At 33.3% G+C, this 72,089-nt stretch overlaps 6 protein-coding genes and 1 non-coding gene across 7 annotated transcripts in view; 2 read left to right on the top strand and 5 right to left on the bottom strand.

Annotated features, from left to right (window-relative positions):
- LOC112007555 (coatomer subunit gamma) overlaps positions 1-49 on the top strand; it is a 7,047-nt gene extending 6,998 nt beyond the window's left edge. The window contains 1 exon segment of the mRNA XM_024039905.2: positions 1-49. This exon segment is cut by the window's left edge and continues 309 nt beyond it. The gene's annotated coding sequence lies outside the window, so the exon portion shown is untranslated.
- A 3,279-nt stretch (positions 50-3,328) lies between these two features.
- On the bottom strand, positions 3,329-7,963 carry LOC112007595 (guanine nucleotide-binding protein subunit beta-2). Its single transcript, XM_024039965.2, is given in 8 exon segments — positions 3,329-3,690; positions 4,555-4,668; positions 5,002-5,359; positions 6,200-6,272; positions 6,275-6,409; positions 6,412-6,622; positions 7,316-7,410; positions 7,542-7,963. Coding segments are annotated over 8 exon segments (1,128 nt in total). The 5' UTR covers positions 7,648-7,963; the 3' UTR covers positions 3,329-3,654.
- A 3,540-nt stretch (positions 7,964-11,503) lies between these two features.
- On the bottom strand, positions 11,504-11,575 carry TRNAE-UUC (transfer RNA glutamic acid (anticodon UUC)). Its single transcript has one exon. It is a non-coding gene; the product is annotated as a tRNA-Glu (tRNA).
- Positions 11,576-17,171: 5,596 nt separating this feature from the next.
- On the bottom strand, positions 17,172-22,085 carry LOC112007607 (glucan endo-1,3-beta-D-glucosidase). The gene is made up of 5 exons (XM_024039980.2): positions 21,930-22,085; positions 20,922-21,586; positions 19,187-19,510; positions 17,990-18,293; positions 17,172-17,314 (listed from the first exon to the last, which is right to left on the bottom strand). The coding sequence occupies exons 1-5, from the start codon at positions 22,000-22,002 to the stop codon at positions 17,277-17,279; spliced, it is 1,404 nt and encodes a 467-aa protein (XP_023895748.1). The 5' UTR covers positions 22,003-22,085; the 3' UTR covers positions 17,172-17,276.
- Positions 22,086-37,382: 15,297 nt separating this feature from the next.
- LOC112007572 (cyclase-associated protein 1) lies at positions 37,383-42,741 on the bottom strand. The gene is made up of 10 exons (XM_024039940.2): positions 42,098-42,741; positions 40,985-41,153; positions 40,831-40,895; positions 40,101-40,407; positions 39,865-40,009; positions 39,659-39,768; positions 39,516-39,571; positions 39,263-39,319; positions 38,953-39,096; positions 37,383-37,789 (listed from the first exon to the last, which is right to left on the bottom strand). The coding sequence occupies exons 1-10, from the start codon at positions 42,377-42,379 to the stop codon at positions 37,703-37,705; spliced, it is 1,422 nt and encodes a 473-aa protein (XP_023895708.2). The 5' UTR covers positions 42,380-42,741; the 3' UTR covers positions 37,383-37,702.
- Positions 42,742-49,408: 6,667 nt separating this feature from the next.
- Positions 49,409-53,714, bottom strand: LOC112007591 (probable receptor-like serine/threonine-protein kinase At4g34500). Its single transcript, XM_024039961.2, has 7 exons — positions 52,862-53,714; positions 51,604-51,708; positions 51,373-51,495; positions 50,916-51,086; positions 50,675-50,804; positions 50,376-50,585; positions 49,409-49,750 (listed from the first exon to the last, which is right to left on the bottom strand). Exons 1-7 carry the CDS (start codon positions 53,476-53,478, stop codon positions 49,640-49,642), a joined length of 1,467 nt encoding a protein of 488 aa, XP_023895729.1. The 5' UTR covers positions 53,479-53,714; the 3' UTR covers positions 49,409-49,639.
- A 13,485-nt stretch (positions 53,715-67,199) lies between these two features.
- LOC112001477 (17.5 kDa class I heat shock protein) lies at positions 67,200-67,972 on the top strand. Its single transcript, XM_024033630.2, is given in 3 exon segments — positions 67,200-67,441; positions 67,444-67,683; positions 67,686-67,972. Coding segments are annotated over 3 exon segments (450 nt in total). The 5' UTR covers positions 67,200-67,353; the 3' UTR covers positions 67,808-67,972.
- The last annotated feature ends 4,117 nt before the right edge of the window (positions 67,973-72,089 follow it).

Here is a 72,089-nt window from a genome sequence, read left to right as displayed (position 1 = left end):
ACAACATACTTCTAAAGTGCAAGGTTTTCCGTAAATTTTTGCAGAATAATCTTAGATCTTTAAACCCTTTATGTTATTGGTGTTATTTCCATAATCGGAGTAACTATAATCATAGCCGTACTAAGGTTGTGTTTAACATTAACTTAAAAAATCAGTTTTTTTTTACTATTTAGTTTATTTTTGCTACTATTTATAAGTTTTATTGCACTTTTTGATACTATTCATAAGTCTTACTGTATTATTTCAATTATCTTTTAGCTTTATCTATAATACTTTCGGTAAAATATTTTTAATTTTAACTAAATAAGCTGCTCTCAAACATACTCTAATTAAATTTAAATTTACTGATGCACGAAAGTAACCCTTTGACTTTGATTACTTACAAAAGCTTCTGACCAAGTTAAAAACAAGAAAGAATACAAGGTGCATGAGCACCCGGATAATTAGGCTTGGTTTGGTTTAGCTAAAACCATCAGTCAATTTTCAAATTATGTGCCCCGACCTCAAGTTTATTTGTTTGGTGTAGTTGTTTCTCTCAATTTTTATAATTCATTACTCAAAAAATTAAGTTAAATTTGTGAAAATTGAAAATATATTTCATAATTTTTCGAGCTATAAGAATTTAGTTAAAGTAGCAAACTTGTAAAAAAAAAAAAAAAAAAAAAAAACCGAACTGCTGAGACTCATTCTCATGACTTCTCTCTATCAAGTCAAACCACACTTAAGAGGATCAACGCTGTTTCTGAGTTGCACCATATCTGGTTCACTCTTATTACTCTACACATGCACGCGCTCACCTTAAAAGACCAGAAATCTCATCTTTGTCTTTGGGTCTTGCATCCGACGAAGGGTGATTCCCTTGGATTTCTCTGCTTCAATCTGGTCCTCTAAATCTCACACACACATTCTTCGTTCATTTTCCTTAAATCTGCCCTATAGATTTTGGTTTCTGAATGTTGTTTTAACAATTTATTTAAACATAAACTTTGTTCTATTATACTAGGGATTTTGTGTTTGGTTTTTAGCTATTGATTTAGCCAATTAAATTCATTTTTGGGGTTTGCTTTGAGAGTTAGAGGCAATGGGTTTTATTTCTTGGAAAAAAAAATAGAACAAGGAATTGTGGCTCATGATTGTGCATCCCCTATTTTCTTCATTCATCCGCTAAACACACAAAGTTCCAAACTTTCAAATGCCAATAAGGAAAATAAGATCCAATTAGATTTGTACTTTCCTTCGATTTAGATTTGTCAAGTTCTTATTTTGACAGCTGGGTTTGGGTTTTTTAATCAACGTCCTTAATCTTTTTTTTTTTTTTTTTTTTTGCTTCTATTTTTGTTATTAATTCTTATTTGCTGTGTATCTGAAACATTGTCTAAAAAATAAGACCACCCTTTTGTTGATTTTCAGATTATTTTATCCACTTATAAATTAGATCCTCAAAATAAAAATTATAGATATATATATATATATAAAATAAAAACACAGGTTTCTCTCTCTCTACTGTAGTGTTTTTTTATTATAAAATTTTGGTTCTACACTAAATGTTCATTGATGGCTTATACTCTTAATGTTCATTGACGGTTTATACTCATATTTGATGTAGAACGAACTCAGTCAATAACGTTGTATCTTAATATTGTTCATACTCGCTATTCTTAGCCGTTTTTGCCATTTACTTGACAGCGATATGCTTCGAGCCTGGAAATTTTACATAATGAAGAGCTTTTGCCATTTACTTGACAATAATACACTAGAAGCCTGGAAAGTTTACATATTGAAGAGGCGGTACAAAAATTCTGTCAAATGGAGACCCTTTTGTGCGAGAAATTTTAATTTCAACTCTCAAGTGGCATCTTTCAGCCAAATTGTTGTTATTGTTGCTGTTAGTGCTACGATTCTCTTAGAAAAAAAAACTTTGAACCCCATCATAAATCACATTCAGTAAAAACCATGATAGATAATTAGCATAATAGACAAAAGAGTAATTTAATTAGTGATATACCTATAAACATGACATATATAAAAGATGATAAGAAATGACTTAAGGATACTAAAAACAAATTTGACAGAAAAGAAAGAATATAGTTCTATGCACATAGTACAAGAAAAAGATGATATGATAGATATAAAAAGAGAAAAATGTATAATAAAGAAAAGAATAATAAGAAAAGAGATAGAAAGAATAGAAAGACAATATAATAGTAGTTCTATGGAATCAATACGGAAGAAGTTAGACATGATAGATATAGAAAGAGAAAAATGTATAATAATGAAAGACGAATGCACTATAATAAATAGGCATAACACATTCTAATTTTTAATTTTATGGTTTTTTTATTATTATTATTATTATTTTGGATAAAATATGGTTTTGTTATGTTAGAGAAGATGGTTCTTTTAAAATGAATTTAAAATTTTGAATTATGGTTCTTTTAGTATGGTTTTGACACGGTGTTCATTGTCACTCCATATTAATAAATATTTTATTCCTTCTCTGCATTGTGTCCAGTCTCTCTATCCTTCTCTGGGTTGTACCACCACCATTAATAACAACCAAGTGACCAACCAGAGACCCAGCTGCCGCCACCACACGCAGCCACCAACAGTCAAGCCAAATCAGCCAAGACACCACCAAACCAGCCAAATCAGCCACCACCAAAGACAACAAAACTCTCCAGAACCACCACCACCACACCACCAAAGACAACAAAACCCAAACAACTCCTATGATATAATTATATATATGGATTTAGGTTCATACTTGATATACCTTTTGTTTAGCATTGTACCACTAACCTTTTGCAAATGATTTATATTTCACCCAATAACTGTAACAGCTCCTATGCATGGCAAATGGCTGTATTGGGCATTCAATTCTGATTGTATTGTACTCACACTGGTTGGGTACGGTGTTGTTTTTTGCTACAAATCGTTTCCAAGGGAATTTGAGCCCCGAGTTTGAACCTGCACTCTTCCCATTGGTAGGTAGGATTCGGTTTAGTTCCTACGTTAAACTAAGCTTAGAGAGCTAAGACATTCCTACCAAATTCTCTTTTGGGTACAGCCCAGTCCAGTGACGATGCTGGTTTACATGAGGGGACTAAATCAGCATGCTGAGGATTGTCATTCATTATAGTACTCATAGAAGGAATGTTTCATGCTCAGACGTGCAACTCCTGCTGTTGGAAACGAAAAATGGTTTTTTGCCATTTTTGGAATTGCCCATGAAACGTACATACACATGAAGGGTTTTCACTTTTCAAAATGCCACAATTGGAGCCAAGATTTCATACTTTTGTTGCACAGAACCCAAAGAGAGAAAAAATAAATTAAAGATTGAATATATATATATATAGGGTGCCGCATTGATCGGTGAAAAGGAGGGCAAACAACGATCAGAGACATACACAGCATGCAGATAAAAAATACCGGTCCCTCCAGCTCAAGTTCTCAACCGAATAATTTTTCTTTCTCCACAGATTGTTTTTCTAAATTACAACAAACATTACAGGATTAAGGTTTCTCAAACCCTAGTAAAATAGTAGACTCAAACATTTTACCAGGACCAGGATACAATGGTATGAGAAGAAAATGAGAACCGTGGACCCGGGAAAGAGAAACTCAGAAGTTAGATTTTTCTCCTTCAATACATCAGATTACCTTCCTATGCCCTCCAAAAGCCCATATCTGGCATACAGAAAGAAAAAAAGATCAGAAAGACTAAAAGACAGATGAGTATAGGTAGTTAAAAAAATGCTCATTACACCAACTGAAATGCACGTATTCCCCGATAAAAGAAAGAAAAACATGAAAACGACCTCCTAAAAGAGATTACATAGTAATAGTAAAATAATATGAGACAACTACCTGTGAAGTGCTACAACATGACTGGTAATAACAAATTTTAGCTGACATACACACAGAACGCTTGGATCAATCAATCCTTGAAACAAATTGTCTCTCTAATATTCAATATTATAATTCAGTGTTAATTCCAGATGTGCCGACATTATAGCATACTTATGAAATCTGACAATAATTTGACAAAGTGCCACCACAAAACTAGGTACTATAATAAGATTCAGTCACTTCCTCCTAAGAGACAAAAAAAAGTTCAGATAACCATGCTCAGGAGTTTATGCTGCCACATGCCACATATTATAAATTAGTAATAATATTTAAATAAAATTTAAAAAAAAAAAAATCATTTGTGGAAGTTACTAATAGACTTAATTTCATGCGTAACCATGCATAGATTTTTCTTTGCTTGTCCAAGCTCTCTCCAAGTTGCCATGTCAAATTTTTATTCTTTACATTTTTCTTTCAAATATTTTTATGGGTTCACAATTTAGATACAGAAACTGAAAAAAGAAGTATTGAACCACCTGTTGAAATTGAAAATGGAAGTATTTGTAAAACTTTAGCAGGCAAGAAAACTTATTTAGTTTAGCACATGAACTACATCCAGGAAATCTATAGCCGGTGATAATCTGTCTCATGCATCATGGAGCCTAAGTGAAGTAACGTATCCAAGTCTAAAGACAGACTAACCTTTAGGTTTGTATCCCAACTTCCTGTACATAAGGCACTTCCATCAGCTGACAAACCCAAACAGCTAATCCGGGCCTCATGTGAATTTTGGAGAGATCCCAAGTTCAAGACGACCTGCCACAAAGCAAGTGAGTAGTTAGAGCAATTCAATTATTAACAAGCCCTGCAAATGATCCACTTGATTTCACATTCTCATAACCCCTCTATACATTTTTTCCTTTCTGCACAGAGGCTAAACTTGCAAATTAGATGCTTCATTCTTAGAAGTTCTGAATAATCAAACTAGCCCACGGTGGAAATATAAGCACATTCTAATTGACATTGAGCTACATAAGTACCCTTTTTTATATAAGTAATAAAATTTATTGATAAAATAGGCTACTTCATGCTCACAATGATAAGCACTCTATAGCCTAAAAGAATTACAAAAATGTATGCACCAAATACCTTTGCCAATAACGTGTCCCACACATAGCAATCACCATTTGAGTATCCAGCAAAGAGAAGTCTTCCTGATATAGAGAATGCAATGGAGGTCACATGTGGGACTTCATTATCACCATGCTGCTGATAGTATACTTGGAGTTGGTGCCCAGTTCTGATATCAAATAACCTGCAAGTTCCATCATCTGAACCAGTTCCAAATCTATTTCCATCTGGAAAGAACTTCACAGTATTAACATCTCCCTCATGTCCGTGAAACGTCTTCACTGCTCGACTTGCAACACGAGCGTCCCACATACGAGCAGTCCCATCACAGGAACCAGAGACAAACAATTTTGAATTTGTTCCATTAATTGAGACACTGAAAGAATGCAAAACAATAACAAAGTTAAATAAAGCCTAGAAAGTTAACATAGTAGGCACATACAATGATACAACTCAGTATTCACATACTCTTTTCTTCTCTTTTTTTTTTTTTTTTTTTTTTTGCTAGGTAGCACTCACACTCATAATGGGTCTAACCCCCTCTCCGCCACTTATGCATGTGGGGCAACAGTTCCATTTGGTCTAAAGACCACTAGCAAGTTTTGAATAATAACGTATTTAAGTTCACTAACCTTAACATCACTTAAACAAAACATAAAAATACATATGCAATATTGTCATTCTATGAACAAAAGATAAGGGGAAGAATCTCGAGTGCAATTAGGTAATCTAGAGGACATATGGACTATCAATTGATTAGGTACACAGGTATTCACTAATAGATATAAAAAATAAAAAATAAAATTCCAGGTAAAAAATTACAAAGTAAATGACCCTAGCCTCCCTTAAGATTCTGAAAGTTCTGGTTGCCTATCTTCACAAGCACGAAATGGGTGCATACACAATTGGGGAGGGGGGATTTGAACCAGGTTGTCTCCATGGGGCAGAATGGGGCAATTGAGTAATGTTATTGAGCCACAAGCCTCTTGGCAAAAAATACACGTAGTCAAGCAAGTTCCTTTATTAGAAACAAATTCTTCTTGAGTCCAATTTACAGAGCAATTATGATAATATTTATTGGCTACTTTTGCAGATGCTTCAACTTTCAAAACTTCAAAATAAAAGAAGTGGGGGGGGGGGGGGGGGGGGTGTGATATGATCTCTTATAAAATTATGAGAATAAAATTTAGGACAGTAGTTTCAAAATCCCCTATACCTTAGTACATCTGCAGTGTGACCGGACTGAAATTCACCTCCAAAAACAGAAGTTCTGAGACCTGTAGTAATATCCACAAAACACATGTTTGATCACCAGAACTGGTGACCAGGTGAGTATCCTGATCCGGAACATATTGACAGGACGAAACATAGCCCTTATGCCCACTAAGCATTCTTGAAACTGGTAAATTCCCATCCCTGTCAGTGGGGAATTCAGGTTGAAGATGGAGCATACACTATCAAGACCACCGCAGGCAACAGACTGGCCTGTTGGTGAAAAGGCACAAGTCATGACCCATGCACAAGGAAGCTTTATGGCATGAGTCTTCTGGCTTGTTAAAGCATTCCACACTATCAATCGGCCATCTTGAGATGCACTAACAAGTCGGTTCCTTTCAGGAGTCCAATCCAATGAATACACCTGCAAATTTTTTTATGAATAATTATAAATTCCGCTAATCCCCATCTTTGTGAAGTGGCATCACTATGATAGTAATCAAATACGTTTTCAAACACGTGGTTCTCAGCTGGAAATTGGCACCAGTTACTAAACATTGTTAGCGGTAATTAGAAACTAGAGAAACAGTCATAAACTACAAGCCAATAGCAGAAATGTTTAACTAATCATAAAAAGAAAAACAAATTTTCCAATCATAGAGTTGGTTAAAAATGTGTGCATTACTATGTCGTGTCTTCCATGTAAAAATATTACAAGTTCGGTTGCCAAGAAACCAACTAATAAAGTTGAGCCTAGCCTTCTTTTCTTTTCTTTTTTCTTTTTTCTTTTTTTTAATAATATTTAGATATATATAATGGGGCGGGGGGAGTTTTGGACCTGGATGTCTTCGTGGGAAACACTAGGATATGCTAGTTGAGCTACAAGGCACTTGGCGCTACTGGGGCTTTCTAATGTCTTCGTTTTACAATAACAATTTCTTTATTGCCAATAAGCTCTACCTCAACTAGCACCTCCGTCCCTTATAAGGATTAGGTTTAGGGTGTGATCGTGGGTTCAAGACCCATCAGATGCCTATATCACACACACACACACACACACACTAATAATAAAATATATATATTAAAAAAAAAAAAAAAATATAAAAATAANGTATACCTTGCCTGTATGACCCTGAAGTGTTCTACAGCAAACCAGATCCGTTGGTCCGAAACTGACCGGAGTCCGATTCTGCGACCTAGCGTACCCGGCAACTGTACAAAATTCGACACAGAAACCAACCAGATCTAAGAAACACAGAAAAATACACACAAACCAAAAAACATTGCAAAGATTATAAATAAATAAATAAAAAATAAAAAGGAGCACAGAAATTTGGGCACACCGTCAGTGTCGAGCAGCGAACGGCGTCTCTGTTTAAGCCGCTCTCTGAGAGTGTTAACAGTCTCCGTGGCCGCCACGTGGCGCTCTTTGAGCTCCGCAACCGACATTCTTCTCCCACCACCACCACCGCCACCGCCACCGACAATTAACTAACTTCTTAACTAACTAAAAACGACCATTTTTGTTTGAATATTTAGGAATGGGTTTTAGGTTTTCGATTTGGGTATGAGAGAGGAACTGCGTGTAAGAGATCAGTAAAGAGAGAGAGAATATCAAAAAAAAACAAAATTTTGGGGCTTTTGTTTGTGGAAAGTTGAAGAGAGCTGTGGCCTGTGGGGGCTCCTCTCCTGCTTAAGAGAGAGAGAGAGAGAGTCTGATCAAAATTCGCAGAGAGAGAGAGAGAGAGAGAGAGAGAGAAGATGGTGAGATGATGAGTAATGTGTAGGACTGAATTGACTGGCGCCGCCGGGTCCACAGCCTTCCACGTGTCGCACAGCCTAGATGAGTTGGGTGCTTGACACCGTGTCAACTGGGTCCCAATTTGGTATAACATTTGACGATTGGAATTTAATTTACATTTTATATAGTACTCGGATTGTGACCACCACTTTTCTCCTGTCGCTATTCTTGTGTCACCTTTCTTTTTCTTTTTCTTTTTTAAATAATTTTGAAATGGTCAATTATGGATAACTAAATAATTACTTTTTACATAGTCATTTTTCGCTTTTTATTTATCAAATATAGTTACGGATATAAACTGCCGAGTTGACCATCAAATAAGATTTTATATTCAAATTTGTCTAATTTTATTATTAAGGTCGAGCTAGATCATGAGTTATTTGATTAACTCTTTTTTTTTTCTTATATAATGTGAAATTATGGCTAAAAATATTTTACCTTTTCACTATTCTATGTATTTTTACTACAAGACTATTTATTTTATTAATAATCTTATAATAATTTAGTTTCATATAAACTTATTGGTAAACTTATATAATCTAATTTTAAGTTTATATAAATATTTTTTAGACAAGTATACTATAAAATATTATATATAGTATAATCAAGTCCACATGCTCACAAGTTTATTCATAAATACATTATTATGTTTGAGCTTGACTCATTTAATAATTGAGCTTAAACTTAATGCTTAAATTTGGCTTGTTTTTAAACAAATGAATATAAATAAGCTTTTTTTTCGAGTTGAACTCAAACTGATCATAAATAGTTTTATTCATTTACAACCCTACTTATTTATTTATTTATTTTGAAATACAACCCTACTTATAATTGATTAGAATTGTGGTACAAATTTTGTGTAAAATCATATTCTTTTTTAATAATTGATCATGCAAAACGTTTCTGTAGACTTATTAACTACCTTGTTTTTCCAATTCAAACAAACCCAAAAATGTTCACATTTGATACACGTTGTGGTTGTGGTTATGGTTGAAGAAGTCAGTTAGCTGTTTTGAATAAATTAGTACTAACATAGTAATATATAATAGTAGTTTACATTTATGAAATCTGAGTCCAAATTTATCCTATAATGGAGAACTGTTGTGACCTCCTTTTTTCTTTTTTTTGTCCGTACTAAATATTAAATTTTTGTAGATTTAGTTATCTCAACTGATAAAATCTCTGATAGTTGAATAAGAGATCTGAGATTCAATCCCCGCCTACACCAAAAATCGCCTGGTGCCTTAGTCTAATGATAAAAAAGCTATCATCAGGAGCAGACGTCATAGCTTAAAACTCTCTTTAAAAAATATTATTAAAAAAAAAAAAAAAAAAAAAAACTCAAACTCAAACTTTGTAAGACATCATGTGTAATGGTCAATTTCACACTGCTCTTTGGAAAATAAAAATTTTTCTTTTGCGTATGGTTTGGGGTGGATGTAATCTCATATGGCATCAGCAAAATGATTCATAATAAATCAAGCAAGAGGAGTTGTCCAAAAAAAAAGACAGTTAAAAAAAGTCAAGGAAGAGGACAAAACACAAGTTACTCTCTATTAAAATAATCCCACAAAGAAAATAAGTAATAATAATTTTATTCACAACATTTTATTATTTTATATAATTTGATAGTTAGAGGAAGTAAGTTAGAATCTTGAATGTTTTCGTTAAAAACATCAAGAGATATCAATTAGTTAAACTACAAAATTTTTTTACTTTTTTTCAAATTTTTTAAAACAACATTTGAAATGATAAGTTGTAATTGGTGACTAATATCAATAGCGGTCTTATGCAAAAGCAATCACCTACCAATTTATCATTTTCAACTTTCTTTTACCTACATTTCACACACGCCTAATAACATTCAAGGTGTTAGCTAGGATATTTCAACTACACACTTCATAGATCACATGATGCTTGGAAATCATTATTCCAATCCCTTAGTACTTATAACAACCATTTAATATATGATTGTTTTACCCAAAATGAAATTAATATAGATAAAAGATTTATTAATCTTCTTTTCTATGCATTGCACAAATAAAATTGAATGTAAGTAATTTATATCGCATTGTTGATCGAGGTTATCGTTATTATCTTTATAAATATCGAAAAATTACTTAGGTATTTTACGAATATGGTAATATGGTGTTCCCTTCTCTCACATTAATAATATATTTCACTAATTAAATTCATCGTATTGTATATCATGAATGTATAATTAAAATAAAATAAAAAAATTTAAAAGCATCAAGTCACAACACTCTAAAAATACCTAATAAATTTCCTCAAATATCACCCTCGCCAAAGTGAGAGTCCAATGCATGTTCCACTTTAGAAGCTCAACTAATAAAGTCTCTTATGGTTGAATAAGAAATTTGGAATTTAATCCCCGCCTACACCAAAAACTGATTAATATCTTAATTTGATTATAAAAGGCTATTATCAAAAATAGACGTTATAGGTTGAAACTCTCTATTGAAAAAAAATCTCAATTATCGGAGAATTGAAGTGCAGAGTATATTTGACGTTAAACCAAATGGTATTGGCCAAGTCACCGCAACTAGGAGAGCAGGTCAGATATTGCTAGGTTCGACACGCTTATTGCATGGCTATGCTGGCTTCCCCTCACATTACGCTTAAAACTTCAGGGATACAATGTCAACCAGAAGGTCTAAAACCAGTCAATTCATTATAAGAACAAGTCCGCAATGAAAGAAAGATTCGAAGTCAACCTTTTGTAGCATGTTGGCACACGGGTATAACCCATTCAACTAGCTGGGCTTAATCGACCAACCCATGGCATAATAAAATTGACTAAATTGCTTTTTTTTTTTTTTTTTTTTAAATCTTTGGTAATCATAGTGTTAATAATGAGTTATTCCTTAAGAACAATATTTAATTTGTGTAACCCATTGCGCATATAAGGAATATAAATGAGCTTTTGCAAGTTGCAACATGTTCATCAGAACTTATATGCCTAGCTAGCACTACACTAATTATTTTATTTGTCAGGAAGACACTAAGAGGCCTAATGTCTCACAATGTTATGTAATGCTAAATAGTGTTCCTAAAGTCCTAAACATTGGGTGTAAAAAAAAAAGTCTTGACATTGAAGTCACTACTAATATTTAAAATGATTTATAATTGCAATGCATGAAGAAAAGAAAAGGTAAAACATAATAGTTAAAGATGTCACAATGTTATGTAATGCTAAATGGTGTTCCTAAAGTCCTAAACATTGGGTATTTTTTTTTTAAAAAAAAGTCTTAACATTGAAGTCACTACTAATATTTAAAATGATTTATAATTGCAATGCATGAAGAAAAGAAAAAGTAAAATATAATAGTTAAAGATGTCAGTTGTTGAGAATCGAACTTTGGTGGCCTGGCTAAAGGGCTGGTGTATTAACCGCTGGATTTATAATTGCAAAGGAGCAGGCATTTGGGAGAATTAAACTATAATTGTTTGACAAAAAGATTAAATAATGAAAAAAATAAAAAGTTCCATTGCCGGGAATCGAACCCGGGTCTCCTGGGTGAAAGCCAGATATCCTAACCGCTGGACGACAATGGATTTTTGTTTAAATGTACAAAAGAAATAATATTTGTAGTATTAATGTATCGACGTATCTTAAATTTCTGAATTTATTCTCGGACCACTAAAAACCCTTGGAAAATGAAACATATCTTTTTGTGGATTAATTCCCCTTGAATTGATTCAACTCGGTTCCCCAAATAGCCAAAGTGAGAAGTGATCAAATTAAAGCCAAATCCTCCGGATAAACCAAAAGGAAAGGAGTGAGTATGCGTATCGACTATCAAGGAAATGCTTCCTTCTAAACCTCCTTTTTTTTCTTTTTCTTTTTCTTTCATCTAGAAAAAAAAAAAAACATGATGCCATTTAAGTAAGTAGATTGATTATGTTTAATCCTATTGCACCATAAACAATATCACCATACATTTTAAAAAAACCAATATCACCTAAGAATATGATACAATATACTTTATTTATTAAACAAATTATACAATATTTTTAATGTACAATAATAGTGCATCTCTCACTTAAATAATGGGTTATACCATGAATTGAATTTTATATGAGAGGAGTGTCATTATTGTAACCATGGAGAACTGTTTAACTATTTGTATTATCTATAGCGCTCTTCATTGAATTTAAATGGAAAATGATAAATTAAAATAAAATAAGCATATGTTGTTCACACACATGTATATGTAATTATGATTGTTTTTAAATGTACTCATATATATGCGCAAGGTTATTATATGTAGTATTTTATAATTTATAAAGGTCCAATCACAATAAAACACATGAATATGTAACTAAGTTAGTCTAACATGATAGTTAATAAGTTAATGAATGGACTTTGTAGGGATAAGGGGCTTAAAAGTATATGATGCTAGACAGAATCAGTAGGCTGGAAAATTCGGTTTTGATGGGCTGAAGGTGGTATCGAAGGCCTGAAAAAGAAACAATATCAAAGAAGACCGGGGTGGACAGGCCTAAAACCCCCTGATGGTTAAGTTAGTATCTTCCCCACAAGTGAAATTCTAACTGTATTGAAGTAATGTTAGAATGGTCTCATACCTGTGCCTGATTCAGACCAGCCTTTATATAGGGAACCTTGGGACAGTTATTTGGTTTAGTAACTTTCCCAAGATTCGTGGAAGTTTGAAATTACGGAAATAACTTCTCCAACGGCTATAGAAGTAGTAACCGCTGATGGAAGTTACATACTTAGGAGAAATTACCGGCGATAAACGCGGGTTGATTAACCGCTCCAGAACTCCAGAATTTTGCTGAGTGTTACATGGTCGTCCATGTGCTTTGCCCATGGACGACTCTTTGTGTATAGATTGATGTGTGGTTGTCCACGAGCTTTGCACATGGACGACTCTTCCGACCTGATTGCCTGAGGTTTATTCAATTGATCAATACTCAGGGACGACATAGCTGGACGAATCAAAGATGGTCTAGCCATTTGGCTAACTGGTGATCATGGACGACTCCTCTGGACGAACCACTAATGGTAATTTTTGCTATCCCATCAGTATATATATTGGGCCTTGTGCCTTGGCCGAGGATGTTGAGTGGTCCGAGAACATATAAACAATATTGAAGATGTAAGATTCAAAGCTCCATGAGTAAGCTACAAATGAGAGGGCTAGGGATGATAGGCCAAGGAGGAATATCCCCTCAGCTAAATGAAGCAAAGATCAAAATGTGTGTCCTATCATCCAAGATGACGTTCCAAGAAGTTCTATTGATAAGGATATGTACTATGAGCGTACAGGACAGATGGGAGCTAAGAAATATCTAAGAGAAAACTGCTACCACCGCATTAAATGATCTGTAGCTAACTCTTTGGCTGCATTAATGAGGAAGTGATATCTGAACAACGCTTTTCAGCTTTACAACTACACCCAAAGAGTGCTAATGGAACAAGGATCAACACAAACAATCTACTGTCCACATGGGGGGTGGAGATGAGAAGAGAGAAACAGTATAAATTAGAGGGAAGGCCCTAAGAGAAGGGGATCGAAAAATTAAGATAGAAGTACTGTAGCGATTAAAACTGTATTTGTAACCAACTTCAAGTAATATATACAAGAACTGATCTCCTCGGACTGTGCTGAATATAATTTTCCTTTGATAAATCTTGCCCATTTTTGCTTTATTGTCTTCTGGATCCATTATAATTGTTATCCAACTCATTATAGCCTAGTTTTCCAATCCATTCTCTACAAATTCACTGTATTGGGCTTATTAGGCCAAAATCCACTTCCTATTTGGGCTTAGGACTCAATTTGTGTCCTTACAGACTTCAGTAATCAAGTGAATTATGTTTCTTTCTTATATTAAAAAAAAAAAAAAAAGTGAATTGTGTTTGACCTAATAATATTGCCGAAATACCATTGGGATTTTTTTTTTTTTTCAATTGTGGCATTGGTATTTCGGCAATACCATTGCCACAATTGGGAAAATTAATTTTTTTTTCAATTGTGGTAATGGTATTTCGGCAATACCATTGCCACAATTGGGAAATTTTGTTTTTTTTTGTTTTTTTAGAAATGAAGTGCACACAATTTTTACAATATTTTTACAACAAATTCTAAGTGTCAGGTTGTTACTTATTGTTATTGTTGGATTAAAATAGTAATCTCAATGTTAAATTTAAATTTGAATTAATAATAACCAGTTACCTGTGATTTGTTGTGAAAATATTGTAAAAATATTATGTACGTAGCACATTATATTTTTCTTTAATTTTTCTCCAGATTTTGGTATTCACTTTTTTTTTTCCTACCATTTTCTGCAATACTATTGCCGCAATTACTTTTTTTTTTTTTAGGCATCCACTCATTATTGCACTTCTCACACTCACGCGTCCAGGCAACACAGGAAAATTGGGCAGATGAATTTCGACAACATTGTTGCCGAAATTCAAGGTTACTGTTTCACCTCCTTTTTCTTATTCTCTCTCCTACTTTTTGTTGAATTTCGGCAACAGTGTTGCCGAAATTCAATCTCTCTCCTCATTTTCCTAAATAACTTGGAACAATATCTATAACGCAAATATGTTTTAAATTTAGCAATATTTAGCCAAAAGACTCACTTTTGTTAATTATGTAAGGTAAGAGAATTAAAATAAAATTTTGCTAACTAAAAAAAATAAAAAATAAAACATGCATTAGGCTAGTTAGTAGTTAGTACAAAGTTGGTCAAAAACACATATTTTTAATGTCTTTAAGTCTTTCTCTTCCATTGTTAGTTTCTCTCTCGTACTCAACCTAATAAATATAAGTTCGACTGATTTGTGGACCATCATGGCCACTATCTTTGACGAATTTTGCAATTCACCCCCTTCTACTCTCACAAAAATATTTTACCGTTTCACTTTTTATCTTTTTTTTTTTTTTTAATATTCTTTATTTAAAAGTTGAGGTTGAAATTTGCTTATTTCAACCAAGGGGGTCAATACCGTACCGGAAGTTGTACCGGTTTGGCCAGCGGTACAATATATTTCAGATACCGGTCAATATCGGTGTACCGTTTCGGATTTACCACTATTTTTTATATTTTTAAATATATATATATATATATATATATATATGTATGTATGTATGTATGTGTGTGTGTATATATTATAATAAATATAAAAGTTTTTCATAAAACATTTCCTCAATTCAGAACTAATTATTCATGGTTTTAAACTTTAGTATCAATTAAAAGAAAAAAAAAACACAATATAAAATATAGAAAGCTTAAAAGTTACCATTGCATACTAAGAAAACAAATAATACTAATAAGTTAATGCAAATAAGTTACCATTTTGTCATTACAAAAATTCAAAAATTACAAAACTTTAAAAATAAAAATAAAAAATTCTATACCGGCCGATATTGCCTAAAATTGGCCGGTATGGCCAGTATATAGCCGATACGGCCGGTATTTAAACTGATACGAAACATTGATGTTTTGATACCGGTATACATACTGGTATGATACATACCGACCGATACGGTATTGACTACCTTGATTTCAACTTTCAATTTCAGCCATTGAAAGCAATTGTATTAAGTGCAATAAGTGGACAAGAAATAGTATTTTAATAGATATAGGATGTATTTGAAAGTGAGTAGCTAAATTAGAAAAGATAGTTGCTCAAGTAAAGATTTGCTATTTGCCTAAAACTTTGTCTAGGCCAGTGTGGATGCTCTGAGAAAGCAAAAGATGAACACGAGGATAAGCTCGACTAACAGCTCCATAAAATATGATTAGTCTAACATGACACCGGTGAATCTACCACCTAACTTGAGGAAACAATGACATGCTTTGGGTAACTTGTATTGTAATAACCATGGAGTTAAAACTTAAAAGTATCACATAAACAGGGAACACTAAAAATGGAAAAGAAAATTTTTATTAGCTATTATAGTGTACTTATGGTAAATGCAAGTTGCCCAATAATTTAATTGCATTCTTTATATCGCACTTTTCCATTTCCATCAATCTCGAATCAATCCTTGGTTTAAAGTCCTCCTAACACCAAACCCCATCTGATTGTATTCTTGATTTCGAGTAAAATTCTTGACAAACAGAATTTGTGTTTGTTTTCTTTCGAGTTTTTCTGTTCTTGTTAGTGTTTGTGTTGCTAGTTCGTCTTTTTCTATAGCATAAACAAGAAGGCCACTCGCAAAAGGAGAATAGTAGAGAAGCCATCAATAATGCCGTTCTTTATAGGAACCACTATTACACTTCAGAGAAGAAGCTATGATTACACTTCAGACAAAAACAATTACTCTCTAGGAATGGTTTTATTATCACGTAAAGAAACAAAAGTCACAACATCAAACACGTGGTATGTTCACATATGAGTTTACTGGATATGTTTGTAAGTTATTGACATGGTGGGGGCTGCAGGAATAATGGAAGCTACTGTTATTTTTCTTTTATTTTCACATTCCAAATTATTGAAACTGTCAGTACTTTTAGGCATCCCAAAACAATTTCAAGTGCAAGTTAAGTCTCTAACCTCTTACTAGGTATAGAAATATTGTTGAAGGGATCATGAAAGTGTAGTCAAGATACTTGGAAATGAATCGAACTTAAAAGGACGAAAAATGGAAAAAGAAGAGGAAAAAGAAATCATTTTTTAAACATTTTTGCAGTCTATAAAAAATGTGTATTAACGTAGTGAGCCGGAGGTGGTATCTTATGTAACGAATATATGCAAAATCACTAATGCATACATGCATATTGGGAAGAGTTTTACATACATCTGTTGTATATGATATTTTCTGATGAGCAAGGAAAATTCTTGCTCTTTCATATGAGGATCATCTTGATGGACCATGTGGCTTAGCCACCAAGTCAAAAAGAAAATGTTCGTTGCATATTGCCATGTCTCTCGAATACGGACAGGTAAAATTATTGATGGCTTGAAACATAGTTCACAAACTTATAATAAGACTCATTTTAGCCACTAAAGTTCCTCATGACATAATGGCACTTTTATCTCACACTTATCTTTAAGCTAACATTACTTTATCAGAACAAGATTTAAAAGTATGACTCAGAGATACGCCAACATACAACCAAATTAAAGTAGGAAACCGAAACTAAAGCAGTAATCCTTTACAATTAAAGGTAGAATTAAAAGGCACAACCTCAAATTTTATTAATTTATTAGTTGATAGACGACTGCAAAAACAAAATCTTCTTTTTTATATATCTAATGAGACTGCGCTGCCTTTCAGGTACTCCCACCAGGATAAATGCAAGGATTGTGACCTTCAACCAGAGAGAGAAGAAATAAATAAATATAAAGAAAATACAACTTAGAAGACTAGCAAATGAAAAAAGGAACTAGAAAGGAATGTTTTAGGGAAAACTCAAATTACAAAAACACAGTCTCTACAAAAGAAGCTAGTTTTAAAGTATATAGGGCAGGAATATAGCACAAAAATTGAAAGCCCTTGGTCCCATGCTCTAGCATCCAGTCCTATTCCATTAAACTCACGAAGAAAAGGGCCATCAGATATCAAAAGTTGTTCTCTTTTATATTTCTAATAATGTAATCGAAGCCATAGGCACACTGAGCCCACAAAAAGAATCACGCCCTTGGCCCCATGCTCTAGCATCCAGTCCTATTCCATTAAACTCATGAAGAAAAGGGTCATCAGATATCAAAAGTTGTTCTCTGAACCCACAAAAAGAACCACACCTTTGTCTTAAAGTCCCTTCACTATAATTGAAAATTGACTATATTCCCAGAATTATTCTTCCACGTTCATCTTAAGAGTTAAGTCATATGACACAAACCCAACAATGACACAAGATGCATGCAAATGGATCATGATATAATTTTCAATATTTTAGCATTGCTTTATTTATTTATTTATAGGTTACCATTGCTTTTATGTTTCAAAAAATTGAAGGATATAGATGGCAATAAAGAACACTTACTAGGATTTGTGGATGTAAGGACTGCCGTTTGTGAGAAATCACAGTTCCATGGATTCTTTCCCATGGTTTGGTAATAGAGATTCATGGCATAGGAAGCATGTGATGATACAGTGTTAGGGTCAAAGCAGGCGCCCCCCGGTTGGATGGGACCGCAATCAATGCCGTGGCTACAGGCATAGTCAAGATTTGCCTGCAATTGAGCATCAGAAACGCCATTCTTAGGAACACACCAGCCAGTTGCTGTTGGTTTAGGTAATGGAGTTGATGGACTAGTGGATGGAGTTGTTGATGGAGTGGATGGAGTCTGAGGGCACACAAGAATAAAAGCAATGTTAGGACACATTATATTGATTAGAAATGCATATATGCGATGTCTGTTTCTTCTACATCCCATACACGCAGACAAATTACAGAGGAAATTAAATAGAATTCCTTAACATCAGAAAATATTCCAAACCATAAATATTGAGATGATTCATGTTAAAGCAAGTAAGAGCTAAGAGATATGTGAATGTGACTGCAACTTTAGAGACACTGTAATAAGATCCCTCAACTTTTTCAGAAGTGGCACTAATGTCAATAATTTTTTTCTTATTCAGAAAATATACTCACTTTCTCACAAACCCTAACGGTCTTGAGTAATGATTAAACCAGTACATGCACAATCCATGACTATGCAAAATATTCTTAAGCATTTCCATTTGTGCATCATATGTTAAAAATGGAGCCAATTCCAGATCAGAAAGTCATGCTTTAGGTCGCTACCTCTACTTTTTTACACCAATACTCTTTAATAAGGATGAAATCTTTGCTTTCTAAAAGCTTACAACTAGCTAACATGTGCAACTTATCTACAACTTAAGACATATTGCTAGCCCTTAAGAAAACACATTGATGACCAAAACTAGGATCATAAAAAAGTCTCCAAAACTTGGGTCATGCTTTGAAGGCTATTTTAAAAAAGCAATCTCTTTATGATTTTAGTGGAAGTTGTTTCCACAACATATGTGATTTTTACACGCCTAAAGAGAAACATATTTATTCCTTTAGCTACGTGTCACTCCCGCAGTGTTTTGTTGGTTTTTTCTACCTTTGGTTGTTAGTCCACTTCATAAGTCAAAACTCCTAGTATTTCTCAGGCACTCCACTAAGTTACAAATTGCAAGTTACTTCTTCACATAAAAGTTTGCTTCTCACCTGGCTGGTCTTTGAAAGACCAACATCATATGTCATGGTCAGATCAGGCTTGTAAAGACCAAATGCTCGTTCGGAAGCTTGTCCAGTCTTCAAATCCTCATCATACAGTGCAAAGATATATGTATCCACGGATTTTCCAGGCATTAGAGGGGTCCCAACCAATGATCTAAGGTGAGCAATCAAATTCCCATTGTAGGCCCTTGCATTCTCCACACTGGGTCCTACTTCATTGCTGGCCCCACTGTATGGCCAACCGGTCTCAGCAACCGTAATCTCAACATCCTTAAATCCCATTGAATTCAAAGCAGAACGTACAGCATCTACCTGCACATTGTCAAATGATAATCAATCAATCAGCTTTCAAGCACTAATTAAAGTAGTTAAAACTCAATTAGCTCGCAACTGATATGCAATGCACCAATAATTAGACTATGAAACCAAAAGGACACCAAGTTTAGCACATAATTAACAATATAGCCTTATAATCCTAGCCGTTCTTCAAAGTTCACTACCTCCTGAGTGTGATACAGTTTACAAGTAAGCTAAAGGGCCCACAACATGTGTTAAAATCACAGTGACACGTCCACCATAGAAATTAGACATTCGGTGGTCCCTATGGTGAAAATTTTTGAAGTCTTTGAAACCATCAAGATAGGTGACTTTTCCGCTTATAGTCCATTCTTCAACAACCAATAATAATTGAGATATTGGAAGGACTTATCTTCCATTATTGCAACTTTGCAACGGGCAGCCTATTACTATTACCTAGCTCAATATGTCACATCAATTGCACCCCAAGGTCACATGGTTTCATGAAAAAAAACAAAGGATTACCATGGATACCAGGAGCAACAATTTTGCAAGAAAGGCTAACAAAAATCTAACTAAGGTAGCAAATTAGGAGTACTAGAATCTAAGCTAAATTTGATGGATAAAAATCCTCTCTATTTCAAGTAAAATGGAAAAAGTCATTCCACTATTTACGATTTCATTTTCTTTAATTATTAGTAGCATTTAAATTTTAAATGAGAGTAATTATTCACTATTTCCTCACATTTCATTAACATAATATATCGTACTAATTAAATTTATTACGGAACTCACTCTTTATGTGAGAAGAAAGAACATGGTCCCAAATATTGTATACTTTTCCATTTAAGATAATTTGATCTCGGTATTTACTAATTGATAAGTTACTAATTGCTGCAAAAACAGAAAGAAAAAAAAAATAGACATTCATTTATTATACCTTTAACATCCACCAACTCTATTTACTGCCACATGAAGTTCAAAAATTAAGGAGCCGTTTTGTATGATAGTTTAAGTAACATTTCTCAATTTTTAAACAAAATTACACAGGTTTTTATATGTTTTTTTATTCACACATATTTTTAAAAAATACAAACAACATTATTAGAACAACGTTTAGTAATCACAGTTACTAAAATTTGTAAATGATATTTAGTAAAATTTATATAATTCTTTTTAAAGGTTTTTTTTTTTAATAGAAAAAGCAAAATCTCGTTAAAGTCCACGTCAGTGACAGTGTAGTAGTGGACTAGTCGGCAAGCATGGAACAAAAATCATAAAATAAACCAAAACATTTACGTAGGTTGTGCAATGCAAAGGTTGTCCTATAATAATCTTTTTTTGTTGACTTACACGTCAACCTTTTAAAAAAAAATAAAAAAAGAAAATATATTGGGCCGTAAGCCCAACCCAAATAAAAACTCACCTGAGCATCGAACATGTTCAGGTATTTGATTCCATTCCCCGAGTCGACTCGTCCCGCGTTGGGCTGGAAAAGGCAAAACGCCAGCGTTTCAGGCCTGGAATCGCTCTGGTACGCAAAGAAAGGGTAGGGATTGATCGCAAATGGAGACCCATTGTCCTTTTGGAACTGCAACAAGCCCTTCAACGCGTCCTGGAAAACAGGGTTGAACAACCCGGACGAGGGCGGATCGGACTGAGTCAACACGGCCATGGAATGAACCGTCGAGACCTTCACTTTCCCACCGAGTGATACCGAGTTGAGGGCATTCTGGACATTTCGCATCGCCGGAAGTAGCTGCGAGATCAAGCCTTGGTCCATCGAGGTCACGACCTCGTTCCCCACGGTGATGAGCGTGATGTTACTAGCCGGGTAGTAAGCCAACACGTTCGAGTTCACCCACTGAGTCGCCGCGTTCGGATCGGAAGCCAGCGTCGGAATTTCGCCGTTGGCGGCTCCGATGACGATTCCGATTCCGGTGTTCGCGAGTGCCTTGATGATCGCACCATCGGCGCCGTAGAGTCGAACCTTTCCGATCGCCGTCGATTTGAGGAGACTCGCGGTCGCCGCCGGAGGTGGAAGATTGTCGGCTACTTGGCCGTAATTGACTCCGATGAATGACTGAGACTCTGTTACAGTGAAAACACAAAGAGTTACAACTCAATTTGAACTCGAACGAGTCAACTCGGGCGAGTGAGAAGAAAAAAAAAAACTGTGAGTGACGGACGGCCAAAGCGACGTCGTTTATTGACGCGGTGGCGTTCGTGCCGTCACGTGTTGGAAACACTAAAAAAATTCGTTTTCAGATTTCAGTTACAACTTCCAAGTTGTTGTTCCTATCTATAATGATATTAGTACAAAATTACTATAGCTTAAGTTTCACTTCACTGAAATTCAAAAATATTCTCGAAATCCAAGGAGGAAAGAAAAACAAAAGTAACGGAATAATAGAGAATTTTGGAGATAACGAACCTGCGAAGTAAAAAACGGTGGTGAAGAATGAGAGAAAGACAAGCAGTGAGAGCTGTGAAAGCGTTGCCATCATTTGTGAAGCAAAGCAAATGTGCGAAACCGAAAGAGATGTGAAAGTTTTGTAAGAAAACGATAAGGGAGAGAGGTATATATATAACGGTAGGATCAGAGGGTGTGTCTGTGTGAAAGTGAAAAATTTTCCACAACCTTAGCTGGAAGGGACTTTGTGGAGTGGGACCTGCGCGTGTGTTATTTTTTTCTCACGGTTCGTAATTTCGTATCCACTTTGCAATTTGTAGTAAGAAGGGAAGGGGCAAAGTTGGAATAGACGAACTGTGTGCCACGAAGATGGTTTTTGTCTAGGACTGTGGAGATTGGTATGTTGGGGTTGGTGTGCACGTTTGAAATGCTTTTGGGTTTTGAGTTTTGTTTGTGTGGTATGGTAATATTCGAGGGTTGAAAAGTTTTTACAGTGAGCTTTTGTTTTGAGCTTCAGAATTCGAGAGTTTGATACTGAGAAGCTTTGGAGGGGGGAGGCTATTAGTGTTACTTACCCAATCACTGGTGGCTCCACGTAGAGTCCACGCGATCAGGAAAAAAATAATAATTATTAACAAATTTTAATTTTTTTTTTATCTTTAAAAATTTTTTGTGACAACTCTAAATTTTTTTTAAGTCTAACATAATTAAAGTTTGGACAAAATTTGGCAACAAGCTTGGTTATAGGCTAAAACTATAACTTCATTCAATATATTTTTTTATTAGATGTGAATTTTGACAAATTTACTATTTAATTACATTTTTTTCTTATATTCCCTATATTTACAAAATTTCAAGAATATTAAAAATCAATAATTATGTCATCAATCACATGTTTAAATTTCGAGTTTTTGTAATCTGAAATTATACATAAAAAAATAAGTTTATAGATCGAAGAGTAAATAACATCCGATTGACATAAAATTTGACATGTGTTTTAAGAACACAAAAAACATGCAATTCAACGGTTAAATTTTCAAAACATATAACAATGTTAATTTGTTTCATAAGAATTGTAACCTTGTACTACAACTTAGTTTGTAGCCAAACTTTGTCCTTACACTTTGGTTAAGTTAACAATATATTAGGTCCTTACCACCAAAAAAAAAAAAAAAAAACAAGAAAAATTTTAACTAAAATTTTGAAGGAAGTGTAATGATTTTAAAATAAGAAAATTCGTATAACATCCGATTGACATAAAATTTGACATGTGTTTTAAGAACACAAAAAACATACAATTCAACGGTTAGATTTTCAAAACATATAACAATGTTAATTTGTTTCATGAGAGTTATAACCTTGTGCTACAACTTAGTTTGTAGTCAAACTTTGTCAACTTAATTTGTAGTCAAACTTTGTCCTTACTCTTTGGTTAACTTAACAATATATTAAGTCCTTACCACCAAAAAAAAAAAAAAAAAGTCCAAGAAAAATTTTAACTAAAATTTTGAAGGAAGTGTAATGATTTTAAAATAAGAAAATTCGTATAACATCCGATTGACATAAAATTTGACATGTGTTTTAAGAACACAAAAAACATACAATTCAACGGTTAGATTTTCAAAACATATAACAATGTTAATTTGTTTCATGAGAGTTATAACCTTGTGCTACAACTTAGTTTGTAGTCAAACTTTGTCAACTTAATTTGTAGTCAAACTTTGTCCTTACTCTTTGGTTAACTTAACAATATATTAAGTCCTTACCACCAAAAAAAAAAAAAAAAATTCCAAGAAAAATTTTAACTAAAATTTTGAAGGAAGTGTAATGATTTTAAAATAAGAAAATTCATATAAAAAAATTGTAAAACTTTATATATTTGCATGGTTTTTTTTTTTTTTTTGTCGAATATTCGAAATTTTCTAAAACCACCACTAGACCCAATTACCCAATTATTGAATAAATTTAGGGTACAGCTAAAATTTACAATATGCAAAAATGGTTGACTCATGATTGTGAGCAGTGAGCAGTTTCCGTTTGCAATCTACCACTTATTGAGACTCATCGTTTCTTTTTTTTACACTTTTACCTCTTACAGTCGAACACTTTAGTAATAATTTATGTTCTAGAAGATAAAAAGTAAAAAGCCCAATTCAATGTATCAATTGCACAAGGTACTATTATTATTATTATTCTTATAATATAGGGGATTTGAATCTTAGTTCTAGATGAAACAATATTATTAAACTGCAAAGTTCACATCAATTGCACAAGTTGATTGGCTGTAGAATGCTTCGAAAAGTTTAACAAAAAAAAAAAAGGGGGTCTGGCTTTGGGCCAGTGGCCAGTGGCCATTGGAGCCATTGCGATATGGACACGTGTCCAGTTTTGAACACGTGTCCGCATCACAACATGTCCAGTGTTCACTGGCACTGGACACAAGCCGTTCCCTTAAAAAAATGCTTCTAATGCTTCAAAAAGATTTATATTATCAACGGTCTTTGTCAACTTTAATGTTAGTAGTACTCTATTTTTTTTGGTTGTTCGTGTTAAGTGGGGGAGGGAACAGTGACTCAAAAGAGAGAGTAATCCTGTGGTTGTGAGTCTTGTGACTCAAGTTAGGGGTGTACAAAGAGGAGAGGAGGCCACATTAATCACTTTTACATTTTCCTTCTTTGCTGATAGAAACCAATCAGATTCAGCTACCACATTACCAACTAGTACTAGTAAACCGAAGCATTAACATTCAATAATTTTTCATTTTTTTGTAATGTCATATCCCATCTTACCCACAACAATTACATGCATTGCTAACCCCAGCCAGACCTCTAATTTTTTAGACTTGACTGTGTGGGACTCTAAGATGGTGACTTGCTCCACCTGGATGTGCTATATTGGGTTTGGAATGGCAACCTAATAAAAGATGAGTTCCTTTTTGGTGGAGCTCAGCAACTCAACTACACATAAACATAGCCGGTGGCAATGGGAACTAAGACTACCAAGTACCAAGTCGTGATGAAGTCAACAACCATTTTTATATGTGCCAAAGCTTTCCACGAGAGAGAAGAAAAGAAATAATTGTGGAGAGCTTTTTATGGGACCATATATGACAGGTTTTATTATGTAACCTACTATTCTAACCTGGAAGAGTAATAATCAAATATATGGTACTTTTCAAACGTTTTCACTGGTCATTATCTCATATTAATTAAAAAAGGGGGGTGGAAATTTTGCGTAATCATTGCTACAAGGATTTAAGACTAATGGCTTGTTTGGAAGTTTAAAGAGGGAGGAGAGTAGAGGGGAGTAGAGGGAAGGGGAGTAGTGGGGAGGAGAGTAGAGGAGAATGATTCACCTCCACCTTATTTAGATGTTTTTAAAATTAGTAAGGGGGAAGGGAGTAATTAGCCCTTCCCCTTATATAATTTTGTTAATATAATAAGGGTAAATTAGGTAATTTACTTGGTCAATAGTTTATGTACTCTACTCCCCCTCCAAATCTCTTCAATTTGGGGGAATTAAAATTGGGGGGCTAGAGAGAGTCCAAACTCCTCCAAACTCCTCCAAACCCCTCCCCCTCATTCTTTAAAAAACTTCCAAATAAGGTAATTGCATTACTCTCCCTCCCTCTACTCTACTCCCTCTCCTTTTTTAAACATCCAAACATGCCATAAGGTTCTTGGTCATAATTGGGTGTTACATAAAGAAATGATTCAAGTTTTTAATAGGTACCACAAAATTAACAGAAGTCCTATACTTGGTACAGAAGTTTTAAAATGTAATGCATTTATGCATCAGTTGGAGAGGTTAACAATGCGTGTGGGGACAAAGACTTTCAAAACCTTTGACGCTTTCCAAAAGAGAGTTCTAGATTGAAACAATTTTTACAAAAGACTGTAAGTCTGCAAGGATAAAAGATAAGAGTAAGACCTTCGAATTTTTGCAAGGAAAGTAGATAAGAATAATGTCCTTCCAACAACTCTAAGAGGTCTCATGATATTCATGAGATCTTGAATTCAAAACCTCTTGCCAATATCTTGGAGCTACCCCCAAGAAATTATTCCCTGTAATTACCCAGTATATATAAGATGGGGCGACTACAAATGCCTAAAGAAATAGTCATATACTCGAAGAAGTCTAAATACCCTTGTTAAGTACACTTTTTTAGCACTTGTAGGGTAAAAATCAAATCCATACTTCAAAATATGTCTTGACTTTAATATAAATAATATCTCTCCTTAAATGTGCCAAAGCATTTCAACATCAATTTGGAGGGCTTTCCATGGTAACCCCAATGTTACTTGTGTAAAACCCAAACCTCCAAGACATGAACATGATATACTAATAGAAATGAATTCAATTAATCAAATTTTCAACATTATTAGTTACTATTTTTTTTTAATAACAAAAAAATGGGTAGAAGAAGGAGACTTGAGTTGGTGTCTTCCACCTGAAGTAATTTTCAAGGCGCTTTTCACTGCGGGATTCAAACGTGAGCCGATGATCACTGGACCAACCACCCCGGTGGTTTTAGTTACTATGAGATTTATATATAAGTTGATTAAATAATAATGCATCAATTACCCCAGTTTGTGTAGGATGGGGGACTACATATGTCTAATGAAATAATTAGATACTCAAAAATGTACTTATTAAGTACACATTTTTAGCACTTGTAGGATAAAAGTCCAGTCCATACTTCAAGGAAGCATGTCTTGACTTTTTTTTTTCTTTTTCTTTTTTTTCTTTTTTTGAGGAAAGCATGTCTTAACTTTACTACAAAGAACATGTCTCCTTAAATGTGCCAAAGTATTTCGACGTCAATTTGGAGGCTTACATGGTAACCCCCAATGTTACTTGTGTAAAATCCAAACTTCTAACACATGAACATGATATACTAATAGAAATGAATTCAATTAATCAAAATTTCAAAATTATTAGTTACTATGAGATTTATATATAAGTTGGTTAAATAATAATGTATTAATCATTCGGTGTGTGTAGGATGGAGGACTACACAGTCTAATGGAATAGTCAGATACTCGAAGATGCTCTTGTTAAGTACACATTTTTAGCACTTGCATGGTAGAAGTCAAATCCATACTTCAAGGAAGCATGTCATGATTTTTTTTTTTTTTTTTGAGGAACAGGTAAGAAAGCATGTCTTAACTTTACTATAAAGAACATGTCTCCTTAAATGTGCCAAAGCATTTCAATATCAATTTGGAGAGCTTTACATGGTAACCCCCCAATATTAGTTGTGTAAAACTCAAACTTCCAAGACCTGAACATGATACTAATAGAAATGAATTCAATTAATCAAATTTTCAATTCATTAAAAGTCATTAATTCTCTTGTTAAAAAAAAATCATTAACTCCTTCTAGAGGTGTCAATTTGGGTTAGCATGTCGAGTTCGTGTCGTGTCGAGATAAGAGTATTCGACTAAATGGCTCAACCCGAACCCGACCCATTTAATAATCATGTCGTGATCTTTCAACCCTAACCCGACCTGTTAATAAGGTAGGTTAACCTAACCCAACTCACTTGACTCGCTTAATAAACGAGTCATGTTGGGTTGACACGAATGTAACACAACCTATTTCAACCTGCATAATATTAAATGTAATATCCATCTAGAAATAATATTTTTTTTTTTTACATCCCAAAAGTAGTTCATACACTTCAAGCCTTCAACCCACATTAAAAATAATATAGTTCAACAAAAATATAGCATCTATATAGAAATAAGTTCTTTACACTCCAAAAGAAATGCATACACTTCAACCCAAATTCAAAATAACATAGTTCAACAAAAATATAATATCCCCAAAACTCACTAAATGGCAAGTATTAATATTGAAAGAGTTAGAGCAAATGATAGACTAAATTTGACTATGACTACAATTATCATCCATAGATTCTTTGTTGATGTCTAAATTCATAACATTTCTCACAAACTCATCCAATTTCATTTATGCAAGTTCTATACCAAAAAAATATTTATAGAACTAGGGTATTAGATATTTATAAGAAGGTTTAGAGATTTAGGGTTTGTAGGGTATAGAGATCTAGGATTCATAAAGTTTCAATTTTCAATTATATCCTTGTAAGTTTTTGTAATTACTCACTTTTCTTTTTAAATTTAAAATATAAGTTGGATATAAAAGGTATTTGACAAATCTAAAATTAAATAAATATTTATTTGTTATACGAGTTAAATGAGTTGTGTTAAATGGGTCATTTTAGGTTGACACAAATAAATTGACGTGTCAAATGTATCTATTGTGGGTTACGCGGGTTGACCCGCTTATGACACGTTTTTTATCATGTTACTTTCGGGTTGACTCGTTTATGACCCAAACCCTAACCCGTAAAAACCCTATTGGGTTCATGTCGTGTTCGCGGGTTGGGTCGAACATTAACACCCCTTAACTCCCACCTTTCCCATCTTCTTCTTCTTCTCTCCCTAGACCACTCACGTTCTTCTCCTCCATTGACCCACACAACTCATTGGAGCTGTATGTAGAATTTAGTTTGTTAAATCTAGAAGTGTAATTTAGTTTAAGATATCAATGTAAAACCAATAGAGGCCAAAATTTTAAATATTTTACTGGTCAGACTCGTTAGAGTCCTGTCCCTTGGCAATGAAGTGAGATAACTATAATCTAAATGTCAATTTAGTAATTCAAAAAAAAAAAATTATCTATATTTCTTGAATCTTGTCACTAAAGAGTCATTTTATTTGGTTTCTCTTAAGTGAGAATATGTCTAAAATTGAAGAAAACTACAAATCAATTCAAACTTCATATAACTCCAGCCAAGTCAAATATTATCTCACATAATTGATACACTTGTGTAAGCCGAACTTTCAAAACAACTGTGATCTACATATTTGGATCTCACGGCTCGTTATTTCGTATATCTTGAGTTTCCACTCTCCACTTTGCAATTTACAGAAAGACAGGAAGGGGCAAAATTGGAATAGAAGAACTGTGTGCCACGCAGATGGTGTTTGTTATGGACTGTGGAGATTGGTATGTTGGGATTGGTGTGCACGTTTGAAATGCTTGTGACGTTTGTGTAGTATGGTAATAACCAATAAGTGAGGGTTGACAAGTTTTTACAGTGAGTTTTTGTTTGAGTTTCAGAATTTGAGAGTTTGAAACTGAGAAACTAATGGATGTTTATGCTCTGTTTTTTTCGAAAATAATGCTTTTTGAAAAATAAATTATAAAAGTATTTTCTATATATATTATGGGGACATTTTTTGCCTCAAGATCAAGTGTTGTACTTGTAATCATTTTTGGCTTAAGAGTCCCACATTAGAAAGATTGTCAAAAGTAATTACAAGTGCAACACTTGATTTTAAAGCAAAAAATGTCCCCACAATAAAATGATATATATATATATATATATATATTTTTTCTTTTTAACATCTTTTATTTAATTTACAGTGAGATATAATTATTTTCTAAAAATTTTTATTGAAAAACAATCTTTAAATATAAGTCATATTTTTTATATTGATCAAAGATAATTTTTCTTTTACTTATTTTTCAAAAATAGTTTTTCCTTTACTTATTTTTTTTCTTCTAATATTACCAAATACTACACAGAAAACTATCTTTACATAAAAAACTAAACAGATTACTAACCATGTTACCCAATTAGTAATTTTTTAATAGGAAGTAGGAACTACCCTGCCCAATGTTTCTCATTCTTCACTTCAAATTCAAAAGTAAGAAATTAAATTCGATACATTGAATAAATTTAGGGATACAACTAAAATTTATAATATGCAAGAATGGTTGACTAGTGATTGTGAGTAGAGAGCACTTTCAATTTCAATCTACTACTTATTGCATAGACTCGTTGTTTCTTTTTCACATTTTTCACCTCCCACAATTGACCATTTTAGTAATAACTTACGATTATAGAAATTTACTTACACAGCAGGAAAAGGATCCCTTTAGTAGATTAAAAGTAAAGAGGTCAATTCAATATATCAATTGCACAAGATTTTTTATTATTATTATTATAATAGGAGATTTGAATCTTAGTTCTAAATGAAACAATACTATTAAACTACAAAGTTCACATCAATTGCACAAGTTGATTGGCTGTAAAATGCTTCAAAAAGTCTTATATTAGGAACGGTCTTTTTCAACTTTAATGTTAGTAGTACTCCATTTTTTTTTTTTTTTGGGTTGTTCGTGTTGAGTGGGAGAGGGAACAGTGACTCAAAAGAGAGAGTAATCCTGTGGTTGTGACTCAAGTTAGGGGTTATGTGTACAAAGAGGAGAGGAGGCCACATTCATCACTTTTACATTTTCCTTCTTCGCTGATAGAAACCAATCAGAATCAGATATATACCACATTTACCAACTAGTACTAGTAAACAGACCCATAAACATTCAATAATTTTTTTGTAATATAATGACATATCCCATCTTACCCATAACAATTCCATGTATAGCTAACCCCAGCTAGACCTCTAATTTTTAAGACTTGACTGTGTGCGACTCTAAGATGGTGACTTGCTCCACCTGGCTGTGTTATATTGGGTTTGGACTGGCTACCTAATAAAAGATGAGTTCCCTTTTGGTGGAGCTCAGCAACTCAACTATACATAAACATGGCCGGTGGCAATGGGAACAAAGACTAGCAAGTTCAAAGTCGTGATGAAGTCAACAACCATTTTTATATGTGCCAAAGCACGAGGGAGAAGAAAAGAAATAATTTAGAAATACTGAAAGGAAAAAAAGAGAGAAGAATAAAGGTTTGGAAATGAAAATCTTTGTGGAGAGCTTTTTATGGGACCATATATGACAGGTTCTATTATGTAACCTACTATTCTAACCTGGAAGAGTAATAATCAAATATATAGTACTTTTCAAACGTTTTCACTGGTCAATATCTCGTAATAATTTAAAAAGGGGTTGGAAATTTTGCGTAATCATTAAGCTACAAGGATTTAAGACTAAGGTTCTTGGTCATAGTTGGGTGTTACGTAAAGAAATGATTCAAGTTTTTAATAGGTACCACAAAATTAACAGAAGTCCTATACTTGGTACTTGGTAGTTGGTACAGAAGTTTTAAAATTCAATGCATTTATGCATCAATTGGAGAGGTTAACAATGCGTGTGGGAACAAAGACTTTCAAAACCTTTGACGCTTTCCAAAAGAGAGTTCTAGACTGAAACAATTTTTTTAGAAAGACCGTAAATCTGTAAGGATAAAAGATAAGAATAAGACCTTTGAGTTTTTGCAAGGAAAGTAGATGAGAATAAGGTCCCCTCCAACAACCCTAAGGTTTTAGCTTATTAGTTCATAAGGTCTCATGATATCCATAAAATCTTGAATTCAAAACCTCTTGTCAGTATATCAGGGCCACCCCTAAGGAATTTCTTCCTATAATTACCCAGTATGTGTAAGATAGGGGGCTATATATACCTAATGGAATAAGCAGATACTCGAAAACATCATTGTTAAGTACACATTTTTAGCACTTGTAGGGTAGATGTCCAGTCCATACTTCCAGAAAGCAAATCAAAGCATGTCTTGACTTTACTATAAAGAACATGTCTCCTTAAATGTGCCAAAGCATTTCAACATCAATTTTGGAGGGCTTTACATGGTAACCCCAATGTTACTTGTGTAAAACCCAAACCTCCAAGACATGAACATGATACACTAATAGAAATGAATTCAATTAATCAAAATTTCAAAATTATTAGTTACTATTTTTTTTAATAACGAAAAAATGGGTAGAGAAAGGCAACTTAAGTTGGTTTCTTCTACTTGAAGTAACTTCCAAGGCGCTTTCCACTGTAGGATTCAAACCTGGGACTTCCACCTCCCAAACCCTTAAGAGTGAACCCATGATCACTAGACCAACCACCCCAATGGTATTAGTTACTATGAGATTTATATATAAACTGATTAAATAATAATGCATCAATTACCCCAATGTGTGTAGGATGGGGGATTACACACGTCTAATGGAATAGTCAGATACTTGAAGATGTCCTTGTGAAGTACACATTTTTAGTACTTGTAGAGTAGAAGTCCAGTCCATACTTCAAGGAAGCATGTCTTGACTTTTTTTTTTTTTTTTAATAATTTTAGGAAAGCATGTTTTAACTTTATGTCTCCTTAAATGTGCCAAAGTATTTCAACATCAATTTGGAGGCTTTACACGGTAACCCAAATGTTACTTGTGTAAAACCCAAACTTCCAAGACATGAACATGATATACTAATAGAAATGAATTCAATTAATCAAATTTTCAAAATTATTAGTTACTGTGAGATTTATATATAAGTTGGCTAAATAATAATGCATCAATTACCTGGTGTGTGTACGATGGGAAACTACACATGTTTAATGGAATAGTCAGATACTCGAAGATACTCTTGTTAAGTACACATTTTTAGCACTTGCAGGGTAAAAGTTCAATCCATACTTCAAGGAAGCATGTCTTGACTTTTATTTTATTTTATTTTTATTTTTTTGAGGAATCTGTAAGAAAGCATGTCTTGACTTTACTATAAAGAACATGTCTACTTAAATGTGCCAAAGCATTTCGATATCAATTTGGAGAGCTTTACATGGTAACTCCCAATGTTACTTGTGTAAAACTCAAACTTCCAAGACATGAACATGATAATAATAGAAATTTATTCAATTAATCAAATTTTCAAAATTATTAGTTACTATGAGATTTATATATAAGTTGATTAAATAATAATACATCAAATTGAATAAGCACATAACTACTATTAGTATATTATAATGATATACTAAAAAAGTGCATCAAGAATTATTAATTATTACTTCTTACTTCTGATCATTTTCTAATATTATTCTTATTGGCTTACCTGCAGGGAGATCATGAATTTCATTCATATATATATATATATATATATATATTTTTTCCACCTCATGGAAGACACCAGTGCAAGAGGAAATCCANGGGGGGAATATATATATATATATATATATTAATAGGTAAAGAAAAAATCCAATTAGATTTTACAATTAAAGTCCAATTTTGTGTCATGTGTCCTAAATTATTTATTCTTAGAGAGAGTTTCATTTCTTAATTTTTGAGTCAAATGTGGGATCACATCATAAATATCCATCTAAGTAAGTTATTGGATACAAAAACTAAAGAGTCTAAAATTAATGAACATAATTTTTTTTTTAAAATGTACAATTTACATTTTCTACCTAATAATATTCTTACAAGACTTTTTAAAGAGTTAAAAAAATATATATATGTAAGAATAACTATCAATAATATTTAAATTATATATGTAAGAATTATACTGTGTATCTTAATATATATATTTTAAGTATATTCATGCATACGTATGAAGTTACAATCTAGTATTAATAATAAAAGCTGGTGACGGAAATGACAAATCCGTCTAACATGGACGACCCTATAAAGACGGACGAGTATACCTTCAGGCCTGACGGAGTAATCATTCACACTAATGACGAAGACATTCAAGCCATTCAATGCAGTCAATCAAGCCTAGGACGGTTACAAGACCCATTCCGTGGACCGTTGGAACACATTGATGCCATATTAAACAGCGCCAAAACGTTTCAAAGAGGAACATTAAGACCTCCATAACTACTCCAACGGTCACAAGCCATGAAGGCATATATAAAGCTCCTACATCGCCAAGAATGAGGTAGAAACACATCGAAAGACTTATTTTTGCTATATCAATTTATTCTGTTCATTATCGTTTAGCACCATATATTAACTTTGGCATCGGAGCTGTTGTGGCAGGCACCACACCGGTGACCACTTGTCAAGGCCGAAGGATTCGTCCATCTGAGACTCTCGACTAACGAATTTATACTTCATCAGCTGGCACATAACATTTTCATAAATTTGAAAATAAAAATATTAATAACATATATATATATATCTATATATATTCAACTCACATAAACATGAATCTTATATAATTAATCATTTTTTTTCATGTTTCAAATATGTAAATTTTAAATATCTATGCTTTTTTTTTAAGTATTTAAATGTCTTTATTTTCTTTAAAGGAAATGTTGCTCTCCGTTTCCTAAGTAATTAAATGTTGGAAAAAGTTATAGTAAATTCTCTCAATTACTCTTACTCTTAACTTATGAGTTATGACTAGTAATGAGCCACATCCTACACAAACTGAGGAGGAGCAAGATAAGATTTCCACTATAAATGCAATGAGCTTCAAGTTAAATGTCAAGATAAGTTCTTTTTTTGGAAATAAAACTAAGTTCTATTATTTATGACCAGTAAACAAGTCAAATCCTACCAAAGAATGAAAGAATTGGGGAAAATTATTAGGTACTTCCAGAGTATCATAAATGCGTATTTCCTCCTCTCATGTAAATAGTGAGTCTCATCATGAATTTAATTAGTGGGACCCACCATTTATGTGAGAAGAGAAAGTACGTATTTATAGTACTCCAAGAGTACACAATAATTTCCCAATAAATAGATACTATTTCCACTATAATAAAGTGAAAATTAAATGTGGGTAAGGCTGGCTAGAAATATCTTTTTCATTAACGCCACATTTGTTTGGTGTAAATATTTTCTAGAATATGTTCTTCTCATTTTTAGGCATTTGGGTGAGGAAAATACTTGATTAGACTAAAATGATTTTCGTTAGCAACACAAACATTTTTTGGATAAAGTTTACTCCCCCTCCCCCTCCCCCAAAGTTTCCTCTCCTCCCCCAAAACAAAGTTTTGGTGAGTGAGTTGCTCGTTTGGAATTTATCTACTTAAAACCCCTAAGGTTGCATTAGGAAACTTAAATTTAAATTTGGATTTGGATTTTAAATTAACAAATTTGAAATGCTCTTTTTTATAATCTATTAATTTTACTCTATGAGTTATTTTAAATTCAAGCATTATAAAATATTAAAATCCTTGGTGGATTTGCCAAATCCAAATCCTTGACATTTTTTTTAACTTCTCAAACAAGATATTTGGATTGTAATCACCCAAATCTAAATTCAAATCCAAATACCGAAATCTTGTCATCCAAACACACCAATAATTAAATGTTGTCTAATGCACTTTTGAACACCATCTCAATTATATCAAATCGATTGAAATTCCAAACCCAATTTTGGTCCACAAGCAAGTAGAAGGAAAATTAGTGTCATTTGAGATGACCCAGTTTTACTTGAAATATTTGGATTAAAATTTGTCATTAATGGTTTCTTTGCTATTAAAAAAAAATCATCAATCCATATAAATACATTTTATACATATATGTATTTATGTACACTCAAATCAAATCAAGTCTCATATTTACAAATTTGTTTATAAATACATTATTACATTTGAATTTGGAAAGTTTAATTATTCATCCTATACCTAGACATGAGATCAAATAAACTAATACAATTGCTTCTTTTTTCTTTTTTCTTTTTTCTTTTTTTAAACCAAGCTTTTTTTTCTTTTTCCTTTTTTTTATGGCTTTAGTCATTGATCGAGACAGTTAACCACTTGTTATTTTTCCTTTTCTTTTTTCTTTTTTTAGATACATCAATAATTAGAGGTGGATATATTAATAATTAGAGAAGATCACCTTGAATGTTTTCTTGAGAAACACTTGCTAGTTGAATTACAAGACTATTGGCTTTGACCACTTATTTTATTAAAACTAACTTTTTCTTCTTAAGAGTTTAACCACTTATTTTATTAATGCTAACTTCTTCTTATTCTTCTTCGTCTTAGAGCTCGTTTGGATAGGTGTTTGAGTGGAACAAATGCACATTTCCAGAAGAAAACACAAAACAATATGCGTTTGGCCTCACGTTTTCAGCAAAATATGTTTTCCAAAACACCAAGAAATCATGTTTTAAAACCGTTCCTCCAACTAGCTTTTTATGAAAACGCTAGTTTCAAGACAAATGTTTTAGGGGTCTCAACACCTAAAATACCCTCAACTATTTGCTCAATAACAAATTTATCAACCTGTAAAGTTCTCACCTATGTATAATTTGACTTTCCAACGACTGCAACTTCTTGGCACAAGCTATTTTGTTGAAAAGAAGATCATGCAACACACATTAAAAGCCAGTATATCCTTATCATCAAAATTAAGGAATCATGTTGCGAGTAAACTCGGAAAGAAAAGAACATCCTTGACCTTGAGACACCAGAACCCAGACCAAAGCCTAAGATAATACTAAAATGTAACAAGTATATTAAATTCTAACAAATAATTTCTTATTTCACATCTGACAACACTTGATGTTTTTTTTTTTATGTCTTTAGTCATTGATTGAGACAGTTAACCCCTTGTTATTTTTCCTTTTCTTTTTTCTTTTTTTAGATGCATCAATAATTAGAGGTGGATATATCAATAATTAGAGAAGATCACCTTGGATGTTTTCTTGAGAAACACTTGCTAGTTGAATTAGAAGACTATTGGCTTTGACCACTTATTTTATTAAAACTAACTTTTTCTTCTTAAGAGTTTAACCACTTATTTTATTAATGCTAACTTCTTCTTATTCTTCTTCGTCTTAGAACTCGTTTGGATAGGTGTTTGAGTGGAACAAATGCACGTTTCCAGAAGAAAACGAAAAATAATATGCGTTTGACCTCACGTTTTCAGCAAAATATGTTTTCCAAAACACCAAGAATCATGTTTTAAAACCGTTCCTCCAACTAGCTTTTTATGAAAACGCTAGTTTCAAGACAAATATTTTAGGGGTCTCAACACCTAAAATACCCTCAACTATTTGCTTAATAACAAATTTATCAACCTGTAAAGTTCTCACTTATGTATAATTTGACTTTCCTCAACTTCTTGGCACAAGCTATTTTGTTGGAAAGAAGATCATGCAACACACACTAAAAGCTGCGAAAATGTGTTCAATGATGAACTCTGCAAACCATTTGATTGACAAAAGACCTATGGCTCTTTCTTTCTCCCTCTCCCTCTGTTTGGTCTCTTCACTTTTTATACTTCTTACTTCTCTTTTTTGTGGTTGATATTGATTAGCATTATATATTACTATTACTTTTTCTTAGCTGTCATTAACTATGTAGTGGGGATTATAAAATAATAATAATAATAATAAAAAGCTTTGAAGTGACTGCATTTAAAATGACAGTATATCCTTATCATCAAAATTAAGGAATCATGTTGCGTGTAAACTGTAAACTCGGAAAGAACATCCTTGACCTTGAGACACCAGAACCCAGACCAAAGCCTAAGATAATACTAAAATGTAACAAGTATATTAAATTCTAACAAATAATTTCTTATTTCACATCTGACAACACTTGATGTGGGCCTACTAATTTTTATATGCACTTCAACTGAACTAACTTGTTTCCAAATCCACAGATACAACTGTTTTGTTTTTTTGGTTTGATTAAGTAATCCTCATTCAGGTCCGGCTTCAAAAAAATCGCAAATACACTCAAAATAGAAGAAGATCAATAAAACATAATTAATTAAGAAATTTTGACAAAGCAAAAGATTACAGTAAATTCTCATTACAGCACAAAGGCAGGTTCAGAAATTTCAGAAGACACATTTGGAAACAAACTTAGCCAAAGAATCGCACAAAAAAAACTCCAATGGTTTGATCAACCAATCCAAAAAAACAGCATAACCAACAGACCATGAATGTAAAACAACTATATACCAACCGAAATTGAATCAAGGAAAAGAGAAATACAAGCCGCCGGAACATCCAAGGAATAAGATATAGGATCACAAACTGGCAATTAAAAATAGTTCCAATTACCCTCCGGAGTGAGATACTGGAGTAGTTTCAAAGTGGCCGTCTTTAAATGTATGAACAAACTGTTGTGGCAGAGAATGCTCCCCCTGCAACAGAACAGAGGTAAGAGATCTAAAGTGAACTCAAGGAACAGAAACTTAATTTTACTTCCCTCTTGGTTTTATTGATGCACTTAATAAGCATAGATGCTCTCTCCATTTGATGCAGATAGTTTATGCGAAGATAAACAGCCAGCAGACTACATATTAGATTGTAACACTAGGTCGTTCAGACTTAGTGCCAAGAGAAATCCTATTTCACTAACAGCAGTTGATGCCTGACAGATATGACTACACTGAGACTATATGCCATACAATCTAACCTACACCCATTACTCACTCTCACCAGTCAATGCAGGTTTTATCAACATTAGTAACAGCCTTTAACATAGTCAAGTCAGAATCGTTACCATACCAACTGACTACATTTGGTCAACAAGCAGCGGAAAGAACTTGGAGATAGGACCACCCCAAGAAACAATCTCCAAGATTTTCTGTTTACTCTCATGAATCCTTATGCTACTACTTTTTTTTACAAGTCTTATGCTAGCTACTTTGACATGCAAAGACTACCAATAGCTATTGTTCACAACTAGTCCTCAACAAGGAGTATGTATTGGCCAAATACCAATGAACCTAAAGTGTGTTTTGATTGCTAGAGACCTCTTCCAGCACACATTCCCAAAAAAAAAAAAAATTGAACAGGGAGTACGTATTGGCCAATAACCAATGCACCTAAGTGTCCCTTGATCACCAAGAACCTTTCCCAAAACACTTTGCAAAAAGACTTAAAGAGTCTTACACAAATATATCAGATTTTCAGACTCATTATGTCATTCTAAACTTCCACAACCGACTATGTTTAATTTTCAATTTCAGTAATCAAATTGTAATCAAACTATGGTAACATTGATCAATGCCAATCCAGAGCTGTTTAACAAACATCCCACTTCACAAACAAAATATCACATATACCACAACGTGCCTGCTCTAGCTAACTTTCAGTCAAAATGAAACTATAACTGCACAGTCAACAGTAAACAATATTATGTTTTGAAACAGCGATATCAAGAACCCCGAACACTACCTCCTAACAATACTGTTTACAAGCACAACTTGGGGGGGGGGGGGGTGGTGGCAGAAGTAACATATCAATCTAAGAAGTCAGAAACTCAAACAACTAAGAGGGGAAAAGAAACCAGGAAACATACCCAATCACCATCAGGCTCAGCACCACGTACCAATACATTGATCTCGCTAGACTTAGCTGTTGTTATAGATGTGCCAAGAGATTCTTTGCTTAAATATAACTGGCAGCCTGTCGTATTGTCCACTGAAATGGTTGGAGCTGATCCCTATAATAGCCACATAGTAGGTAAACGACTAAGATCATATACCAGGCATTAATATCATTCTCAATCAAAATCTATTTTCTATGTTTACTAGGTTGAAATCTTGGAATAATATAATTGGATTTCAATTTGACATCATAAAATCATTTATGAGGTGAAATAAGGATACCTGGCATTGCACCTCAACCCCATTGCAATTTACAATCTCAAAAGCAGCCACGACATCCTACATTGTCAAGTGGACAATTAAATTAATCCATATACCTCAATATGCATTGCTTCCATTAATCAAAAAAGTTGTTCTTCTGTTTGTTTTTCAAATATTTTTTATTGCTTCCATTAATCTAAAAAGTTCTTTACTTTTTTTGGTTGGTGAAAAAAAAAAGTTTTTTATTTTATTTTTCATATATTATAATACTAACCGTAAATACAACTCCCATCTTAGTGCACTTGTCAATTGTAATATTGTTGACTTTCCCTGCAGATTGCTCAAATAAAAATGAGTACCTCATGGCTTTCAAGACAGGTTACAAAAAAACATTTTTCATGAGTCTAGTAAAATTACCTTGAATCTGCAAGACAGACTCTTTGCATCCATAAACATATACAGATTGTTTTGAATCACAATCATCAATAACCAATTGCTTTTTCCCAATTTGATTCTCAACAACCCACCTGCCAGAAGATACAGCATTGATGTAATAGTGAAATTATTTACTGCAATTATTCCTTACATAAAGAAAACAATATAAAGAAGATCAGCGTACTTACTTACGACCCACTTGAAGCTCTAACTTGGGTGGTCCTGCTTTAGAAAATGAAGGCGAATTTGAACGACCTTTTTCACCAGCACTAACAACACCACTTCTATCTGCACGGTTCTTTGTCTTCATATCATCTGTGACCTTTCTCAGACCTAGGATGTTGGAAATCCAGATCACAATTGGTCAGAATGCCCATAGAAAACAAAAGATAATGAAAGGATAAAAAGGGAGGTAAAAAAGAACCTGAAGTCACAGGCTTCCCAGAACTAATTTCTTGGAAAACAGCAGCCATCCCTTCCTTTGGGCGTGATGATGAAGCCTGAGAAGATTCTGAACTAAAAAGAGAAGCTGGTGGAGGAGGTGGAGGAGCAGGGGCTCCAGGCGTAGGAGCTTTTGGTGGAGCAGCAGCCGGTTTTCCAGTAGCACTCCAAACTGGGCCCAATGGATAGTGACTCTTAACATAATCCCGCAAGCCAGGTAAATATAGTTCCTTGATGGCTTTGGCCCACTCAACATGATTTGGGTCTTTGCTTTTATACTCTACAAGAACCTGACTTTCACAGTGAAACATGTCAGCACCTGACAACTGGAAATTTTAACTCATAAATCCAATAAATTAAGTGTGATTAAATATGACAGGGAAGAATGTGTGCAACTAGGCCGTGTCATTTTGGACCACAGTACATTCCCAAAGTGGAATACAAGTATTAAACATCAACAAATGAAATTCAATAGACATTAAATTTTCCATTCTTAATTATTTTCTTCATAATGAATCAATATTCACTAGATGCAGAGAATATGTAAGAAAATGAATGAGGATGGACTACTTTTTATTCCTTGAAGTCTAATTTTAGCTTCCACAGCAGTTAATTATCCGTTCATCTCTTTGTATGTAACAAATATCATAAGTGAGCAGTTCATGGTAGCATTTTAAAGCAAACTATTGGGTACCTGAAAACATTTAGATTACCTTGTTGTTGTAAAATTCAGCCATTTGCCAACTCTCTTCCACATGTGCAATAGGCATGCTCATACCTTGAAAACGGAAAAATAAACATTAGAAGCTTGGCATAACCATTAGAAGTCAAAGAATATGAAATGAAATCATCTGCTCTTTCCCTTACCACAGTCTTTTCCAGTAAATGCAATCCATGCCAATGCCGAAAGACTATCAGTAGCAGACTTCAAATGGTTAAAAAATTCAGATCGCCTCCCTTCTGTCAATGCATTTGCTTTTACCATCACCTCATTCAGCGGCTTAAGAAATTCAGGTAACCCAGCAGGATCAGGTTTCTGCAAAATAAGAATAAACCTATAAGATTATTTTATTTTATTTAATTGGTAAGTTACACACACTCCTGGTGAATTTTACACCCCAGGACTTCACTCTCCACTCATCACATGGAAGTAAAAAGTACCAACCAAGCTAAATCTCATTGGCATAAAACCCATATGATGATGCAGTTAACTCACCAGCAATAGCATCGCTAAAGATTAAAAAAAAAAAAAAAAAAGATAGCACCCACATGACCTCTCATTTCTCCTAGTATCATTTCCACTATTTTCAGCAGCTATTGAACAACAATCAAGGTACCAAGCACTCGCATCAACATAAGACTTCCATGTGAATTGCCAGCCAAAAAAAAAAAATTTACCATACAAAATTTACACTACCCAATACGATTTTAAGGCTCCACCGTTACAATTTTAAGAACCGATAACCTCAAAAATTGAATCTAACTTATGTGGCCATGCTCAATGTGGTTGGTTTCTGAGCAGCTCACAAACATTCCAAAACCCAAATCACCGTTCACAGTACAGCCAATCAACATGATTAATCAACAGGGGAAATCAAAACTCACGTAGATCAGAAACAAATATAAAATATCTATACAATTCTTTTTCTTTTTTTCTTTTTTCTTTTTTGGATTAGAATAAGAGATCTATATAATAATGCTATCCATGCAAAATAGCCAAAAATCAAGTTTGTTCACTAAATTTCTAGATTGTGAGATCTATATAATAATGCTATCCATGCATAATAAGCCAAAATCAACTTCATTCAATTTGACTCTTTTGTTTATATCACAATCACCCAAAAAACAAACCTGCCATTTTCAACATCAAATATACAAATTCGAAGCGATTAATCAAACCGTGCAAAGCTGAAAATGCATCAAGAAAATTCTAATTCAACAATTTTGTACCAAAAAAATTGGAGAAAATGAGTGACCGACCTGAGTTTGTTTGGCTTTGATAAGAAGCTCCTTTTGAACATTGAAAGCTTCTTGCAGCACATTCGTGACCTCCAACACCTGTCCCCCAATTTTCTCAGCCGCGCTCGAAACCCTGCCCAAGTACTGCGAAATCAGATCGTCAAACGCCAAAATCGACGGATCCGACGACGCCGCCGCCGTGTCGTCGTTGAAAGCGGGCAAACCTCTAGACCCGACCCCGGTCGACAGCGACTCTAGCCGAGCCACCGCCGATTCCAGCCGAGCTATCAGCTTCTCCTCCATTTCTCTCTCTCTCTCTCTCTCTGAGATTTTCTCTATCTAAAAAAAACACACACAGTCTGTTTGTCTCTGTGAGACTCTGAGGTGGCTCTTAATTATTTGCTTCTCTCTTTTTTTCTCTTTTCTTTTATCTCTCTGCTTTTTAAGTAATAATTTTTAATTTTTGTAACACCGAAAGGTGAAAAGGGAATTTTGATTTGGCGGTTCTAATCTTTGGCGCGGGTTTGGGTTTATAGAGATTAGAGAGAGAGAAAGAATGTGAGGGGACACGTGGCGGTTTGAGAGGGAATCAAGGGGGTTCGTGAGATGTGGAACACCACTGGTGAGAAATGAGAACTGGTTTTTAGAGAGTGGACGGTGGATACAGAAAAATGGGAGCGTGGGAGAGATTGATTGAATGGGTTAGGGCCCATAGCTTTCGGCGTGGAACCTAAGCAACACCCTATCCATTTTAAAGCTTCAGCCACCCCAACTTTTTTTTTTGCAAACCAATAAGACCCAATTAATTGACTTACCAAAATTTATTCATTTTACTGAAAATTAAGAGATTGTAAAGTATCATATCTTTGAATTTTTGATATTTAATATGAACTATAAGAGAATTTAGTTTAAATGTTTCGTCCTCATTATCTTAATGATTCATTTTGGAGTTCAATGTGTAATCAAAGAAGACAGCTCTAACACCAACCATCTTGTAAATGGGAGTGTGGGACTCGGGAATCTTGACTGGGTACTTTAGAAGCAGCATGATGACTCATATAGAATATGAGCTAATCACGGTGCTCGTTTGTTGGTAATCAAGAGATTAGTGTGGATGATTTTGTAGCATGGATAGATGAGACCCCTGCATTGATTGGAAGTCAAGTGCTATTGGGAGTTATCTTTCTCATTATGGTCAATGTAAGATTAATAATATTTCTATCAAAAGACATAATTTCTTATCCTAAAAAAACCATTATTTTAGTCCTAGTCCACTATCTTGCTCATAATGAAGTTTATTAGATATGAGTGAATTCAGTGTGTGCTGTGTAATTATTGATATATAAGAAAATGCCTTCTTCTTCTTCTTCTTCTTCTTCTTCTTCCTCCTCCTCTTTCTTTCTTTCTTTTTCTTTTTTCTTTTTCTTTATATATAGTAGCATATTATAGGAGTAGATGTGCTATTTGTAGAGTAAAATAGACATGTTTTTCATGTTTGATAATTTGATAATTGGAAAAGGACGATTTGAATCCTGAATGTTTCAAACTTTGAATTAGAAACACTAAGAGGTGTCTTAAGATATAGCAATCCATTATAAAAGATAACAAAAGTTACCACTTTGAAACATTGCACACGTGCAAATCAAAAAATAGATACATTAACACCACAAATTACTATGTTCTCTATGATCACTTGTCAATTGTCTATTTAGCTAATGTGAGCATGTTGGAGATAGATTGTACTTTTGGTTTTAGGGATGGAAAAGGAAAACAAACAAAAAAGACATTGGAGAGGGAAATCGCACAAGCCTAAAACAGGCAGGCACATGGATTAGTCTAACGATTTTAGTCCAAATAAGTCAAATCTTGTTGGTCTCGCCCCAAGAGAGAAGTTTCAAATTGCAATTGTCGATTGACCAGTGGCCACTATGTCAATCTTGTTAGTATTCAGCCAAACAACACCCTAAGCTTGGCTCCATGGTCTAAATGGTAAAGGTTAGCCAAACCACACCACAAAACGATCAAGCCATCAATCTAGGTTAATTTGTATCATGCCCAATTGTGAATAGCCCATATAAAGATCGACTTCTAATATCGTTACACAAAAATGAACTGAGGGACATTTTTTGTAACATCTCACATTTTTATGACTCGCCTATCGTAATTGCATTTAAATCAATGTGATACAACTTTTTCCCTCACAATCGTGGGAAGGTGCCCACCACCCAAGTCCCTCAAGCATCATGAATTGATGGTGTGGTTTCAAGTTCCTCTTTAGCAACCTAGGGAAGAACCCACCACCCATGAACTCTATAAATAATGCAACTCCACCATAAAGAACTATATGCACTCTATCTTCTCAATACTTTGTCATTTTGTTGTGTTTACTCCATAATCCTATTCACTAACTTGCTTGTTGAGGTGCCTTCGAGCAATCTTACTAATTGATCAATGGTTACAAGCTCCCCATGAATTATTGGACGTCTAATACTTGTGCTCGTCAAAATTCTTCATCCACCTATTTAATTTTTTGGTTAAATAAATATGGATGTATCAAGAATAAACAGAAAATAACTCAAGAAGGTAGAGAGGAGATGAAAATAGGTCCATCCTAATCACTGAGTAGCTCAACAGGCTAAATTGTGATACTAAAAATTTACATTCCTGTATTAAAAAGAGTATTGTGATACTAAAAATTTACATTCCTATAATAAAATGACAAAATCCAGCAAGGGAGCGAATTTAGGGTAGCCTTCAAAATCTAGGAAAGAAAGGAAAAAGAAATAAAACTAATGTAGAGCTTCAATAAACCTTTAAGAGTCACCTTCGAACGAGACAAAGGAGAGCTTATAAAAATCAGCCAGCTTAATGGAATAGCTTAAGCTACTTACATATAAAAATAGTGGCTCACATATCTTCCATTCTCCAATGGAAGAAAAAGTAAAACAAATTTGGAAAAGGCCATCATATCTAGATACCGCAGAGGACAAATTATGAATAGAACAATCAATGGCATCTTCTTTTCTTGCCATAAATCACTGAAATAAATAATGATTGTCATGCATGCACTAGCCCTACAGCAAGAATTGCAAATGGTCCTTATTGGCCTCCATAGTAAAATGGAATTAAGGACAACATGGCTGATCGTGCAGTCATGTTGGTGCATTGTGTCATACAAATTAAAGATCTCAGATCAGATCTACTTAAATTGACTTAAAAGAATAGCTACAAATACCATTGATTAATAATTCCATCTATCATTCTGGTCAGTCCGTAACCAAAGCATAGATGGGTTTTAAAATAAGCTGTCTCGACATAATTCCTTTTCCTTTAGTGAGGCTTCCAAATCCAACTTCCAAGCAATAGAATGAATGCTTGAGCCGAGGGTTAGGTTAATCATAATTGAAATTGAATAGGAGTTGGTGCAATCTCTGTTCCTCTTAGCAATTAATTACAGGTGGTAAGCAATTTGATTTCTTTTGATGCTACGTAATTGTCCACAGGTATGTGACATTTTAATTGTTTGATAGGTAAGGTACCGTATATGTTTATCTGAATTCTGAAGACAAACCCCAGAATGAAAACACTATTATAACCACCACCTTTTGTTCTCACCCTTCGCACCATTTTGGCATCACCTCAACTCAATCTCAGTTGGGATGGTCATGGCCCATGGGCCAGTCATGCCAGCATGAAAGTCTTTGGGCTAAAGCAAATTTTCATCAGCCCGACTAAATTTCAAGTCCGCCTCAGGCTTGGACTTGACATTATGGCCCAGTCTTCACACCATTTTGGCATCATCTCAACTCAATCTCAGTTGGGATGGTCATGGCCCATGGGCCAGGCATGCCAGCATGAAAGTCTTTGGGCTAAAGCAAATTTTCATCAGCCCGACTAATTTCAAGTCCGGCTCTGGCTTGGACTTGACATTATGGCCCAGTCTAATCCAGCTCGGCCCAAAGATTGATTTTATTTTTGTAAAAAATACATATCACGGGCTTGAAGCCTTGAACAACTTACTTAACTTTTAGAATTTAACTTGACCACGTACATTCTTCTCACTGGTCTGGCTCGAGGAATCACCCCATGTGATTGCTGTTCAAGTTCTGAGAGATATTGAACATGTTCCTGTCCAAGCATAATTTCTTGACCTTTGCTCTGAATTTTGATTGTGATTTTAATGAAAGGTCTTTACATTAAATAAAATAAAGTAACCGCTTATTTGCTGGCCTTTAACTTATTCACGTTTTGGACTTTTTTTTTTTTTTTTTTTTTTTTTGCCGCACTTGTTAACTTTGGGTGACAAAATTTACTGTGTATATACTGTTCACGCACTGTTCACGTAATATTTAATATTAAAAGTGGGTCCCACAACACTATTCACACATTTAAAAATTATTTTGCTACAGTGTTTTCAACAACAATCAGTTTTTATCAACTTTCAGCAACAATAAATACTATCCAAACGGGCCCTTAAAGAAAAGAAGAGGCACAAATTTAGAGCTTTTTCTAGTGCTTAAGTTATTTAAAATATTTGTTTCTCAAAAAAAAAAAATATTTAAAATATATAAATGATGTGATACTCTAAATATTGTTTTATTCACGAAAAAATTGTAAAATAAACTCTATTGACCAATTTAACTAATTTTTGGCCAACTTCATTCTACTTTCCTCCATTTAAACTAACCTGAATATATTCCTTAGTTGAACAAAGCTAGTAAATTGTCGATTTGCATGGATCTTTTGACCAGAAGCTCTATTGATTTATTCATGAAGTTTATAATTTATATGCAGTTTTTCATTGGAAGTATAAAAAATCCTACATTGATTATAAGAGCAAAAAATTATTGAGGATTGCCTTTCATAAGATAACCTTTTAAGTATATTCCCACGCGCTGGCTCCTCACATGACTGTCCTGGTATCGTCCTTCCTATTGAAGAGAAAAATCTCACCGCTACAAATCTTCAACAAGAATTGTTATTTTGTACGATTTCATGAGCCATGTGTTTACCAAAAAAAAAAAAAACAGTCATGTCATACTCATGAGCATTAATAATTAAGTTGTAAGAGAATTGCATTGCACCCACTGTAGGAGACAACCTCACATGCTGTGATGTACTTAAACTTAACGAGAGAGCAACAACTCAGTACTAGGCCAAGTTGGTTGGGTTCTCGGTTTTAAAGTGCTATACTGTGCTTAATTGAGTGTGTTCTCTAGTTCAAATCCTGCTACTTGCATTTTAAAAGGAATTTCTTGGACCAGTATTCTACCCTTTCATGGGCCCACTCCGTACAAATAGTGATTAACTTCTAATTGAAAACTTTTAAAAAACAAAATACTGTAGAAAACAAAACAAAAAAAAACAACTCAGGACAAAGCCTGTTGAAAATCATCCCCTGGCTATCAGCCTCAACAAGAGACACCAAGTCCACGGGTGGACAAGAGTAAGAAATGAAATCGAAGGATTGACAAATGCCTAAGTTAGCTAAACGATCAGGTGGTTGCTACTTGCTACAGCCTGCAAGGCTGCAACACGAGAAATGGGCTGTTGCAACAAACGATTACGCAAGTACTAAGGACAGTCATATAGTAAATTTATATCAAAATGATTTATTTATTTATTTTGACTCAAGATAAATATTTTCTTTCATGAATTAGTTTTAATTTAATAAAGCTTTGCCATTTGGACTTGGAAGGTTTTAGTTATGTTCTCCATTTTTTTTATATATAAAATTCATTTGGTACACCTTACAATAATAAAAATGGAAATTTGAATCTTAAATGTTTTCGTTAAAAACATTAAAAAATGTTACTTAAACTTGTCATTTGGATTTCCACCAAGAAAGGTTGAAGTTATGTTTTCCGTTCTTTTTATATATAAAATTCATTTGGTACACTTTACAATAATAAAAATAGAGATTTGAATCTTAAATATTTTCGTTAAAAATATTAAGAAATGTTACTTAAGCTATAATACACTTGGCATAATTATTTATAATTGATACATACTAAATTTTCAAATAATCAATGTGAATAGTTATTATTGTTTTAATTTCATCTTATTCTTAAATTTTGTTTTGATACTTTTAGTGTCTAAATATATGTGGTCTCAATCCAGGATTACCATAAAAGGAGACAATATCTATTTTCTTTTGAGTCTTCGAACCTTTCTAGAAGATTTAGAATCTACAATTTCAGGATCTAATATCAATGATTGAATATTAACTTCTAGATCTTAAACACTTTTGCAATTATTGCAATTAAAATATGCGTCAATGGGTGATATAAACCTTGAAATTTAAATATCCGTAATCTGCTTTTAAATTAATATCCATTAATGTATTTGAGTAATTTACATATGACATAGGAATATTAAAATGTGACTAAATGGCATATTCGACTTCTAGATAAGTGATAGAATAGTTTTTCTTAAAATCCTAAAGGGAGCTATTAAGTAATTATCTTATGTTTTCTCACACAAAAAAATAATTATTTTATGTATTGGATTATGCGTCCTTCCTCACACAGTAACCCATACGCTATGCTGACAAGCTTGCTAACATGGGAACAACTCAAGCTGTTAATTTTCTTTTGTTGTATGAACCACCGCCTGTGGTGGTCGATTTGCTAGCTTTTGACAAAGCTGAGCTCTTTTGTAACAGAATAGTTGTTTTTTAGTTTTATGTTATCAGCTCGGTTAACCCAAAAAAAAAAAAAAAAAAAACCCATACGCTGTGAGGGTGGAATATGCCTATAACCGATGCATGAAGTATATCCTCTCCCCTCCACCACTGTTTGCAGTCCTGCAATGTTGGTGACAGCGTAAAAGCTGCATCGCGTTGTGATCATATGTTAAGTGCTGAGTAACCAAGTTTTGGAGCATTTTGTATATGTTTAAAAAACAAAAAAAAACTTAAAAAAAAAAAAAAAAAAAATCATATGTATGTTCAAGGCACTATGAATTATATTGTCAATATCATTACAGTTTATTAATCTGATTAGAGTATGTCTTAATCAGGCCCAAACAAAAGTTCTGCTTCAGTTTCAAACAGGAATCTTCACTTGTCAATGAATGCTGTTCAAACCATTTTTTCAACATTCATAAGCTTCAAACCACTTTTCAAAAAGAAAAAGATGGGGCACGTGGAGCAGAAAATTAAGTGATCTTGTGCTTTGTTGCTTTTAAAATTAACTTTTAATTGGGCAAGAAATTTCTTAAAGTACAATTTTTCACTGAAATTCCAAATCGATTTTGGCTGATATAGTGATATATCATTATATCATGCATATTAGAGATGCCCCACTATACTAATATTTATAATTAAAAAAATGAAGAAAAAAAAAATCTTGAAATTCACTTCACGTATTTAAGTAAATATTTACAAGGCTCGCTTCAATGTAATCCAGAATATATCAAGGTACCAGATTAAGTAAAAAAGAGAAAGGTAAATTATGCACATCCGAGGCTTCATAATTTCTTCTCTGAAAACTAGAGGAAAAATATAGTACAAAATAATCTGACCTCAGGGACTACACCATGTCTTCTATTGGCAATCAATGATCATCTCCATCTATCACCATCCCCACCATTCTTGGATGGATATGTAATTTTAGCGGACACAACATCTGCACGGGAGGGGTGGGGATCTTTCTCCCGGGCTGATCGGAGTTCCTGCAGATGATGAAGCAAATAACTAATTAGAGAGCACCTGAAAGGAAAAGCATTGGGTTGATGCAAAAGAAATCTAATATCAACTTTAGAGGGTGAAGCTCTTTTGTGTTGAGAATATGACACATCAATTTAAATGCAGTTATTATAGTGACAATCTTCAGTACTGTCTCAAGCTCAAGTGCTCTAATATATAGGCATCAATTCTATGCTACCAAATCAGCATTAAAAATCATTACTATGCCATGCTAATGACTAGATGTTCGAATTCCTTTAAATGCCATCTCATTTATAATTAAACTTTGATTTGATTTCATTGTGATGTGTTTATAGACTTATAGTGCCCAACAACAGCATGTTAGCCACAAGGAAGATAAACAATTTGCAACTTGAAAACTAATAACAACAGAACCCGAATGGCTACAATATATAGATGGCAATTTTTCCTATACTAAAAAGATATTTAATATGCTTGCCTTGTTGAATAATATGTGACTATAATAACACTTGAGCTTATGAAAGCAATAAAACAGTAGCTTAACAATATGAAATGACCTATATTGGTCATCAGCTGGACATAACATTTTAAAGTCAGTTAATGATTATAGAGGTCTAGAACAAGGCTTACTGAACGAAAAGGGAAGTCATCTGCCTCAAGCATGTGAACAATTTGCCCCATTTTTGGACGCTTATTGGCATCCAAGTCTATACAGCGAAGACAAATCAGCAATGCACGCTTTAAAGCTCTGGGAGAGGGCTGAACCTCAATCAGGGGGTCCACAAGCTCTTCTCCACGACGACTTGCTACCATCCCTTTAAACCAATCCACCAAGTTCATCTGAAATGCATTTAGTGGAAACACGGTTAAGAATTTTGACAGTAATGAAGTTTTAAGACATGGATTCTTTAAGGCTAAACGTGGTTCACCTCCCCAGCTGGCCGGGAATAATCAATTGGACTTCTTCCTGTAATTATCTCCATGAGTAAAATCCCAAAGCTATACACATCACTCCCCTCATTAAGCATACCCGTGCTTGCATACTCGGGAGAGACATATCTGCAGTCAAATGATGATAGCTAAGTCAATATTAGCAATACAGAGCAATATCATATCATCCAGCTAAAATGCATGTTGAAAATTGATTTGGGTAAGTGATGAAGAACAAACCCAAAGGTCCCCATAACACGAGTAGTCACATAGCTTGCTTCAGATCCTAAGAGCTTGGCCAGTCCAAAGTCTGACACTTTTGGGATCCACTTTCTATCTAGGAGAATATTACTGGATTTTACATCACGGTGCACAACTTTGGGTTCTAATCCTTCATGCAAATAGGCTAGCCTGATACAGAAATAAGCACCATAGATAAGTTGATCTCATCATGAAAGAAACAAAATAAGTATATAATATTGAACTAATTGAGAGAGGTGAGATTATAATGCAAAAGATGACAGGAAATTCCATAGTTTTTGATACTATTTTTTTGTTTTGGGTGGGGGGGGTGGGGGGGTTGTGGGGCTGTGCCATGAAAATGATTACTCCATAAGATGATGGAAAACCATACAAGTTTATCCTTGCTTGTTTCACTAATCGTAATGACATTGAATAAGTGAATGGTATATCATACCCTTTTGCAGTTCCAATGGCAATCTTCATTCGAATATCCCAGGTCAGAGGACTAACTGGGCCTACATCACCATGCAACCATTGCTCCAAATTGCCATTGTCAACATACTCATACACAAGCATCCTGAATGGTCGTTCAAAGTTCGCACAAACATATTAGAGGGTAATTACTAGGAATTTCCATCTCATTTTCATTTCAATAAAAGATGTCTTGTGGGCAGGTGGAAAGTACCTTTGAGCACCTTCTGCACAATAGCCGACTAGACCTACCAAGTTCTTATGCCTTACTTTCCCTATGGCTTCAACTTCCACCTTGAACTCCTTTTCCGCCTGACCCCTACATACAAAATGATTACAGCATATGAATGTTAACCCAGGAATTTTAAAAAATAAATTAATTTGAGTTAATATACCTCACAGAAGTGAGAGTTTTGTGCAACGGGTACGACCTTTTAATTTGAGTTAACAGAATGATAGTGCATGAAATTGACAATCAATCAATCAAAATCAAAATCATTATATTTACAAACTGCATCCTTAGCAAACGATAAAATTCAATGTTGATAAGTTGAAAGCAATGTACATCACAGAGACCAACTTGCACTTAATGAAAATTCATAAGATTATATCTCAAACCTTCAAAAACATGGACAAAAGGTGCTCTTGTTTAGCTATCAATCCAAGGATTCACATTCTCAATTTTCTTCGTAGCAGAGATCAATTTAAAAGTTACTCAGAATCGTCATCGGCATATCAAATTCAATTTTATATAAGATCTTAAAAAAATTATAAATCTAGGCAAAGTTCATTAATTATTAGAAAATGAAATCGGATTCTTCAATATTTTTGATAAGATTAATTTTCTCAGCAGAATCTTGACTAATTTCTAATACGTGTAAACTAAAGTCCTTTTCAAAAGCACAGATAATAATATTAAAAATAATTAAGCTTTAAAAAAAGTAGCAATAATGAATATGAATAAAATATAGTAGATAAAAAGGAACAAAAGTGAGTAAAGAAATAAAAAAAAAAGATACTCATCCCAAATAAAAAAGAGGAACAAAGCAATTAGCAACCATTTGCTTTTTCCTAGTACTCCGCTGCAAAGACAACCTATTTACCGACACAGAAGAACATCACGGTCCAGATCTAATCATTGAAACTGCCCTGGTCAAATTTTACTTCCACTTGTTCTTGTTACAAATAAATAAATACTAACATTTTTTTAAAGTCAAAAAATTTAATCAGAACAAAACAAAATCTACGTTATACATAACAACCCTTGGATCTACATAGAAACTAAAATAAAAACGAAACATGAAAGTCAAAACCATATTTGATTAAAACATAAAATCTAAAAACAGAAACTTGATCTTACAATTTGGATCTAACAAACTTAAATATACTACTAATTCTCTGTTTGTTTCGACAGAAAATATATATATATATATTTTTTAAATCATGGAAAATATATACTACGTTTTACGTACTTGTTGTTAAGAAGGTTTTTGACGGCGACAACCGACCCGTCGTTGACGACGCCTCTGTAAACGACGCCGTACCCACCTTCTCCGATGATGTTGTCTTCGGCGAATCCACGTGTCGCAACCTCGAGCTCCTTCAGGGTGTACCATCGGCCCCACCCGATATTCTCTGTCTCCACCGACGCGTCACTCCGGCTACCGCCGGACACGTCACTCTCTCCGCTCTTTTCACCTCCTCCTCCGCCGCCGCCGCCGCCTTTGATTCCTTTAACAATTTCGTCAACTTCAATTCTAGTCTCCTCTGGCTCTTTGAAATCCTTGTTTCCGATTTTGACCTCGGCTTTCTCGGAATCTACGATTCGATCCAACGCCTTGATCTCCACGATCTCCTTGGAGACCAGCGGGATTAGCCCCGAGCTGTGCTTCACGCGCATTTTGACTATGCGGTTTCGGGAATTCTTCTTCAGGCGAATGAACAGAAAGATCGCTACGAAGACTGAGACTGCGCAGAGCAAGAGGATCCCTATCACGACGTAGAGTTTCAAGCTGAGGAATGAGGTTTTGGAGGTGAGCTTATCGGGGATAGAGTCGTCTGAGGGTACGGGTTCGCCGGAGTCCGACATTGTTGCCGGCGATTGAAGAGCCTGAGACCGTAAGGTGTGAACTTTTTTTTTCTCGGGAAAGAGAGAGAGAGAATTAAGAATGTTCAGACTTTAGAGGTTTGGGAGATGAGACTTGAGAGTTCTGTGTTTGGTTGGAGAGAACACTATTAAAGATTGTACATTGGTTGGAGATATTAGTAGGGATTTGAAAGTCATTTGCACAGTGAGGGAGAGAAAAAGAGAGAGTGGGGTTTCAACGGATACAAAGTGAACAGGAGGCAAAATAGTGAGGGACAAAAGTGAGAGCGGTTGTTTTCAGGGTTCGGTGTAACTGATTATTACGGAACTGCCACTGTTGTAGTCTGAGTAACTTTAACGGCAATAAATTATTCAATTTCCACTCTCCTTTTTGCTTCTGAATTTTGCAACCGTAGGCTTTAATAAAATTATATTTGGACAACAATACATTACCATTCCCTGGTCTTTATCTACCAAGCTTTTACGTGAGAGTTATTGTTTCACCTAGTTTACAGGGAAATTATTATGTATCGGAGTGTAATAAATACGTCTGTTTTCTTCACACGTGTATAATGGGTTCTATTAATTAAATTCATGATGAAACTCATCATTTATATGAGAGGGGGGAATACGTATTTATAGTACTCCGAGAGTATTTAATAATTTTCCAAGTTTATATAATGGTGTTATTAGTTCTTGAAGTTTAAAAAATAAACGCTTGACGAAATAACTATAATTACTCATTTTTAAAACTTGAAAGACAAAAATGGTCATTTGTTAAACTTCAAACACCAAAAGTGCTCAATAACTAAAGTTTAGGAACCAACCACTATTTCACTCTATGTCCAAGAGATACCTCGGAAACCCTATAGGCCATTAGTAACTTAGTGTAATGAGTTGAACCTGATATCTTATAATTTATGTTATATCTCAAACTAATGAGTTCACCACCTGAATACCCTTATGGTGTTACCCCCATGTATTTATGGTTGTGTATAATCAAGATGATTTGAGATACATGTTCAATATTGCATTCAGCGTGAGATCAACATGACCGAAATACTATGACAAATGTGTTGCATATGTCAAATGTAACGCATACCTTCTCGTCTCATAGAGACTAATATGGTCACTTTGAGATCAAAATGGCCAAAATAACCTGGATTGATTAAGGAAAAGGTCAAAACTCAAAACTGTAAACTTAAATAGCAAGTCAAGTTTAATGTCGGTAACTGGATTTGGGAAGTCAAGTTGTGCATGTCAAGCAAGTGATTAATGCTAATATAAGTTACTAAGTTAGAAAGATGAGCCTCGTCCTTTCATTAAGTAGGACGATGTGTGTCAAACAATTTTAGCAAATAGCATGTCGCTGTGGCACTTTGCATTTTAAGTCAAAATTAGATATTAACAAACAAATGCTAACACACAAAAAGAACTTCTTCTTCTTTTTTTTCTTTTTTTCTCTCTTAAAGTATGCATGGAAAAACTTAAACTTACATTATATGTCAAAGTATTGACAGAGAAATGATACTACATGGAAACAACTTAAACCAGTCAACATGGCTATTGAAACGAGTCTTACAATCCCATCGTCATAAATAATTGCGAATTAATGAGCAATATTATAAGTTACCAATTATATAACGGAATTACTGATGCAACTATGCAAGTTGATGTGAAGTATATTGTTATATCTTAATCACAACAACCCCATTTTATCTTTGTATTTTATCAATAATACGCTTCGTAGTTCGTGCATCAGGCGTAAAAGTACAAGAGTATGACAACATGACAAATATTAGACTACATCTCAATTATTATATCAATGGATAATCATGGCATGTTTTTCACAAAATAAAATTTGAAGGGGTTGATTATGGGTTAGGACTTAGGAGAGAGCTTGGTTGTAAGAGTTATGAGGTGGTGCTCTTTTTCTCTCCTTTTTTTTTTTTTTTAAGTACCAGTAAATTTTCAAAATGATTGATGCAATTTAATATGAAATTATAATGCACTACTCCATGAGCATTGCAAACCAACCATTATTTAGTGTTTTATTCAACGGAAACATTTAGAATTTAAATCACCCCTCCTTATTATAATTATTGAATTATTAAAAAACAACAACAAAAACAAAAAATCACTACCATAATAGTTGTTTATTTTGCTTTCAGTATTTTTTTCAATAATATGTTGTATGTATTAGAAATGTTAGGATTATATTAATGTTGGCAAAATTATGTTTCAAAAGATTCAACTGTAATTGCAAAATTTTCATGTATTTAAATTTATTTCAATTGTAAGTAAGTTAAGTGCAAAACAGGAAGATGCTCTAAGTTTTTGTTTAAAGTGCTATATTGGAGAGTTTTGGTTGAGCGGTATACAGTTTGGTTGAGCAAGTTTCAAATAGAATGAAACTTACTCAACCAAACTGAATCAATGTGGACTAAGTTTCAAAATTGTATACCTAAATCAAACGAGATCATCAGTGTGGACTTCCAAAGGAGCTCACCTAGCACTAGCTAGGCGTTGACCTAAACTTTTTAATGGGATTTTTGTAGCCATTTAAAGTCTCAAATCCCAAACCCTACACAGACATAAACTTGGTTTTAAAGCCCTAATTTAGGAGGAAGACAATCACATTACAAAGAGAGACTAGATTTGAAAATTCCTAACCTCTTCCTACCCTCTCCCATTGAATACATTTGAGAGGAAAATCCATTCAAACACCGTGTTACCTTAAGAACTTTGGAGTGCTAAGAACCTCAGAGACTTATTAAAATCTTCGAGAGGCCTTGAAGTGTTCAAGAGATTGGACTTGCATAATTGGAGGTTATTTAAGCCATTATGTTAGATAACTATCTTCATAATGAATTTCGTTTACTAGAAGTCTAGTATATCCGAAGAGTTTTTGTCCTTGATGAGTTTCTCCCTGTAATCACATACCATGTGTGCATATGTTGTGATTTATTGCTTGCAATTTGAATTGGATTTTTTTTTTTTAGAGTTTCAACTTATGACATCCACTCCTAATGATAGTTTTTTATCATTAGACCAAGACACCAATCAATTTTTGATGTAAGCAGGGATATAACCCTAGATATTTTATATAACCATCAGAAATTTTACCAATTGAGCTAACTAGAACCCACATTTGAATTGGATTAAGCAATCACTTGATTAAGAATAATGGCTAAAACAAGTAGCAAGTTGTTCTAGGGGTATAAACGAAACTTTCAGGATATATATATATATATATATATGAGAATAAGATAACCACACACTTATATATAATGCAGCAGCTCAATTATTACATCAGAATGAAATCATAGTGTTTGTTATCAGCTTTGTGAGTACAAGAACATGATGAATCAATGCCAAATTTTGTGGTGTGCTCTTTAGGTAACAAGACCATAGTCCAATATTCATTACTTATAGATCATGCCTAGCCAGTAACCAAAAAACTTAAATGTATTTGCTACATACACAAGCTAAGCTATTGCTGATTTTGAAAGTACATCATCCCATTTGCATCAAGACACAGTGGAGTTCACCGCCAAACAAGAGTCGGTAGCAGCAACAAATATTTCATTGTCACAAGTTTCCTAATCCGGAAGAAATATTCTTACCAATTGCATATATAGCATTGAATTGAGACAACATCGAAATTTATTTACAAAGTTTCAAGTTTCAACAACCATTTTTTACCCAATTTTTTTTTCTTTTTGGGTTACACGCAGCCAATGAAATCCTTAAGTAGAGCATAAGCTATCCCAAGAAATTGTATTAGCTTTGAATGGATCCTCTAGTTCATTTGTCTTGACCGGTTTGCATGTGACTATCAATGTAACTTTCCACCTAATGTGTCGTTAAATATGCTGCTCTCAGACGCAGACTCTTGCTTAATTAATTAAACACCATTAATTTGACACCCACATGCTTTGGTTTACTATATTTGAGAACAGCTCTATGTCGCATGTACTTGCCCTATAAGAAAGGAGGAAGAAGAATGACTATAAGATTAGATTACATATGGAATGTTTCATTGTTTTTAACGTGTAAGAAACTCCCAAATAGAAATACTAAAATACAAAACTCACTCTTTCCCTTAAGTTTCACTAGATTCCTAGAATTCATTTTAGTTTTTTAATTTTATTTTAATTCATTTTAATCCTTTAAATTTCAAGTTTATTAAATTATTAAGGTCTTTCCATTAACTTTTGTTATTTTTTTTTTTTAAATCCTGGAAAGTATTTTTAATAATTAATTCAATTTTTTAATTTAAAAATTTTGAAAAAAAATTAAAAATTTTGACAATTAACCACAACATTTAACAGAAGTTAATGAAAAGACTAAAATACAAAACTCACCCTTTCCCTTTAAGTTTCACTCAAATTCATTTCAGTTTTTTAATTTTATTTTAATTCATTTTAATCCTTTAAATTTCAAGTTTATTAAATTATTAAGGTCTTTCCATCAACTTTTGTTAATTTTAAAAAAAAAAATCCTTGAAAGTATTTTTAATAATTAATTGGATTTTTTCAATTAAAAATTTTGAAAAAAATTAAAAAATTTGACAATTAACCACAACATTTAACAGAAATTGATGGAAATGTTTTAATTGAATAAACTTGAAACTTAAAAGACTAGAATGAATTTTAGTGAAACATAGATAGTAAGTTTTGCATTTTAACCTAAATATAAAGCCCCTTCTTTGAAAAACTAAACTAACGGTTGGATGGAATTAATTAAGGTTATTGAATAGTTTTGATAAATGAAAATAGCATTCCACCTTCTTCTTCTTCTTCTTCTTCTTTTTTTTTTTTTTTTTTGGTTGATATAATTGTCCTTTAATTTATCATTTCAAATTATTCATCGGCAAGCTTTAAATGCTGCTAACTAACAAGTAACAATCTCGAGCTATATATTTTGATTGGAAATCCGAAATTTCATTCTGCTCTATGGTTGCAGTTCTATCTAGCTTGATCGCTTTTTTTTTTTTTTTGTTTTTTTTGTTGATATAATTGTCCTTTAATTTATCGTTTCAAATTATTCATCGGCAAGCTTTAAATGCTGCTAACTAACAAGTAACAATCTCGAGCTATATATTTTGATTGGAAATCCGAAATTTCATTCTGCTCTATGGTTGCAGTTCTATCTAGCTTGATCGCTTTTTTGCGTAATTGGGCTCATCTATGCCCAATTTTCTTTCACTTAAGTTGACATAGAGACACCTAATGAGTATCTGCTTTTAGACCGATAATTACTCAAAGAACACTATGTCCAATGACGACTGCTAAGTAGATAAATTATGATGATGAAACCAAACGAGTGCAGTAATTTATGCAATTTGACTGACCTAATCATAATTCATTTTGCATAGTAAAAAATGTCACTCACAGTTTTCCTCCTCTCTTTGACATTTAGCCATTGCTGATTTTGAAATATTCCTGTAACCCCAACAATTAATGATGAGAATAGAAAGAAAATATTCCCACAATAAGAGAAGAAGATATACCATGCACCCTATTTTTCACGATAGGGTGAACTCAGCAGTCTCAAACATGACGAAAATTTTGAAGTACTAAATTCAATTCACTGTACTATAATTTATAGAGTTTTTAGTTGTCTTATGAACGAGGCATGTAATAGTTTAGAATTTTGAACTCTGTACTAAGGCATTAGTTAATTTTTGATATAAAGTGAAAACAATATTTAAAGCACAGATCTCTTATTTGATGTAAAATACATTTACTAGTTAAACTAATTAGAATTTACAGTTATTTATGTATTGCTATAAAAAAGAAAAAGGGCAATATATGTAATTAAAACAGAGCAATTTGGACAAAATTACAAGTTCCCCGATTGGCATTCAATGGGACAGTGTCTCTGTTTGTGTGGGGACTGAGGACCCGGCGTATTTATGATTATTTGAAAATTTTCGTGAGTGTGCGCCAATGAAATTATTGACACGTAAAATGAATCATATTAATGAAGGAGCTTTTTCTTTTTCTTTTTCTTTTTCATTTTCTTTTTGAGGAAATAATGAAGGAGCTCTTAATTATCAATGTAACTTTCCACCTAATGTGTCGTTAAATATGCTGCTCTCAGACGCAGACTCTTGCTTAATTAATTAAACACCATTAATTTGACACCCACATGCTTTGGTTTACTATATTTGAGAACAGCTCTATGTCGCATGTACTTGCCCTATAAGAAAGGAGGAAGAAGAATGACTATAAGATTAGATTACATATGGAATGTTTCATTGTTTTTAACGTGTAAGAAACTCCCAAATAGAAATACTAAAATACAAAACTCACTCTTTCCCTTAAGTTTCACTAGATTCCTAGAATTCATTTTAGTTTTTTAATTTCATTTTAATCCTTTAAATTTCAAGTTTATTAAATTATTAAGGTCTTTCCATTAACTTTTGTTATTTTTTTTTTTTAAATCCTGGAAAGTATTTTTAATAATTAATTCAATTTTTTAATTTAAAAATTTTGAAAAAAAATTAAAAATTTTGACAATTAACCACAACATTTAACAGAAGTTAATGAAAAGACTAAATACAAAACTCACCCTTTCCCTTTAAGTTTCACTCAAATTCATTTCAGTTTTTTAATTTTATTTTAATTCATTTTAATCCTTTAAATTTCAAGTTTATTAAATTATTAAGGTCTTTCCATCAACTTTTGTTAATTTTAAAAAAAAAAATCCTTGAAAGTATTTTTAATAATTAATTGGATTTTTTCAATTAAAAATTTTGAAAAAAATTAAAAAATTTGACAATTAACCACAACATTTAACAGAAATTGATGGAAATGTTTTAATTGAATAAACTTGAAACTTAAAAGACTAGAATGAATTTTAGTGAAACATAGATAGTAAGTTTTGCATTTTAACCTAAATATAAAGCCCCTTCTTTGAAAAACTAAACTAACGGTTGGATGGAATTAATTAAGGTTATTGAATAGTTTTGATAAATGAAAATAGCATTCCACCTTCTTCTTCTTCTTCTTCTTCTTTTTTTTTTTTTTTTTTGGTTGATATAATTGTCCTTTAATTTATCATTTCAAATTATTCATCGGCAAGCTTTAAATGCTGCTAACTAACAAGTAACAATCTCGAGCTATATATTTTGATTGGAAATCCGAAATTTCATTCTGCTCTATGGTTGCAGTTCTATCTAGCTTGATCGCTTTGTTGCGTAATTGGGCTCATCTATGACCAATTTTCTTTCACTTAAGTTGACATAGAGACACCTAATGAGTATGTGCTTTTAGACCGATAATTACTCAAAGAACACTATGTCCAATGACGACTGCTAAGTAGATAAATTATGATGATGAAACCAAACGAGTGCAGTAATTTATGCAGTTTGACTGACCTAATCATAATTCATTTTGCATAGTAAAAAATGTCACTCACAGTTTTCCTCCTCTCTTTGACATTTAGCCATTGTTGATTTTGAAATATTCCTGTAACCCCAATAATTAATGATGAGAATAGAAAGAAAACATTCCCACAATAAGAGGAGAAAATATACCATGCACCCTATTTTTCACGATAGGGTGAACTCAGCAGTCTCAAACATGACGAAAATTTTGAAGTACTAAATTCAATCCACTGTACTATAATTTATAGAGTTTTTAGTTGTCTTATGAACGAGGCATGTAATAGTTTAGAATTTTGAACTCTGTACTAATACATTAGTTAATTTTTGATATAAAGTGAAAACAATATTTAAAGCACAGATCTCTTATTTGATGTAAAACACATTTACTAGTTAAACTAACTAGAATTTACAATTATTTAAAAGATGCTTTATAAGAGAAATTTATGTATTGCTATTAAAAAGAAAAAGGGCAATATATGTAATTAAAATAGAGCAATTTGGACAAAATTACAAGTTCCCGATTGGCATTCAATGGGACAGTGTCTCTGTTTGTGTGGGGACTGAGGACCCGGCGTATTTATGATTATTTGAAAATTTTCGTGAGTGTGCGCCAATGAAATTATTGACACGTAAAATGAATCATATTAATGAAGGAGTTCTTTCTTTTTCTTTTTCTTTTTCTTTTTCTTTTTGAGGAAATAATGAAGGAGCTCTTAAAGTTTTTTTTTTTTTTTTGGTTGTTGGCTTCAGAAATACAGTACTACTAACCACAAACCATCTATGATAAAGTTTGTCACCCAATCGCTTTTAAATTTAATTACGTTCGTGCAACGGTGCAATCACTATTCTCATGTATTGTCAGGTGCAAGAACTTATGGGATCATATTATCATAGACGATGCCAACAAATGCTTTATTATAAGCGTATATATATTTACTATAGTCTCTGAGCATGCGTAAATACCAGTGAGAGCATAAGTGTATATATATTTACTAGCTTTTGAACATGTATATTTACTAATCTTTGAGCACGCACAAATACTAATGAGAGTATAAGTGTAGGAATATATATAATATAGAAGCTTCTAAGAGTGCTTAGAAGCTCTTCTAATTTTTTTTTTTCTCTCTAAAGGTTAATAATTTTCATTTATCATAATTTGACATTGCTTCATTTTTCAATCACAAACCATCTTATCATCTATAACAGTTTTAAAATTAATATAATAATTACTCAATTAAATTCTTCTGTCATTGTCATATATATATTCTTACACTTCATATTACTATAGGACTCGATTCTACTTTTGTGACAAGGAAGCTAATTGGAGTGGGGGCACAAGTAATTAAGTAGTGTAAAATCTTGTGAATAACGTTTCAAATGCGCTTGAAAGTTTGGACAACTTTTGAGAATAAAAATCATAAATAAAGTAGTACTTGCACCAAAAAATTGAATAAATGAAAGTAGGGCTTGGTTTAATATGAGAGTGTAGATAGAACCAAAAAAAAGAGTAAATTTTCTTTTTTCCGAGTGAATATAACATGCTCTAAAGCACTCTATTGATTTTTAGCTTAAAAAATAATTTTTTTATTTTAATTAATCCACTTTTCACATACACTCACCAACAAATTTTTTTTTCTCGACTTCCAATTAAATAGTTTTTATTATCTTTTCTCTATGAGAAGTCTCTCTTTTTCATCTCTTTCCATTGTCTTTCTTCTCTCACTCAACTATCTCCATCTTTTCTCCAATTCTATTTTTGTTATTATTGGGTTTTTGTGAGTTTTAATGAGTAGTAAAGGTGTTCACATGTCTTAGATTAGGTTTGGTGTTAAACAGCCACTCAACCCAACTTTGTATTGGCTGTTTACTTAACCAATGATTCAAAATTAAACCCAAATTTAGGCTTTATTATCAAATGAGCAAAGTTTAAACATAATCATTTATTCATGAATAAGTTCATAAGTATGAAAATCAATTCAAGTATAGATTGTGTAAATTTTGTAAATAAAATAATAAAAATCAAATTAATGTTTGTAATTTGTTGAAAATATAAATAGTTCATTTTATAGTAAAAATTATATATAAATCATAGCAAGACATGGTTGATTAATCTTATTTTTTTTATTTTATAAATTCATAAACTAAAAGCATTCTATCTAATTAACTTAAATAATATAATTTAGTTATTAATTATTAGTATAAATTTGTGAAAAAAAAAGGTAAAAAGTTCCGTTGTGATAGTTACTATAAATGAGAAATAAATAAGTCTATCAAATTGCTTGTGAACAAGTTTGAGTTTAATCAACAATAAAATAAATCGAGTTTGAATATATAAAGTATAAACTATCTTAGTGACAAACTCAAAATGGACTCGGGTCTAAAAGAAAATTATGTAAATAATGTTAACTTTTAATACTCATCCAAATGAGCTGTTTGTTGAACATATACTATGCAAAGATGTAGCAATATTTTGACAAAAGTTTATGAGAATCAGCCGTACCGGAATGCTTACAAGAGGAAGAGAGGCAAAAAGATAATGATAATTATAACGGTTAATTTTTATAGATTCACAACCCTTTTTTAACGGCTATATTGGACTTTGGAACAAGATTCGAGGATTTGTCTGCCAAATTGGAAGTATATGTTAACTTGTAGGCGGCCTTAGGAGGAACAGAAGCTGTGCAGTGAAATGAAATGGCCCTGATATATAGTGATATGAGTATGACATTTTAACCCTGTCCTCTGTGGAATGTTTGATTGGACCCTTGGCGTTGGTACCCAAAATGGTTGGTTTTTTGTGATCATCATCCTGTCAATGCTCCCTTAATCATCACTTGTGGCTTGGTGGGTAGGATTCCTAGTATTATTTCATGCGATGCTTAGCAGGAGTTGAGTGATTCTAGCAATGACACTTCAATAAATGTGTTTACTCACCACGCGCAGAATTATGCTTACTGTCGTGTGAATCGGAACTTCCCCTTTTTTTTTATTCAGGGAAGAAAAAAAAAATCATCCATATTTGTTTGTTTGTTGATTCGCCTTCTACGTGGGAAACACATTGATTCGCACTAGAGCTATGCGCTTTTTGGATGTATCTTTCTAAATTCAAGGTGTCTAGGTCCACATTGTCTTGTTTCACCACTGGTTTTCATCATTTCACGTTGATTTTCTTGTTTCACCATAACTATATTTTCTTATTGACTCAATGACCCTTGATAGTTTCCCATAAGCATGTTTCAAAAATATTCGCGAATGACTCAAGGGCTTCATGTTCCCTAAATCATGCCATTGTTCTTGGATTTTCACATAAACAAAGGTTGCTTTTTGCCATTAAAAGATGAGATTAGAAATTCCTTTGTTTTCCACTTTCAATAACAAGGATTAGATAGGCCTTTTGTTTCCACCAGATCATGGAAAGATAATTTTCACCTTTACTATGTTATCATAGCGACTCGCCTTTAAAAAATATTCTTATATTCTTTGAAATATTCATTCGGATATTACGTAAGATTTATTTTTTGATATGCAAAACTATAATCCGAACCTAATTTTTTCACTTCCGTGTATGTTTATATATTGGAATATACCCAATTTTAACAAATGGAAATAACAGTAGTCTTTCACGAATAATGCTATAAAATAAATATAAAATTATTGCAAGTTCCCCCTCAAAAAAAAATTATTGCAAGTTTGAGGCACGGACTAAATTATTGTTACAAATGTTATTAGCAGATCATTTATGAGGTTTGGCAAACTCATAAGTGAGTTATTTATAGACTAAAAATTAAAAAAACTATATATACCTTAACCATCATTAATTCAAGTATTCATCATCATCATTCTCTTATTAATTTTGTGAGACAAGTTGTACTAGAAGAAATTTAAGGAGAAAATGGGCTTTTGCCCTTTTTTTTTTAAAAAAAAAATCCAACATTTTGTCTCATTTCCCAAACTAATTAGGAAAATGCCTCTGTTTTGAAACTTGATTTTTGGACAATCGAGTTATAACAAACTGAAAATTAAAAAAAAAAAAAAAAATGGAACCCTATAGTGGCATTTTGGAACTCGAGCTCTATGAACTCAAGTTCCATGCAAGTTTTTTTTTTTTTTTTTTTAATGTTTGATCACCCCATACCTATAGTGGGTTTTAAGAGCCTATAGTGAGGTTGAAACTTGATTTTGAGAAAATCGAGTTTCAAAAAGGGCATTTTCCTAATTAGTTTGGAAAATTGCAAAATACTGAATTTTTTGCCGAAAGGGACAAAAGCCAATTTTCTCTAGAAATTTAATGACAAATGATAAAATAAAATGTTTCCTTTTTCAATTTTTAATAAAATATTTTCCTTTTCAATTTTTCTTTTTGCCAATAGCAAAGTAGGGTGCCTGCTTCTTGCACAAGTGTTTACACTAATAAAAATTATCACAAGAGAATATGTACGGATGCTAATACTTTCCCACGTTTCATGAGGAAATGTGAGAGTTATTTCGGGTTGTATTAGCCTTCTCATATATTTTTTATTTGTATTTATTTAAATAAAAAATAGTATGCAGTTTCGGACTTATATATAATGACTTTTCTTTTCTTTTTTAATAATAGGACCCGACCCACAAGGCTGTCAATGCTGAATTGCATGAAGTATATCCAGGTGTCTGTGAGCTGCTCCTAGACTATATCAAGGTTGTTGAAGGGTTTGTTAGAACAGTGTTGCTACCTCATGGTTGGAATAGTAATTTTTCTAAACTTAAAAAACACGATTGCCCTCAATTGCCCGTTGATGAAGTGTATTTTCAAAAGACAATACACGTTTAACATTATACGTTAAGAGTAGGTTTCATGATCTACCTTAAAAGTGTTGATATGGCATCAAGAAGAAAGTGGATATAGATAATAAAAAATAGGGTGTAATGCTTTGATTTTCAATGACATTTTAGTATGAATAATTATTAGTTTCTTCCAATATTTCAACGGTAGTTCTTGTTGAACACTTTTTTGTAAAATCATCAATTTTATATTTGTGTTTTTAAAAACTTTAACCTCAATTGAATTGATTTCTATATATTAATATAATGGTGATCATCCCAAAATCATGAAATATTAGCCATGTTATTGGTATGTTAAATGTTTTTCATGCAAAATAGGGCTACTATGAGAATTTTTCATATGCGTGGATAATTTTAAAAATAAATTAATTTATATAAAAAAAAAACTTGTAAATTCTATATAGTGTTGTTTTTGACATGCTATCAAATACTTCAATTCAATTCGAAATAGATTCATTTCAAACCTCAATTAAATTTGCAGTCTGCAATAATAGGGCCTAATCTAAGACAAGCACAACACATTTTGGAGTTTGCAATAATGTTTAGTGGGGACTTCTCTTATTTTAAATATTAATTGTATAATATATATGTTTTGATTTTTTTAATTTAAAATTTTATTTTTCTTGCCTTTTGAGATACAAAATTGCTACTAATTGTGGTTTAGTGTTTACCTTCTGCAAAGATTGCATTTTCAATTGATAACATCAATAATTCACTTAATATTTATTGTATCATATTCTATCTTCAATAGGATTTTATCATTTTTAATTTTGGATAACTATATGTAAATGTAATATGTATTGTTAGTTAATATTTTATAAGTGACACGTGCATTAGAAAAATTGTCTAGCCTTCTCACATATCTTAATATGTTAATTGAACAATTTTCATCTATATATAAAATGTATTTTAAAAATTTTAATTCTAAAAATAAATTTAAATAATCAGTATAAGAATAAACATCATGTATGAGATGGTCATTATCTCTCTTGGTACTATTAATTCTAATTTTAACTTTGATAGAGAGAGAATGAAAGAGTAAAATTTTTAAGAGATTTAAAATTGTTAACTTATTTTCACAGGCTCAACTCTAATATCTATTTTTTAATTTGAATTTTAGAGTAACAAAATAGTGTTAAAACATATCAATTTAAACTAATTAGATCATTCTTTTTCAATAAAGCAACCCAAGTTCATAATACTAAACAAATTTTCATTAAATTCGATGTTATCTTTTCTGAATTAATTATAATAAATTAAATAAGTCATTTAAAAAAAAATCTCTAATTAATAAAATATATCGGATTTTTGTTCGCATATTACAGGCTAGCTACTAGTTCTAAAATATAATCATATATTGCTGGGCTAAAAGGGCCAGATATTCAAGGGACTTACTAAACCATGGGCCATGAGTCTCTTCAAGCTTCAGCTTAGTCCGATAAACGTGCCCACAAAGTAGCTCCTACATAGTTCTCAATAGTCCTAGAAAGTTCCAAGGAACCAAAAATCTCAAAACAAAAAACAGGCCTAGACTACACTAGAATCCTCCTAGTCATCATTATAAATTCCCAACCCATCAAATCCTTTAATTATCGAAAAATTTCCAGCAAAAATCTGAGTCTTGAGTCTGAAGTTATTCACAACAACATCAAAGTTAAAAAATGTCGATGATTCCAAGCTTCTTCGGTGGCCAACGCAGCAATATCTTCGACCCATTCTCTCTAAACGTATGGGACCCATTCAAGGATTTCCCAACCCAATTTCCAAAGAGAATTCTGCTTTTGTTAACACTCGTATTGATTGGAAAGAGACCCCAGAAGCTCACGTGTTGAAGGCCGATCTTCCTGGGCTCAAGAAGGAGGAAGTGAAAGTCGAGGTCGAAGATGACAGAGTGGTTCGGATTAGTGGAGAGAGGAAGATAGAGAAGGAAGACAAGAATGACACGTGGCATCGTGTCGAGCGGAGCAGTGGCAAGTTTGTGAGGAGTTTCAGGTGCCGGAGAATGTGAAGATGGATCAGATCAAGGCTGCGATGGAGAATGGGGTTCTCACTGTTACTGTTCCCAAAGTGGAGGTGAAGAAACCTGATGTCAAGGCCATTGAAATCTCTGGTTGATTATGTTTGTGGGTCATGTTCTATGAGCTTCATGGAATGGAAAAGTGTGTGTCTGTGTGTATGTGCTTTCAGAAACATGATTAATCTCAGCTGTGAATGTTGTGTGTGCGAAGTGTTTGCTTAAAATATCGATGCAAATAATACTTTTTGGCTAATTTTTTATGATGCTCAAGTATTTATGATCGTTATTTACTTCTTCTCTTGTGAATTTCAGTCTTCAGTGCATTCCTCTTGAGTAAATTGCCCCCTCTATTTTTTTAATTTTTCAAAAAATACTTTTTATTCAATTGATGGGATTTTTAAGACTACATATTTGGGCACTTAATAGACATTAACAGGAGGATTAAAGATTGAATAAAATTTGAATTTTAAGCACTGAATTGAGTTTTTGGTAAAGCTAAATGGATCAATTTGTAATTTCGGCCTAACATTTAAGAACGGTTGTTTGCATTCTGAGTTCATATATTTCTGTGGGGCTTCTCAACTGTAAGTGTTATGGGCTTATAGCTGACAAATCCTATTATCGAAAACTGGAATACAAGTTGGAAGCCCACAAATATGCACCTAGCAAAATATGACACTAACCAAGAAAGAAGAAACTTCTTGCAGTATAATCTGGTTAAGGAAGAAAATTTATGCCCTACAATATTAGAGTGAAAGGATAGTAAATAAAAAAGAGACTGGTCTTTTGGCTAAGTTAAATTGGAGATTTAAGATGGAGAATGATGCATTATGGGTGAAGGTCTTTAATAGCAAATATTGCTCCTATAAAAGACTAAATGCGAGAAATGGTGATAAACTTCCTTGTTCTAGGTCTTGGAAAGCTATTAAGATCGGGGGTGAGGTGTTTAATAAGGGAATTCGGTGGATACTGGGTAGAAGTAGTAACTTGAATCTTTGGTATGATAATTGGATGCTAAATGGTAGTTTGAGATCTCTCATACAAGGTCCTCTTGCTTGTGAGGATGAGTCTTTGAAGGTGAAACATGTTTTTGGGTTGCATGGTTGGGATTGGTCTTTGCTCTCTTTTCATTTTCCTAATAATATCCTCATGGAGATTAACTCTATTCCCTATTTGGTGAGAACAATTCAGGGGGAGGATAGGCTGTATTGGTCAGGTGCTAATCGGGGGGACTTTGATATTAAGCATGCTTATGCGTTAGTTATGGGGAGTGATTCGGATTCAGGCTCCTTTAATGGGAAATGGGTGTGGAAATTGGACACCATTCCTCGAGTTAAAACCTTTATTTGGCAATGCTTACATAATGCTATTGGCATGGGAGAATGTCTTGTTAAAAGGTGCATTAGTGAAAGTGATACTTGTCCCTTGTGTCAAAATGAGCGTGAAATTATTCTCTAGAGGTTAAGGGATTGTGCGACCTCAAGACTAACTTGGGAAAGATTGGGTGTCAGCCCAAATAGCAATTTCTATGAGGGAAATTTGGTTGAATGGCTGAAAAACAACTATAATAATAACTCTTGTAGGTTAGGAGTGCAACCTCCTTGGAGAATCATTTTTCCTTTCACCATTTGGCTGGTGTGGAAGTTCAGAAATGCAACTATCTTTAGGAACCAGCATGTTCAGCCGTATGTCCACAAGGATGCTCTTTTCTGTGCTTTGGAATTTCAGCATTGTGGTTTAAATGTCAAGAAGTCAGGCAACAAGAGATTGGTGCAAGTCAGGTGGGAGAGACCTTAAGCTGGGTGGGCTTGCCTAAATACTGATGGTGTAGCTAAAGGAAACCCAGGCTGGGCTGGGTGTGGCGGCCTTATCAGAAACGAGAATGGGGAATGGCTAGGAGGTTTTTTTAGGAGTATTGGTTGCTCTAACAGCTTCATGGCAGAACTTTGGGGGCTTAGAGATGGTCTAAATCTTTGTTATGAAATGCAGTTAAGTGCCGTGGATGTTCAGCTTGATGCAAAGGCCGTTGTGCAGCTTCTCTCTAATTCTTCGAGTGCTAACATTTGTGCATTGCCTTTACTTGATGACTGTAGACAATTGATATCCCAGATTGGCCAAGTCCGAATCAGACATGGTTTTCGTGAGGCTAATACTTGTGCTGATTTTTTGGCTTAGTTAGGATCTCACCAAGATAGATCTTATGTTTTATTTCATGACCCGCCTGTGGGTATGTTGGACTTGTTAAGCTCTGATAGAGCTAGTTTGTACCATAGCAGATACTCTTCTGATCTGCCTTGTTCCCCTTAGTTCTTTTCTTTAATGAAATTCCTTTCTACCCAAAAAAAAAAGACAGATAATAAAGTGAGAGGATAGAAAATGAAAAAGAGATAAAAAAAAGTTAGAAGATAGAAAAATTTTTAGTTTTTTTATTTGTGTTTAATTGGGAGTGAAAAAGTGGAAAGATAAAAAAAAAAAAAAAAATAACCAAATTTATTGAAAAAGAAAAATTATGCTAAGGAAAAAAGTTAAAAGTAAAATATATATATATATATATATCAGAGTTAGGGTCTGTTCAGTACATGTGTTTAAAAATTGAAAATTATTGTTTGAAAATATTTGTGGAAATATGTGTGCGTAAAAAAGTGTATTGAAATGTGTGAAATGTTGTTTAAAAATTGAAAATTATTGTTTGAAAATACTCACAAAGCACTCTCTTAAACTCCAAAAAAAAAAAAGGAATATATTGCAAAAAAAATCTAACAGGTGCCTAGCATGTAAGAGGAAAAGGGATAATCTTGTCATTATTTGCAACTATTCTTCTCTCCTTTCTTTTCTTTCAAATTGAGGAGATAGAATTTTGGTGAGGCAAGAGAAAAATACCTGAGTTCACTAATTTTTCATCTTCTCTTTTTCTTCAATCAAACACTCATAAAATTAGTTTTCTCTCAACTTTTCTATCTTTCTTGTTTCACCCAACCAATTAAACCCTTACACCCACCAAAAACATAGAATGTAGATAGAAAGGCTTTATTGAATAGAGGAATGTAAGAGTGGAAGTATAATGTCCTAATTTAATTGATTATGTGATGTGTGTTGATGTACAATGAGTTTCACATTGAGTATTTACTGGGTAGATCTAGATTTTATTAACAAGTATAAGGAGTCTCAATTGTGTTTAATACTTTTGAGGTATAGCGCAAAAATGACTAATACTTTTTCTTGGGTCGTTATAGGAAGTGAGCTTTAGAATAGCTTCTAAGTGATGGTTAAGAGTACTCATAATAAGTGGACTATTTTTAAAGCTAAAGATGAATACTAAAATGGGGATACAATTTTGTGGTGGAAATTATTTAAAAAAAAAAAAAAAATGGGCTAGTTGGAAAGCAAATAAAACGGAAGGAGTTTTGGACCTTCACACAACTTAGGCTTAATTTAGGCTTCAACAAGTTAAATTATGTTCGATTTAGGAGGACCAATTCTTTGTAGTTCCAATCAACTCTTCTTGCCTAACCTTTTTTTTTTCCTAATCTTACAACTTTAGAGTAACACTTATCCTTGGTAGATGGAGCGCACCTTTCAATCACTGCATTGGAATGTAGCCCTCCAAATGTAATCATGTGAAGATTATCGTAGGAAGCATTAGCACTTATCCAAGTTAACCTTATCCATTTCATTATGTGAAAGTAATAATTAAGGGTTTGAAACTTTGAAAAGGCATCCTAAGGCTGTACACGATGCAGTGCGGCCAATTTTGGAGGGCTTTTTTGCATTGTACCTATAGGGGCGGTTTTCCCTTATTCTTGACTACACCTTATTTGTGGAGGGGTAGGAACTGGTTTGCACAAGGTGTAGTGCATCATGCCGGTTTGTTGCAGCGTGTTTGGATAAAAAAAATACAACCCAAATATTTAAAAAAAAAAAAAAAGCATATTCACTATATTTGTTTAAAACCCACACAAAATATCTTAAAGAAATTCACAATCTTTCTAAAAAGTATAGCGAGACAAAGCATAGTTAGTAACCTAGATATTGAGCATCAACTAAATTCACATACCTAGTAGAAGAAGGAGATGCATAGTAGTCCTAAGTATTGACCATCAAAACCTTCTCAACAAACTTCCAGAGAATAGCTAGGACAAAGAGAAGAGTGGAGCGGAAGACACTTGGAGAATGGTGGCATCGAGTGGCAGAGGATGGTGGCAGTGAGGGGCGAAGGCTAAGGAAAGAGAGGGGTTATGATGAGGGAGAGGGAGAATGAGAGGTTGTGGGCGGTGGGCTTGTGTAAAGAGAGAAGATGAGAGAGAGGGAGAGTAATATAAATGAGAAACTAGAAATTTAACTTACGATAAAACGTCATTCCCTAATTTTTTTTTATTTAAG

This window comes from Quercus suber, unplaced genomic scaffold, assembly GCF_002906115.3.
Source record: "Quercus suber isolate HL8 unplaced genomic scaffold, Cork oak 2.0 scaffold_713, whole genome shotgun sequence".
Lineage (NCBI taxonomy): Eukaryota > Viridiplantae > Streptophyta > Magnoliopsida > Fagales > Fagaceae > Quercus > Quercus suber.
This window is presented reverse-complemented; position numbering and strand designations above follow the sequence as displayed.

What these genes read in the sequence shown, in the direction of transcription:
- LOC112007607 (XM_024039980.2), bottom strand. Translation starts at nt 22,002, where the DNA reads ATGATGGCAACGCTTTCACAGCTCTCACTGCTTGTCTTTCTCTCATTC. An exon ending in CACCGTTTTTTACTTCGCAG is followed by an intron (nt 21,587 to 21,929) that starts GTTCGTTATCTC and finishes TCACTGTAACAG; the next exon opens with AGTCTCAGTCATTCATCGGA. An exon ending in GTCTTTCAAAGACCAGCCAG is followed by an intron (nt 18,294 to 19,186) that starts GTGAGAAGCAAA and finishes GTGTGCCCTCAG; the next exon opens with ACTCCATCCACTCCATCAAC.
- LOC112007572 (XM_024039940.2), bottom strand. Translation starts at nt 42,379, where the DNA reads ATGGAGGAGAAGCTGATAGCTCGGCTGGAATCGGCGGTGGCTCGGCTA. An exon ending in TCAAAGCCAAACAAACTCAG is followed by an intron (nt 41,154 to 42,097) that starts GTCGGTCACTCA and finishes CTTATTTTGCAG; the next exon opens with AAACCTGATCCTGCTGGGTT. An exon ending in ATTTACTGGAAAAGACTGTG is followed by an intron (nt 40,896 to 40,984) that starts GTAAGGGAAAGA and finishes TCCGTTTTCAAG; the next exon opens with GTATGAGCATGCCTATTGCA.
- LOC112007591 (XM_024039961.2), bottom strand. Translation starts at nt 53,478, where the DNA reads ATGTCGGACTCCGGCGAACCCGTACCCTCAGACGACTCTATCCCCGAT. An exon ending in ATTCCCGGCCAGCTGGGGAG is followed by an intron (nt 50,586 to 50,674) that starts GTGAACCACGTT and finishes AATGCATTTCAG; the next exon opens with ATGAACTTGGTGGATTGGTT. An exon ending in ATGACTTCCCTTTTCGTTCA is followed by an intron (nt 49,751 to 50,375) that starts GTAAGCCTTGTT and finishes CATCATCTGCAG; the next exon opens with GAACTCCGATCAGCCCGGGA.